The 65,267-nt window shown below is 50.0% G+C and overlaps 2 protein-coding genes across 3 annotated transcripts; both read left to right on the top strand.

Moving 5' to 3' along the window:
- Positions 1-8,486: 8,486 nt before the first annotated feature.
- BPIFB3 (BPI fold containing family B member 3) lies at positions 8,487-23,740 on the top strand. Of its 2 annotated transcripts, none has more exons than XM_086330898.1 (15): positions 8,487-8,598; positions 9,332-9,488; positions 9,922-10,026; positions 10,468-10,608; positions 12,036-12,099; positions 14,132-14,192; positions 14,965-15,056; positions 15,192-15,371; positions 16,707-16,760; positions 18,336-18,506; positions 19,357-19,424; positions 21,059-21,101; positions 21,888-21,951; positions 22,556-22,632; positions 23,440-23,740. In XM_086330898.1, exons 1-15 carry the CDS (start codon positions 8,487-8,489, stop codon positions 23,467-23,469), a joined length of 1,419 nt encoding a protein of 472 aa, XP_086187024.1. In that variant the 3' UTR covers positions 23,470-23,740. The 2 variants fall into 2 exon arrangements, with proteins under 2 accessions (XP_086187024.1, XP_086187025.1); XM_086330899.1 differs by having other exon boundaries at positions 15,192-15,377.
- Positions 23,741-32,849: 9,109 nt separating this feature from the next.
- Positions 32,850-64,036, top strand: BPIFB4 (BPI fold containing family B member 4). The gene is made up of 16 exons (XM_086330900.1): positions 32,850-32,970; positions 33,944-34,006; positions 34,436-34,955; positions 35,920-36,024; positions 36,769-36,912; positions 38,115-38,178; positions 38,642-38,702; positions 39,716-39,807; positions 41,592-41,795; positions 43,087-43,140; positions 48,240-48,410; positions 50,698-50,765; positions 52,785-52,827; positions 55,515-55,578; positions 58,298-58,374; positions 62,238-64,036. The coding sequence occupies exons 1-16, from the start codon at positions 32,865-32,867 to the stop codon at positions 62,259-62,261; spliced, it is 1,860 nt and encodes a 619-aa protein (XP_086187026.1). The 5' UTR covers positions 32,850-32,864; the 3' UTR covers positions 62,262-64,036.
- The last annotated feature ends 1,231 nt before the right edge of the window (positions 64,037-65,267 follow it).

The raw sequence follows: 65,267 nt of genomic DNA, 5'->3' as shown, positions 1-65,267 counted from the left end.
TCTGTTCATGGGATTTCCCAGACAAAAATACTGGAGTGGGCTGCCATTCCCTTCTCCAGGGGATCTTCCCGACCAGGGATTGAACCTGGGTCTCCTGCATTGCAGGCAAATTCTTTACCATCTGGGCCACCTACTGACGCTGTTCTTCAAACTGACCCTTCTTTAAAGTGAATGTATTTTTATATATAACAAAGTTAAAAACACAATCTAAAATAAGTGCATTCTAAGTGGATTCTCAAAATCAGTATCATTTACTAGAATGTTGAAAAAAAAAAAAACCCCAAAACCTGTAACTTTGAAAAAAAATAAGGTACTTCAGAGCCCCTCTGATTGGCTGTTGCTCCAGCCCTGGGAATTATTGAGATGGTGGTCCCACGTACGTGTCCATGGTCCATGTGTTGCTGTTTGCGTCTGTCAGAAGGTCTCTGTCTCCATGGGTGGGTCTGTGTACCAGCCTGGCCCAGAGCCATGTCACCGAGGAAGGAGGGCCCCTCCCTTGCCTTGGCCTGGGTGCCTGGGCTGTCCCCTTTTCCCTCAGAGTCGACCTTAATCTCAACACCCATCATCTCCTGGCTCTGGGACAATGGTGGCCTTGAGACTGGCTGGCACAAACAGATGCCTGGGTAATCTGTGGGTGGCTGATGCCTGATCCTAGGCGTGCCTGGGCTCCTCCACTCCCCTAATCCTGTCCTTAGATGTTCACACAGTACACTCACTGCTCCCCTCCCCAGCCCAGTGCACAGATGGAGAAACCAAGGCAGAAAGGCTGAGTCAGGAGGACCAGGTTCTTGCCTTGGCACAACCAGGGGCACACTACGTGGCCTTGGACAAACCATAGCTCCTCCCCGGACCTCAGTTTTCCCATCTGGGAAATAGGAAAGGGGTTGAGTACTTTGACCTCTAATCTCATTGCGACCTTCTTTGAATGATCAGTTACCCTGGATTTACTCTGGGCAGAAAATGAGGGCTGGGCTGGCAAGGGGAGCCCTGTGCTGTGACCCCAGCTTCTAGAGAGGCAATAATGGGGGTTTTCTGCCCATGGGCACTGCTCAACTTCCAAGACTCCCAACCCTGGATGAGGAAGTGGAGGCTCAGAGAGATGAAGCCAGCGCCCAAGGGCACACTTGCATGTGGGGATGGGCTTGAACCCTGTCTGCCTGAGTCCAAGTCTCATTGCTTCTTCACACCACGTTCAGCAACAAGATGCATCACCATTATTTAAAGAACTGGGGCCCAGAGAGGGTATGTGGTCAGCTCAAGGTCACAGAGCAAGGAGGGAGGAGAGCCAGGTCTTTGATCCTGGACTCATGACTATCGACCCCCAAAGCCTGCCATGCAGCCCCCTGGGGGAACTGAAGACCACCCACCAATGCCCCAGATTTGTGTCCACACCAGTCACCACCCAGCCTGCCTTCTCCCTTCCCAGCCCACTCTCAGCTGCAGTAACTTCAAGAAGGCCTCCCAGGGATCTTGCCATCATCTGAATTTCTCAGGCACCTTTGGCAGCCTTTCCTTAATGCTCTAAGGCCTATTTCCTGGACACCTGTACCCACAGCCAGACCAGTCAGGTGAGAGTGGACAATTTTAATTAACATCAGCCCTTTTGCAGGTTGGGGAAACTATGGCTCTGAGATGGTAATGATCAGAGTCAGGAATTGGATTCAGTAATTCTGGCTACAGGGGCTTCCCTCTAGGTCCTAATGCCCAGGGGTACTCTTTGCCATTCAGCCCCTCCCCTGCTCTAGTGCCTTCCGCGGCTCCACATCACCCAGGGTTCTCCAAAGGGCTACACGTCAGATTGAAGTTAAACATGCCAGTTCCTGAGCCCTCCACCCCAGACCTATTGAGTCAGGGCTGCAGTGTAAGGCCTGGAGATATGCATTTTCATTCATCTTTACCATCGACAGGCGCAATCCCTGACTGGGTCTTGGTGCTTGAGGTGGCTTGCAGGTGCCTAGGGAGCTGGGTGGGGGTGGGGGGAGGTTGTAGGGGTCTCCACTGGGGTGGGATCTGGAAGGAATTGGGGAAGATAAGGCAGACCAGAAAGTAGGTAGCCTTTTCTTCCCTTGAGAAGGGCTGGCCTGGGCCGTGGTTAATAGGATGAGTGTCCCTAACAAAACATTGTAAATCTACTGTGTTAAAATTAAAGGGGGAGGGGGATGGTGAGTATCAGAGTCAGACAGGTCGGCTGGACTCTTGTGTGACCTTGGGCCGGTGGCTTCTCCTTGGAGAGAGAGCCCTGGCTCCTTGAGGGTAAGACAGGAGCTATGATATGCTGACCTTCCTGGTCATCATGATGACTGGACCGATTTGTACACATCAGTGCCTTGCAGACAATAACTGCTCAATGAAAGCTAGGTGCTAGCTTTCCCTCCTCCTCCCTCTAATGGAGTCTTAAGAATACTGGCAGTACCCAGTGTGCAAGAATATGAGCAGTAGCACTGGGAGAGCCCTGTAAAAAAACTTAAGAAAATTCACTGTGGACATGTGCTACTTCATTTTGTTGCTGCATAGTCACTGAGTCAGGTACGACTCTTTCTCGACCCCGTGGACTGTAGCCCCACAGGCTCCACTGTCCATGGGATTTCCCAGGCAAGAATACCGAAGTGGGTTGCCACTTCCTTCCCCAGGGAATCTTCCCAATCCAGGGATCAAATCTGCATCTCCTGCATTGGTAGATGGATTCTTTACCACCGAGCCACCAGGGAAGCCCCACAGGCACTACTAGGACCCAGCAATCCCTCTCCTAGTTGGCCACACAAGAGAAATGAACAATAAATGCACGTCCACAAAAAGACTTAACAAGAATGCTCAGAGCAGCTTTTGACCCGAAGGCCTGGGTGCCTCTAGACAGGAGTATGGATAAGCAATCTGGGTGTGGTCACATAATGAAATAGCATAAGGCAAAGAGGAAAAAATCATTGCCTCTCACAACATGACTGGACTGCATAGACACAGGTGTGAAGGATCTATACACAAAAGAGTGCACTTGCGCAATCCCATTTATAGTACCCTCAAGAGCAGACTGAGCTCATCATTGTGTTAGAGGTCAAGACTGAGGGACAAAACAGGGCTTCTGAAATAAAAGAATTTTGTAAAAGTTCATCAAGCTGTACACTTAGGGTTTGGACTTTATATTTCAAGAAAAGATTTATTTATTTATTTAAAAGTGGTGTGGTTGGGTAACTTGGCTCAGTGTCTAAAGTCATAGGATGAATATTGTACGGCTAGGGGTTCAGGGGTTATGAGGTGAATCAGGCCAGATTGAGTCTCAGAGCCCCATGCAAGAGACAGACCCACGAGTACCCAGAAACATGGTTACAACCCTGCATGTCACGGATTCTGACAGAGGAGATTCCAGGAGGCTGTGGGGTCACAGCCAGCTTGGGAGTCAAGAGGGCTTGCTAGAGGAGGGAATGCCTGAGCCCGGACCTGCTGAAGAACTGCAAACAAAAGCCAAAGTCTGTAAGTCTGTACAGTAACCTGCAGGGCCGCGTCACCTGATTGACCCCGTGGCCCCCACACCCCTCCAACTGCACAGCCCTCTTTGTGTTCCTAGAACATACCACCTCAGGCCTTTGAACTTGCCCTTCCCTCCATCCATGGGGTTCTTCCCTCTGTCTAAGAGGAGAGTTGAAAAACTGGCTTAAAACTCAACATTCAGAAAACTAAGATCATGGCGTCCAGTCCCATCACCTCATGGCAAACAGATGGGGAAACAATGGAAACAGTGTGAGACTTTATTTTTTGGGATTCCAAAATCATTATAGATGGTGACTGCAGCCATGAAATTAAAAGACACTTGCTCCTTGGAAGAAAAGCTATGACCAACCTAGAAAGCATGTTAAAAAGCAGAGACATTACTTTGCCAACAAAGGTCCATCTGGTCAAAGCTATGGTTTTTCCAGCAGTCATGTATGGATGTGAGAGTTGGACTATAAAGAAAGCTGAGTGCTGAAGAATTGATGCTTTTCAACTGTGGTGTTGGAGAAGACTCTTGACAGTCCCTTGGACTGCAAGGAGATCCAACCAGTCAATCCTAAAGGAAATCAGTCCTGAATATTCATTGGAAGAACTGAGGCTGAAGCTGAAACTCCAATACTTTGACCACCTGATGTGAAGAACTGACTCATTGGAAAAGACCCTGATGCTGGGAAAGATTGAAGGCAGGAGGAGAAGGGATGAGTTGGTTGGATGGCATCACCGACTCTATGGACATGAGTTTGAGCAAGCTCCAGGAGTTGGGTGATGTACAGGGAAACCTGGCGTTCTGCAGTCCATGGGGGTCACAAAGAGTTGGACACAATTGAATGACTGAACTGAACTTCCCTCCGTCTGGTGGGCTCTTCCGCAGGTAACCATCTGGCTCACTCCTTCTCCTCCTGCAGGTCAAAAGTCACACTTGTTCAAATATGAAAAGTGAAAGTGAAGTCACTCAGTCATGTCTGACTCTGCGACCCTGTGGACAGTACCTGCCAGGCACCTCCATCCATGGGATTTTCCAGGAGTGGGTTGCTATTTCCTTCTCCAGGGGGTCTTCCCAACCCAGGGATCAAACCCGGGTCTCCTGCATTGCAGGCAGACTCTACCATCTGAGCCACAAGGGAAGCTCTTGGGGATCTTCCCAATCCAGGGATCAAACCCAGGTCTCCTGCACTGTAGGTGGATTCTTTACCAGCTGAGTCACACATGAGGCCTCCCCGACCACCATACTGGAACTGGACCCCCTTCCCTTATTTATTTTTATCATCAGCCTCTGACTTACTTCATCATGTGCTTATCTGTTCTCCCCAGAGGTATGCTGATCAGTACAATGGCCAACAGCCAACAGCCATACAAGGAGATTGATTGAACACTTGAAAGGTGGCGAATCCAAATTTGGTGTGCAGACTTAGTATGAGAAAACAAGTGTAGGGTGTCTATTGAGAATTTTATATTGATTGAATGTTAAATGATAATATTTTGGACATACTGGGTTAAATAAGCTACACAAATTTTTAAGTTATTTTTTCCATTTTGGGTTTTGAAAGTTCTCAAATCTACAGAGGAGGGACTTCCCTGTTGGCTTAGATGGTAAATTGTCTGCCTACAAGGAGGGAGACCCGGGTTCAATCCCTGGGTCGGAAAGATCTCCTGGAGAAGGAAATGGCGACCCACTCCAGTATTCTTGCCTGGAGAATCCCATGGATGGAGGAGCCTGGTAGGCTACAGTCCATGGGGTCACAAAGAGTTGGACATGACTGAGTGACTTCACTCATTCACTCACAGAGGAGCTGAAAGTATAGCAATAGTAAATAGCCATATATGCTTCATGGACAATTTAAACTATACCATTAAAATTCACTTAAAAAAATGTGGCTATTGGAAGCTAGAACATGGAAGCAACCTGGATGGCCATTGACAGATGAATGGATAAAGAAGTTGTGGTACGTATACACAATGGAATATTACTCGGCCATAAAAAGGAATGCATTTGAGTTAGTTCTAAGGAGGTGGGTGAACCTAGAACCTATTATACAGAGTGAAGCAAGTCAGAAAGAGAAAGAAAAATTTCATATTCTAATGCATACATACTGATTCTAGAAAAATGGTACTGAAGAATTTATTTACAGGGCAGCAAAAGGAGAAACAGACACAGAGAATAGACGTAGGGACATGGGGAGAGGGGAGGAGAGGGTGAGATATATAGAAAGAATAACATGGAAACTTACATTACCATATGTAAAATAGATAGCCAATGGGAATTTGTTGTATGGCTCAGGAAACTCAAACAGGGGCTCTGTATCAATCTAGAGGGGTGGGATGGGGAGGGAGATGAGAGGGAGGTTCAAAAAGGAGGGGATATATGTATACCTATGGCTGATTCATGTTGAGGTTTGACAGAAAACAACAGAATTCTATAAAGCAATTATCCTTCAATAAAAAATAAAAAATGTGGCTACTGGAAAAAATGTTCATTGCACTGTATTTCTATTGGTCATCAGGGGAGGTGGTTTGTTTCTTTTGTTTACAGGTCTTATCCCCAGCACCTAGCAGACAGTAGGTGCTGCACAAGTGCCTGCACAAGAAATAATGAATGGATGGATGAATTTCTCTCTATCGTCACCTGCACCAGACTTAGGAGGGGAATACTGCTGTGGAACCCCAGCAGACACTGGGTCTTGGCAGATAGGGGTGAAGTTAGTGGCCCTCCCCAGGACTACACAGAGTTCCTCTCTCCAGGGCCCATGGCTGTCTCCATGCCAGACCTGGGGTCGGGGTGGGCAGAGGGACAGAAGACCCTGCAGCTTTAATCTCCTTCCTTCTCTCCCTGGGTCTCAGGTGGGGTAGGTGGGGAGGCAGGGTGGATTCTGTGCCATCAGGGCACATGTGGCCATTAGGGAACCCTGAAGGGAGATCCCATAGGTGGGCTGAATGCCCTACTCCACCCCCAGGTCTAGGAGGAGGTGGCTGCCTTTGCAGCCCCCAGGCTTTCATTCCCGCCCCTGGGCACTGACCCCAGTCCTCCCCTTTCACTCTACCCCCAGAAGGAAGGCTTAGCCCAGGCCCGCAGGGAAAACCACAATTTGCTTCTGACATGACACATTGACAGGTTTCTGGCGGCTGCGCCCCCTTTGTGTCCCCAGAGGCACTGTGGGCATATAAAGGCAGCCCCCGGGCCTGAGTGGGTGGAGGAGCTAACAGGAGGCCAGGAGCCCCCGTCTATTCCTTGTGGAGCTGCAGGAGAGGGTAAGACAGCCTGCGGAGCCCCAACTTTATCCAGATCCCCAGTTGTTGGCCCTGTAACCATCCTGCTGTCCCATCTGAATAATGGGCCCAGAAAGAATTCTCCCTAGGAGAACACTGTGGGTACCTGGAAGATGTTGGGAGAAAAAGTCCATTTTGCAGATGGGAAAACAGGGACTCCGTGAGGGGGCAAAGGCAGGGATTCATGGGCTGAGGGCAAAATTTTCCTAGGCTCAAGAGATGCCCATTTTTCTCTGAACCACTAATTCTGACTGATTTCCCGTTGTGGGAATATTTCCTTCTATGAGAGAGTCAAGGTTACAGGGAGCCACTCTGGGACCAGTCCTGCTGATACCAGCTGGTCCCTACAGAGCCCTTATGCACCTCTGTGCGAGAGGAAAAGGTGTCCTCTTGGGGAGACAGAGCCTACGCCAGAGCAAAGAGTTGGCGAATACAGTGGGGCTGGATTTCCATCTACTCTTGGCCCCTCAGCCAGCACCTGCTCCAACACACAATTATGCACTGAGACTCTAGAAACAGTCCCTGCCCCCAGGGAACTCACAGAAATGGCACATGAGAACATAAACACGATGCATGGTCGCAAACTGCCTTCAAGTATATATTCTGGGTGGTGTTTGGTGACAGACAGGCTTCTTTAGACAAAGTGAAGGAGGGCGGCCTCTCCAAGTAGGTGACATTTATTCAGAACCTGAAAAGTGAGGAGTCAGTCCAAAGGAAGAACATCCCTAACAGAAAGAATAGCATGTGCAAAGGCCCTGAGGTGGAAGGAGCTTGTCAAGGTTAAGACAGAGAAGGTAAAGAGGCAGGTAGAGTCCTTGTGAGTAACAGTAAGGAGCCTGGGTTTTATACCCAGGGCAGTGGGGAACCACTGAAGAGTTTAAACAGGGGTGATGATGGGTATGTAACTGGGCTGGCAGGTGTTGAACTTCATACAGAAAAATCCCAACCTATGAAACTAACGTTAGCTATGCTGTCACTTCCTATCTTGTTCCTTTCAACATCAGTCCAGGATAGACGCAGGGTTTACTATTACCATTCAGTCGCTAAATCGTGTCCGACTCTGTGACCCCAAGGACTGCAGCGTGTCAGGCTCCTCTGTCCTTCGCTATCTCCTGGAGTTTACTCAAACTCATGTTCATTGAGTCAGTGATGCCATCAACCATTTATCTCCCCCTTCTCCTCCTGCCCTCATTCTTTCCCTTCATCAGAGTCTTTTACAGTGAGTCAGCTTTTCGCATCAGGTGGCCAACATATTGGAGCTTCAGTAACAGTCCTTCCAATGAATATTCAGGGTTGATTTCCTTTAGGATTGATTGGTTTGATTTCCTTGCAGTCCAAGAGGTAAGGGAGGCAGGAGAGAAACAGGACTTGTCAAATCTATCTGCTGAACGTCTCCAATCAGCCACACCTTCTGAAACGGCCCCCTGAGCCAATGGGAAAGTGGTCCAGGAAACGGAGATCCTGTCCTGCTGTTCTGGAAAGGAAGGCCCTCTACGGCTTTCTCTGAGAGCCAGGTCCAGGCTCCCTGGGACCACAGACGCCTAAGACTTTAAATTCAGATGTGTTAGCTGCTGCTCAAATTGGAGGGAGAGGGCTTTCCTGGGAGTGAAACTGGACTTGAGCGTTGCCAGGCGGGTAGGAGGGCCCCAGGCTGGTGAAGGGGCACAGGGAAGAGAAGCCCTGGGCACAAGGATGGCCCCAGGTTTCTGCTTCCATTCTTGGTAGGTGTGACACTGACAATGTTGGGCATGTGGTCCCCGCTTCTCCTCTGGGGTCTGGTGACTCCGTGCCAGGGGCTGCTTGAGACGGTGGGCACCCTCGCTAGGATCGACAAGGACGAACTCGGCAAAGGTGAGCCCAAGGTGGGCAGGGTGTGAGGATCCAGCCGCAGTGTAAACTGTCTCATAGATAGACTTACATGCTTATGCTTCGGGGGGTAGACGAGAACAGGGTTTGATTCCCAACTGTGTAGAGTTCAGGGGCTTAATGTTTGGTGTGCAGGCTCCAATGAGTGGTTCACTCTCTTCTGAGAGGGGAACTGGACTGGATGAGCAAGTAGGGTTTGAGTGTCCCTCAGGGATGGGGGTGGGCAGGGTTGAGGAGGTCCGGGGGTGGGTGCTGGCTGAGCCAGCATCTCTGCCCCCCCATTTCTGGGGTAGCGGAATTCTACTAAGCATTTGGGGCCTCAGGGGCTCAACGGCCCAGAGTGACCATGGCTGTGAAGAGGAAATGCTTCCTGGAAGCTCCCCTCATTGTCCCAACCTCCACGAGGCGGTGCTTTCCATCTTGCCCTTCTCACAATCCACATAGAGTCAGGCCAGTCGTGCCCAGGAGGGGTTGCCTCCTCCCTTTTGCTCAAGCTCTGGTGACTGGGTGCTCCCTCCTTTACTTTTGTTCCCCCCTTTCAATCTACCGGGTGGTCCAGTGTCCAGGAGTCCTAGTCATACTGTTGGCCCCAAATCCGATTTGCTGTGTGACTTTGCTCCTCTCTGGGCCCTAGTTTCCTCATCTGTAATATGAAACTTCCTTCCCCCTCCCCTCCCCTTGGCCTCCCCTCCCCACCTCCCTCCTGCCCTCTTTGCAGCCATCCAGAACTCGCTGGTCGGTGGGCCCATTCTACAGAACGTGCTGGGAACAGTCACGTCTGTGAACCAGGGCCTCCTGGGCTCCGGGGGCCTGCTTGGAGGAGGTGGCTTGCTGAGCTACGGAGGGGTTTTTGGCGTTGTTGAGGAGCTTTCTGGGTGAGTCTTACAATGTGGCCGCATGACTGCCTACCTCCTGCATGCTGTTCAGGTAGCCTGGTCTTTTCTTTGCTTCAGGGAATAGAGAAGAGGTTGACTTTTTTAATTTGTTGGAAGGCAGTGGGAATATCATGGGGAGCCTTAGAGAGGGAGTCCTAGAAACTGAGTCAGAAAATAATGTCTGAATGTCAGGCAGCACGTCCCTGTGGTTGAGGGTTCCAGCTGTGGGATCAGTTTCAATAACTGTGTGAGTGTGTGATCTGGGGCAAGTTTCTCAGTCTCTCTAGGCTAATCCAAGTATCTTCAGGGCTCCCTCCTTCCTCTTCTTTAAGTGTCTGCTCCAAAGACCTCTGTCCTGACCAGCGTGGTCTGGGTGGGTCCAGGCACTAAGGGACTGGTGGGGGGGATGTCAGTGGCCCTGTCCTCCCCGCAGGCTGAAGGTGGAGGAAGTCACACTGCCAAAGGTGTCTGTGAAGCTGCTGCCAGGGTTTGGGGTGCAGCTGAACCTGCACACCAAGGTGGGCCTGCACGGCTCTGGGTGAGTATGCCCCTGGGCCTCTACCCTAGGGTTCCCCACCCCACCCCACTGGGGACTCCCTACCCTATTGCAGGCTCACCCCCTCAACCCCTATTTCCTCCCACCCTACTTCCTTCCCAGGGACTCCTGCTTTCCTATTCCCTCCCTGGATCCTACCTCACTACCCCTCTCCAGGGATCTCCATCCCACGGACGTCCAGGGACTTCCGTCTCTCTCCCTGAGGGAGGTCACTGGTAGGGGTGAGGAAGGGGGCGCATGGGCGTGAGAAAGGACAGGAAGGCTGGGGAGAGAGGAGGGGTGGGGACTAGACCCCTCGCAAGGCTACCCCATCCGCTGCCCATCAGAGCCCTGGTCTGCTGCCCCGGGATGGGCGCGGCCGAGGCGGCCCTGGCGGGTGGGGCCTCGGCTGCCTGGTCACGCCCCCAGTTTCTGGTCTCGCAGCCCCCTCGGGAGAGTCCTGCAGCTGGCCGCCGAGGTGAACGTGTCGTCGCGGGTGGCGCTGGGCGTGAGCGCGCGGGGTACGCCCATCCTTATCCTCAAGCGCTGCAGCACGCTCCTGGGACACATCAGCCTGCTCACTGGGTGAGTCCGCGGGCTGGAGCCCTAGTTGGGCGGCTCCCCGCGTCCAGACCTGATGGGACTCCTCGCGGTCTCCTTGACCAGCTGGGCGGGGCTTGAGTTCACCCTGCCTCTGCCCCTCTCACCGCATCAGCCCATTGCACGGACTTGTGGACTGAGGCCCACCACGGACAAGGACTCTGGTCCAGCCCCCAGCTTGCAACTCCCGCTCCTGAGCGTCCCACTTCTCCAGCCCCTGAGATCCTGCCTCCCTTCTTCCAGATAGAACAAGGGCCAATGGGGGTCCCTCCATCTGTGGGGAATTGAGTTTCTGCTTGTAGCATGTCAGAGACCCAGCTCAGCCTCTGACTTGCTGTGTGACCCCAGGGGATCCCCGTCCCTTGTCTGGGCTTCCGTGTCCCTATCTGTATAATGAGCACCTAAATTTATTGATCCCAAAGTCTCTGGCACCGTTATAACCATCTCTTACTCCAGGTGTTTAGGACACAGTGACCCTTCCACCCACGGGGCAACTGAAGCCCAAAGAGAGCTTGGGATTTGCCCAAGGTCACACACCCACATTGCAGCAAGTGTAGAGATAAACTGGTCTCTGGACTCAGATCCGAGGCTTTCTTGCAGCACTCTGCACCTGCCCCTACTGTCGTCTGCTGTCCGCCCCCACCCTTTCCAACTTTGAGTCAGCCTCTGTTAGTCTCTCCATTCCAGACCAAATCTCACAGCCACACCCCACCTTTGCTGGGTGGCCCCTGCGCAGTGATGGGTGATCAGACAGCTCTGTTAGTTTCCAAGAATAGGGTGAACCAGGGTTGGTTCTGTCTGCAGAAGAGCCTTAAAAAGGGGCTTCCAGGCAGGCTCTTGGGCTCCTTAAATCCCAGTGGCTCCATCCTGCTCCTCTGGGCTAGAGGTGGCATGGAGGGGCTGGAGCTCAGGAGGGTGCTGGTGTCCTGTGCTTGCGGTTCTGTGGTTGTCACCCTCCCTCTGTACCCCCATAGTCTCCAAACAGACCTAAGTCTGTCTGCATGCACATCCTCAGGCCACCCCCTCAGACATTCATTCAACAAATACTTACTGAACCCTCAGCCTAAGCCAGGTGCTGTTGTTGACCCAAATGTCACTTGTCTATACTTATTGGGGGAAATGAAGGGAACAGACTTTTATTGAGCACTAGACACGTGTACGCTCCCATTTGATCTCAGTGGCAGCAGCTCTCTCTAAAGCAGGCACTGTATGGATGGGGAAACTGAAATCCTTCTCTGGGCCCGTGGTGAGGCAGAGCCAAGATTTAAACCCAGATCCCTAAGTCCCAGTCAAGCCCACCAGGAGAGGAGATGGGTGATGTCCTGAGTCCCAAGTGCCCACGCTGCCCCGTCATCCGAGTTGGCGCTGTCCCTGTGTGGTGGCCACACCTTCACGCATCTCATTCTGCCCAGGTTGCTACCTGCACCACTCTTTGGGGTCGTGGAACAGACACTCTTCAAGGTGCTGCCAGAATTGGTGAGTGTGGGGCCAGAGACCAGGCACACCCCTTCCCCTGGGCTGTGCCCCTCCTCCCCAGCTTTGAGTTAATCTGGGCGCCAGGCAGGATTAGGCTGGTCTTTCCTTCCACGCCCATCAGGTAATCCCATCCTGGCCTGCCCATGGGCGTCCCAGGTGCCGCCTGCCAGTCTGTAGGTGGGCTGGCACAGTCTGTCCTCAGACCTCTGAACCCTATATTTACAGCTTCCGGTGACCTGCTCTCCAATCCAAGTCTTTTTCTTACCCCCTGCTTTGTCTTTGCCACCTGTATTGTTATTGACTTTATATTTTCCTGTAAACTAGATTTGAATTAAAATTGGGTCACTCAATGATTTTAAAAAAAGCCCTGTGCTTAGCAAACACGTCTAAGAAGATCACATATATGTATATTAAGACATGAGTGTGTGTGTGTGTGTGTGTGTGTGTGTTCAGTCATTCAGTCAGGTCCGACTCTTTGTGATTCCATGGACTATAGCCTGCCAGGCTCCTATGTCCATGGAATTTTCCAGGCAAGAATGCTGGAGTGGGTTGCCATTTCCTCCTCCAGGGGATCTTCCCACCCCAGGGATTGAACCCACATCTCCTGCATTGCAGGCAGATTCTTTACTGCTGAGCCACCAGGAAAGCCCATATATTGACATCATGTGACATTAAACACAATATGATGAAACTGCTCCAGGATGCTCCTGCCTGCCCCTGCCATCCCTTGAACCACACTTAAGCTGGTCTGGCCAAAGCTCCATTTTGTTAAGGATGGAGAGGGGAGCGGCTTGCTGACAGCCAGCAAAGAGTAGTCAGGCTTTCTGGTCGCCAATCCTGGCTGGACCTCTCTTATGAGTCCTTGTTAAGAACAGCTGTGGAGGTGGCAAGGGTATCGGAGACTGACGTTGACAAAACTGCCCTGGGCTTCAAGAATCCAATCAGAAAAGCAGCTCAGGGGAAGAAGAGACGCTCCCAGCAGCCCAGGCCCATCTCAAGTCGATTTCAACAAGGGAAGTAGCTACATTTAAGTCACAGCCAGTAACTGGGGTCTCTGGACAGTTGGCTGCAAGATAGGATTTATGTGACTCAAAGAGGTTTTAAAAATAAGAGTTAATTACTGACACTTAGAGACTGGAGGCTTCTCTCAGCAATCTGATTTCTGGCTTCTCTTGTGCCGTCAGCCATCCTGGCTGCCCGTACCTCCTTCCTGCAGTCGGCACACAGCTGGTCTCCAAGGGGCTGCTCACCCTCTCCCATCACAGCCCCTCTGGTCTCCTCTCCTTTCTGTGATGTGCCTGACCCCAGAAGCCCTGGAGTTAGGGATTCCATGTTTAAATGAAAAGACAGCCTCCTCTTGTCTTTCTGAGAACAGCTGTGATCTTGGGTAGGTCGCCTGTCTCCTCTGGCCCCAGCTGTAGAATGAAGGGGCTGAGTGAGAGAAGGGGCTGGGCTGGGCCACCTTTGGGGTTCTGCTGCGGTGGACTCGGATTCCGTGATAAGATTCTGGAATCCAAACCGCTTGCTCCCTGTTGTCACAGCCCAGGGGTTTTCCGGGAAACTCAGGATGGTGTTATAGTAGATGCCCCGGGCCAGGCCTGACTCTGCGTGGAGGGTAGGAGATGCCGTTCTGTGGGATCCGGATTGTAGGTCTCCGGGCGTCCACCTGGATGGCAGGAGGGTCCTGAGACCTTGGAGAAAATAGCCATTTGTTTCCTCTGGGGAAGGCCTTGTCCCCACGCCCCAGCGAGCCTCTGGAATGTGTCCCCATGTCCCCCCAGCATCCTCCAAGGTGTTCTGAGGGGGCCCATGTAGCTGGCCCTCTGCACCACCCACTCTGCCCTCTGACACTTCAAGTTCCAGCCCATCCATGCCTCCCACCTGTGTGACCCCCTATCCATCTCCATTGTCTGCCCTGTTTGGGGCCCTCGGGACCCCAAAGCAAATAATTTAAAGAAAATGCAGTCATTCCTTGCACCAGGCTGGGGCCCACTCTTATGCTCCTGTTAACCCCCATCTCCTCTGGACACAGCTGTGCCCCGTGGTGGACAGTGTGCTGAGCGTGGTGAATGAGCTCCTGGGGGCCGTGCTGGGTAAGCTGGGGTCTGCCCTGCTCCTCCTCTGCACCTGCTCTTACCTCTCCACCCCATTACCCCAATGGGTGGGGTACTAGCGAAGAGGACGGGGCAGAATTCTGGGCCCTTTCACGTCTTCCTCAGACTGACGAGGCCGCCATGATGAGGAGGCCTAATGGTGGAGTTCTGGGCTGAGGCCAGTTCAACGGGGTGAGGACACGTGGAGCCATCCAGGTCTCCATCTATCGGGGCTTCAGGCCACTCGCTGATCACCAGTGGGGTGTCTGGCACTGTCAGAAGTGTGAGGCAGATATTATTATTATCTGGACAGACAAGATGACTGAGGTCCAGAGCTTACATAAGGAACCCAGGGCCCCTCAGCCACAGTGGCCCCCGGCCTCTCTGAGCCTTATGGAGACATGGATGCCTTTTGTATTCACAAATGGGCCTTGAAAAAAGTATAAAAATGCTTAACTAGGATTAGGATAGAAAACCTGGGGGCAGATGTATCTCTGTATGTGGTGTTAAATGAGAGAGGCAGGGCAATGACGTGGTTAGTGGAACCAGTGCTGGAAAACAGGAGCCTTGGCTTTGCTATTCTGTGGCTTGTGTGGCTTGGGGCTAGTGACTTCCTCTGTTAAAGCCTCAGTTTCCATATCTGTAAAATGGGGATGACAGTAGCACCCAGGTGAATACTCAGTAGAGTGCTAGGCATTCAGCAGGCGCTCAGTAAATAGAAGTAGGGCCTGGGCTCATGGGGGCCTTTCTTCTTCCTCCCCTCCTCATCCAGGCCTGGTGCCCCTCGGGGCTCTTGGGTCTGTGGAATTCACTCTGGCCACACTGCCTCTCATCTCCAACCAGTACATAGAGCTGGATGTCAATGTAAGTGCCCACCAAGGCCCTGCCCACCACTGGGGGTGGGTGAGGTCCCAGTGGAGGCCAGGAAGGGGATGCTGACTCAGAGTCAGGTGAGTGAGCTGCCCTGAGATCCTGCCGCACTGTCTCTCACCTCTGCAGCCCATCGTGAAGAGCGTAGCTGGTGACGTCATTGACTTCCCCAAGCCCCGCAACCCCGTCAAGGTGCCGCCCAAGGAGGACCACACATCCCAGGTGACCGTGCCTCTGTTCCTCTTTAACACCGTGTTTGGGCTCCTTCAGACCAGTGGTGCCCTTGACCTGGACATCACCTCCGAGCTGGTAAGTGTGGCAACCTGCCCTGCTGGGTCTTAGCGATGCTAGTTGTAACCTAGCTGAACCTCATCACTGTTCAGCCCTGATGAGCCTTCTTCTTATAATCAGAGAGACTTGGACAGTTTTATAGCAGGTACATGTCCATGCTTGTCCTTGTAGACAAGTATGACATTACTTACTAATTGATAATGGCCTCTACTTGGCTAAACCTGAGTGGGACTTCTGAGTCTTTCTCAACATGACACTCAGGAAGTTACTTTGAATTGGTCAAAATTGCTGTGTGAAATGTAGCCAGTTTTCTCTCCCCGCATCAGATGAGCTCTTGTAGTCAATGCTCAATTTTTACTAAAGTGTGAATGGCTAACATTCCTACTACTTTCTCGAGAGCATATTTGAGTTGAAGAGAAGAAAACTCAGTTTGGACTATACCAAAGGTATACAGAGCCCAAACACCGTTAAAGAGGTACAGAGGTGCGGTCACCTGGGATGTGTGGTCCTCCTTGGGCGGCACCCTGATGGAGTTTTGGGGCTTAGGGAAGTCAATGATGTCACCGACTATGCTCTTCACGACATTTGGACATTGGACATTTATTCTGAAGTTTCAGAGATGTCTGTTTCCCTTCTGGCCCCTCTCACACCCTCACAGATGTCTGGAAGCCCCAGCCCAGAAGTCTTACCCAGTGGCATTCTTGGTCTCAGCCCTGTCCAAAGGCAGTAAACTCTGAGCCACCTGGGCCCCTCATCTGCGGCTCAGCCTAAGGGAGCAGGGGTTGATCATTCACTTCCTATATGTGGGGTCCAAAGAGCATGCTGAAGGCCTGTGGGGTGGTTGGAATAGGGCCTTGAGCTGGGAGCCAGATGTGACCAGATTTTCCAATTTTTTAAGTTAGAAACTGCAAATTTATATGAAATGTCCTAATTTGTAAATGATAGAAACAAATTTATAGTATTTGAGAATATTTTGGGGTAAAAAGCAAAAATATGTGGGGTCAGATTCCTGGGCTTTCAAATTGGGAGGGAAGTTTAAAAGGTCAAAGCCTGGTGCCACCATTAACCAGCTTATGAGCCTGGACAGGAACCTCAGGTTTTTCATCTGTAAAATGGGAGTAATTATAGCACCTACTTCCTGGAGCAGTTATAAAGGTGGAATGAGTGAAGGCTCAGAAAGCCCTTAGCATGAGTCTGGCATGTAGTAAGCACTCATCATTGGTTACTAGAAGGAACATGAGTGTCTGTGGAGACGCATGTATGTAGCTGGGTGGGAGGAAGCTACTGTTGGTGCTGAGGGATCCCTATCTCGGCTCTGTGTTTACCCCCCTTCCCATTTGGTCTCCGGTCCAGGTTCCCAGCAATGTCCCACTGACAACTACAGATCTGGCAGCTTTGGTCCCTGAGGTGAGTGACCCTCTCATGGACTTTATTCATGGTAGGTCTTTCCTGATGACCCTGAATGGACTCCAGAATCTTTCTCAATACAGCTCTACAGATAGTCACAATTGAATGTTGAGTTCAAATTCACACTGAAGTGTGATTGACTAACACCATATCCTTTCCTGATAGTAGATTTTGCTTAGAGAGAAAAGGATCAGGGTTTAACTGCACCAGAAGTCAACTGGGCATTTGTCCTCGGCCTGTTGCTCCTCTGTCAAGCAGAGGACAGGAGTTTCTTTCCAAATGACTTTAGCCCCCTCCCTCCAACTGCCTTCAGTTCAGTTCAGTTGCTCAGTTGTGTCCAGCTCTTTGTGACCTCATGAACCGCAGCACGCCAGGCCTCCCTGTCCATCACCAACTCCCGGAGTCCGCCCAAACCTATGGCCATTGTGTCAGTGATGCCATCCAACCATCTCATCCTCTGTCGCCTTCAATCTTTCCCAGCATCAGGGTCTTTTCAAATGAGTCAGTTCTCTTCATCAGGTGGCCAAAGTATTGGAGTTTCAGCTTCAGCATCAGTTCCTCCAATGAACACCCAGGACTGATCTCCTTTAGGATGGACTGGTTGGATCTCCTTGTAGTCCAAGGGACTCTCAACAGTCTTCTCCAACACTGCAGTTCAAAAGCATCAATTCTTCGGCCAACTGCCTTACTTCATCTTAGTCTCAGTGTTCTTGTCCCCAGAGAGAAGACTCAGGGCAGTGACCTTGGAAAAGTAAGAGAAAGGAGAAGATTCAGGGAGATTTGACTAGTGGGCATCAGTCAGTACGTGGCTACAGGGCCTGGCCCTCAGCTTTACCATTCCTCCAACTGGGGCTGAACAGCTTCTTTCCAGCTGTGGGAATCTGAATTATTTAGCAGCCCTGTGCCAGGTGCTGGGCATGTGCAAGGGGCAGACAGTGAAAAGTAGATAAAAGTCTCTGTGTTCCAGGAGCTGCCATTGTGATGGGAGGGACAGACATTGAACAAATGAATAAGCAGAATATATACAATGTCAGAAGGTGGAGGAGGGTACCTCGCAAAGGCCTCACTGGGGAGGTGATATGTGAGCTGAAGGCTGAAAGAGGGGAGGGAGGGAACGGTGAAGGTGTCTGGAGAAGACATTTCTGGCAGAGGGAACAGCGAGTGCAAAGGCCCTGAGGTAGGAGTGTGCCTGGCAGCTTGGAGGAACAGCAGAGTGGTCAGTGAGTCTAAGAGAGAAGAGAATAGGGGCCAGTGGTGGGAGGCTAGACACAAGGGCAGAAGATGGATCATGTGGGACTGTGGGCATAGGAAGGTTTTTTGTTTTCTTTTCTTTTTTTACGTTGTCTAATGAAGTGTGTCCTAGGGGCGATTTTGACTCTGATTGGGCTGTTCCATAATGTCAGCCTCCAGGGGGCCGAGACCAGACCTATTCAGGCTGTTACCACAGTTCCCAGCTCAGTACCGGTACCCACTAGGTGCTCAGTGAGTGTTTGTTGACTGACTGACCGGCTGATTCTATTAGTGGGGCATCTAAGATGCCCCCATGCCCCCTGCTCTGCCCTTGCTTCTCTCCAGGCCCTGCGGAAGCTGCCTCCAGGCCAGCAGCTCCTGCTCTCCTTGCGGGTGAAGGAAGCGCCCACAGTCACGCTTCAGAACCACAAGGCCACGGTCTCCATCCCAACTACCATCCATGTGCTGTCCTACTTCCCTCAGGGGGCCCATGAAGCCTTGTTCCAGCTGAATGGGGTGAGCGGCTGAGGGGTGGGAGCAGGCACTGGGGTTCTGAGTAGGCCTGACCCGCTCCAGGCTGTGGATCTCAGGGTGGGGGATCCCATAGGGCACCGTGCAGGAAGCCCTCACCCACTGTCAACCTGACTGTTCGGACTCCTGCCTGCTCCCTCATCACACGTGTCCTGGGTGCTTCCGCAGGATCTCAGGAATTGGCCCCGCCCCCTAGCCACCCTGTGCTCAGATACCTCTTGGATGACCCTCCAGCTCTCCCCGGCCCCCCACCTCCATTCTGCTCTCCTCCACCCCACCTCTGCTAGTTTCCCCAACCATACATCTGGGCAGAGGCAGTCCCTACCCTGCTCACTCTGCCCTGGCCCCACACGGCCACATACCACTCCTTGCTGCGTCCCCCACCCCCGGCCTCACTCTCCTGCTTTCCCAGCCTTGTGCCCTAAGCCAGTTACTCAGGGCTGCCAGGTTCCCCCACCTTGCCCTTGTTTGTGCAGAGACCACCACGTTTCTCCCCTTCCTTTGGCTAACTCCTTGTCTTCCAGGATTCAGCACAGGGGTCACCTCGTGGGTGATGCCTTCCCTCACCCACTGCAGGCAGGATTGAGGGTCTGTCCAAGCTCCTGCCACCCCAGGACTCCCTCACATCCAACACTGACAGCCCTTAGTACTCTGGTTTCTGAGCACCAGAACCTTCACGTGACTTCCTCGTAGCCCAGCATGGACACTAACACATCAGCAAGGGGTAGTGGAGGAAATGAATGGTGGAGAGTCACCTGTTGGCCAAGGCAGACCTACCTGTCTTCAGGCTCCTTTTGCCGAATTGGTATAATTTCTGCCTGCTCTTCTCACGTAGGTGATGACTTTAAATGCCCAGCTGGCTCCCTCGGCTACCAAGCTGCACATCTCGCTATCCCTGGAACGGTAACGTGGGATCCTGGGTGTTGTCTTTATGAACAAGAATTAGGGGGACTTCACTAGTGGTCCAGTGGTTAAGACTTCACCTTTCAATGCAGGGGATGTGGGTTTGATCCCTGTTTGAGTCACTAAGATCCCACATGCCTCACTGCCCAAAAGCCAGAACGTAAAACAGAAGCAGTGTTGTAACAAATTCAATAAAGACTTAAAAAAAGAATTAGGGACTAGCAGAAACCCCATCATTTATTGAGAGGCAACTGAGTTGCAGGTGTTTGTTTTGCCAGAGTCTTCCTTGCCTCTGGAACCTACTGGGAAGGGGTGGTCTTGGCCCATTTTACAGATGAGGCAACTAGGGCTCAGAGAATCGCCTCCAGAGAGGGCATCTTCCACTGCACCTGCTCAAAACCTGGCCCTGGAGATAAACCTGCTGCAGAGGAGTCCAGACTTCTGAGTTTCAGCCCTAGAGGCAGGCCATGGAGATACCTGCCCTTGAATGTGGTCAGATGCTTTGTTATTCACGTGGACTAGCTATATGGACGAAGGAGCCTGCTGGGCTGCAGTCCATGGGGTCGCTAAGAGTCGGACATGACTGAGCGACTTCACTTTCACTTTTCACTTTCATGCATTGGAGAAGGAAATGGCAACCCACTCCAGTGTTCTTGCCTGGAGGATCCCAGAGAAGGCGGAGCCTGGTGGGCTGCCGTCTATGGGGTTACACAGAGTCGGACACGACTGAAGCGAATTAGCAGCAGCAGCAGCAGCAGCTATTTCTCTAGTTTCTACCCACCTCTGGTAACTAGGCCTCATGATAATCATACTAACCGAGATAGTGAGGTTGATGACAATCCTTCCTTATGCATGCACAGCACTTGACAGTTTGCAAAGCCCAGCCTCCAAAAGTGCATTGTCCCTGGAAGCCAGGCTCTGTCTAGGCCTCCGTCCTCCAGGCCCAGCACTCTCACCTTGGCCTGGGGCCTGGGGCCTCTCTGTCCCACCCCTGGATGCAGGATGCAGGAGTATTCCCAGGGGACTCTGAGATCTGCCTGCCCTGGGCCATAGGCACCCGGTGCTCACCTGATCCCTGCCGGCCCCTCAGGCTGCAGCTGCCCCCGCTCCCACTCCCCCTCCCCACAAGGCTCCACCGCCACTCCATTTCTATACTTGACAAAGACCTCACCCACTGCCAGGGTTCACCTCCCCTTCCTGGTGGCTGTTGAAGCCTCAGCTCTGCAGGAGAAGAGATGTGTGTCCGGGCTCCGGCCCTGGACCTTTATGTGGGCCAGCTGTGATCCACTGGTGGTTTATTGCTGTTAGTGAGCAGCTGTCGGGTGCAGAGCACCCTGTATCCAGGGCTCAGTCTATGGGAGGGCTACTCCTCAGAGAGCGTCAGTCAAACAAGTGGGAGTCAGATCAAGGTTCCAGGGCCGTGGAGTTGGAGGTGGCAGTCATGACATTTCAGAAGGAGGTTAGCTCCCTCCAAGCCCATTTTACAGGTGGGTAAACTGAGACCCTGAGTCAAGGCTGAATGGAGGCAGAGTTGGGCCTGTAACCCTGTTTCCTGATCCTGGAGAGCTAGGGATGGGGTAGGCTGGGGTTTGGTGGGTGCTGGGGCCTCTCAACATCTCTCTTCTCTCTGCCAGGCTCAGCGTCCAGCTGGTGTCCTCCTCTGCCCATACCTTCGATGTAAGTTCTGGGAGGCTAGGCAGTTTGGCGGTGGTGAGGGTCTACAGGTGGGGTGGAAAGGAAGCAGGATGAGTCAGGCTGTATGACTGAGCTGGCCCCAGTCTGGGCTCTGCCCCCAAAAGACGGAGTGGACAAACATCCTGGCTGGTGTGTGTCTCTGTGTGTGCATGCACACATGTGCACTCACTTGTCAAACAGTCATTGTCTTAGGAAAGGGAATCTCATGATCTTTCAGTCTTGGAACCTTACAAAGTTGTAAATGTGTAGAACCTCACAAGGGCTCAAAATTCTGGAACTTCACACAAGTAATAAGGTCCTTGAACTCAGAAGGTTCTAACATTTCAGAGACTCACAGAGCCCTTAGTTTCCTGCTTCTTATAAAGTCCCAAGGTTCTAGAATTTCATGATGGTTTCAGATTCTAGATCATTCTAAGTGTTTCTCAACTCCTAGGAATCTAAGGTCAGACCACACAGAATTACTGGAGCTGTGCTCATTTCCTCCCTCTTTCTCAGACACAGGCCCCCACCAGGCCCCCCAGATCCTTCCTCCAGGAGAGCAGCCCTTTCAAGCTCACGGGGCCCAGAGTGAAGCCTGCCTAAATCAGAGTCCCCTTGGAGTCACTCTTGAACTGCCCACCTCAGCAGTTCCTGTGCCCACTAGGAGCTATGTCGTCAGGCTTGTGGGGAGGCTGGGGCAGCTGGACCTCTGGAGTTTTCTTCCCGGGAAGGGTGGTACTGCTCCCTGCAAAGCCACCCCTTCCAGCCTCTCTGCATGCTCTGTTGCAGGCATCCCGTTTAGAAGAATGGCTCAGCAGTGTGGTCCGGCTAGCTTACGTGCCAAAGCTCAATGGTAAGCGAAGCCTTAAGTGTCTTCTTGGACACGGAGTGTCTGAACTCAGGATTGCCAAATCCATTGCCTCTCTCCATTGCTCTTTTGTTAAAAAATTTAAGTATAGTTAATTTATAATGTTGTGTTAGTTTCAAGTGTACAGCAAAGTGATTTGATCATTCTCTACTGTTCTTAATAGACACTGAGATTGGAGAGGGCTTGATCCCCCTTTCTAAGATACAGAAACTAGGATTGTTTCCAATCAAACAATATGGATTGCTCCTGCATCATGCCCAACTCTGAGTGTCAAGAGCTATCTGATGTGGATCGTGTCTTCAGGCTCACAATCCAGATGGAAATAGTTGTATAAACAAATGAATAGAATATAAATGACCCAGATTGTGCAAGAGACTGAGAGAACCTCAAGGAGGCTCTGCTGAGGGAACCCCTGAAGACAATAGAGAAAAGGGGCATTTTTGTTTGGGTTTAGTAGGATGAGTAGGAGTTTCACGGGAACCTGAGTCTCGAAGAAGAGAATTGGCTAGCTCAAAGTGGTGGAATAGGGTCAGCAGGTCCCGCCTTGGCCCCTCACATATCTTTGCTTTCAACCACATCCTTTTCACAGTGAACCTAGATGTTGGGATCCCCCTGCCTAAGGTTCTCAATGTCAATTTTACCAATGCGGCCCTGGCAATCATAGAGGTGAGTTTCCCATGGTGGGGAGGGTAAGCCTTGATGGGCCTAAAGCTTGTCTCTGGAGAGGGTACTGCTCTGCCTTTGACAAGGTCTGTCGCTGCCCATTTTCTAGGTTGCTCAGGGATTATAAACTACCTAACTTGGGAATGGCAAATACATGACATACATTCTAGCGCTCCTTCCTTACTTGCCCAAGGCGGATGTTGGCAAGAAGTCACAGAGCTCTTTCTTGTTGAATTCAGACACAGGACTGGCCTGTGGGATGGGACCTCAGGTTTCCTCACAGAATCACAGTTCCCCTCGTCCAGGGGTAGCAAGTACACTTTCTGTCTCTCCCCTGCGCTGTGCCTGTGGCAGCCTTCTCTGACAGATCAGGGCGTTTTTTCCTGCTGAGTATGGACATGGTCTCACAATCCTCTTCAGTCCAGTACGCCTTTGAGTCTTGGAACAGCTCTGGGAGGTGGGCAGATCAGGGAATCCTGGACCTACTTCTCAGATAAGGACCAAGGCTGTAGGAGGCCCAGTTTCTGGTCCAAGGTCACACAATAAATTCACAGGAAAAATGACACTTGAACTAAAGTCTCTAAAATCAGTGCCCTCTCCCACACTGAAGGTCATTTATTCATCGTTCATTCATTTGTTCACTCGTTCACTTAGTAAGTGCAAGTTGTGTTCCCAGTACAGTGCTCACCCCAGGGCACGGGGTTGGTGTTGGGGGTGGGGGACGCAGAGTGGCTGCAGGGGTGGGAGGTGTAGCGGGATGTTGGGCACAAGGGCTCAGAGGACCTAACCTAGAGCCATTGCTCTTTGCAGAATGCCGTGGTGCTGACCGTGCCATCCTGAGGCTGACAGAGGGCTGCCATCCCTCTGTGTTGACCGCCAGAATCCTGCCCACCTGCCCATCTGCCTCAGTTTCCCTCCCAGGCTCTAGCCTGTGTCTGTGACAGTATAAGTGTCCCTTATCCACCCAGGGCCCCCCAGGTGCTCTGGCCCTGCAGCTCTGTCCCCAGTCTGGAGTGGGGACTGCAGGGCTAGCCACAAGACTCTGCTTTGGAGAAAGATCTAGGGCCTCCTTGGCATGTCCTGAGCTTTCAATAAATGGCTCGTCTCAGCACCTCCTGGCTGGTTTGTTCTCCAGTCACACTGGGGCTGCCTTGGCCTCTGCCTCTGGTGCTCTCCCCAGCTTCAAGCAGGGCTCCTGGGAGGTGAAGGGACCTGGGGCCTAGTCATTGTAGCTTCATGTCCCAAACATAACTGGTTGACCTTGGCAACCTCTGTGTCTTGTCCTGCCTTCCTCCGCCTCTGTGTGGCGTTCTCTGTGTCCCCCTCCCCACTTCCTTCCCGTCTATTTCTTTTCTTTTCTTCTTATTTTTTATTGGCCATGCCACGCGTGCCATGTGGAATCTTAGTTCCCTGATCAGGGATCGAACTCGTGCCCCCTCCCTGTATTGGGAGCATGGAGTCTTATCCATTGGACCACCAGGAAGTCCCGTCCTCTCTGTATTTTTCTAAACGCCTCCATCTTTCACCCTGTCTCTCTGAGCCTGTCTGAGTTTGTGTCTGTCTGTTTCGGTCTCTCTGATTTTGGGACACTTCTCAGAAACGATGTCCGAGTTGAATTTTGAAGGCTGAGTAAGAGTTTTCCAGGGAGTACTCCAGGAAACAGAGATGGGTGAGACTCCTGGAAGGTGTTGCCCTGGAGGGGTCACTTAACAGCTGCACACCTGCCATTGACACACCTCCGGACAGACTTCAGGACAAAGTATGCTGAATGCTCATAGTGTGGGTGGAGAAACTGACTCCAGAGAGGAGCCTGGCTGGCCGAGGCTGCACAGGAGCAGAGCTGGGATGGGAAACTGGGGATCCTGATTCTCTTGCCGGGACTCCTCTCCGCTGCTCAAGATGGGCCTCCTTGGTTCTGGAGAATGGCCCCAAGTTGGTACAAATGGGTGGACCTGAGTGAAAAGGTGCCAGTTAAGTTTTGGGAACTGGATTAGTGGATCTAGGGGGTGCAGTGGGGAACCAAGGAGAGTTGGAACCCGTCTAGAGGTTTATGCACCAATGGGAATGACCATCCTCTCATCCATCTACCCATCCATCCATCCATTCATCCACCGACCCATTCACCCTTCCATCTATATTTATCCACCACTCACCCATCCATCCACCCACCACCCACCCATCTACCCACCCATCCATTCACACATCTATTCATCCTCCAATCTGTCCATCCATCCACTGTTCTACCCTTTCTTCCTCCCGGTTCCCTTCTTTTCTCTTTACCTCCCCTCCACCCACCTGCAGTTATTGGTTTGGACTACGTGCCGGACCCAGTGCTGAGTGGCATGTGGGATTTATGCTTGTCTCCTTTCTCACCTCCAGTGTCTCCTGACTCCCATCCAGGACAATACAGTGATTATATGAGTAGCTTGAATTTTTGCTGCCTGTGTTCAAATCCCAGGGCTTCCTAGGTGGTGCTAGTGGTAAAGAACCCATCTGCCAATGCAGAGACATAAGAGACATGGGTTCCATCTCTGGGTTGAGCAGATACCCTGGAAGAGGGCGTGTCAACCCACTCCAGTATTCTTGCCTGGAGAATCCCATGGAATGAGGCGCCTGGTGGTCTATAGTCCACAGAGTCACAAAGAGTCGGACACGACTGAGGTGACTTAGCACACACGCACACAGGTTCACATCCCATCCCAGCTGCCATGTGGCCTCAGGCAAGTCATTGACTCTCTCTGACTCTCAACTTCTTCATCAGTAACTTGGGGATGACGGTTAATTTGGTTTTGAGGGTTAACCAGCACTCAGGATGTTGACTCACCCATCAGTTCCTGTTAGCTCATGTTACTGCCACATTATTCTACCTTCTCATCCTGCCTTCATCTGCTCCTGCCTCTCCACCCAGACCCCAGCACACCTTCCTCCTCTCTCATGGGGACTGCACCTCCTGTCCTGTTCTTCACACTCTCCTCTCTTCCATCCTGTCCTCCTTCAGCCCTTCCTTGACCTCGTCTGACCATCTCTCACCTCCACTGACAGACTTTCCATGGCTGGGTTCTCTGGGCCAGCAGAAAACCATCCAGGCTCCCAGGTTTGGCGTCAAGGCTGCCTGTGGCCTCAGCCGATCCTCCTGGAGCATGAAGAGGAAGCAGAGCTGGTTCTGTGCCTCGGGCTCCTCGTCTGTGAAATGGGAATCATGTCTGTAGGACTCACTCATGGGTCGTTTGAGGATGAAATGAGATAGTCCTCCCAGAATACAGAGAAGAGTGCCCCCAGCCTCACAGACCCTAGGCAGGCTCTGTTATTGTATTCGCCGTCCTGGATTGTCCCTGCCTCACCTTGTTCTCCCGCTTGACCAAGAGCTCCCCAAGGTCAAGGTGAGGGAGGGTCTTTGTTCACCCTGGTGAGTCCTGTGGTTGCACAGAGTAGCAATGAAAACAGCCAACCTCTACCGAGCGCTTACTGTATACCAGCCTCTGTGTTAGACGCTGATGACCCTTTGCTCAGTTAGGTTTCATAGTGACCCTAATCAATGGGTGTTATCGCCCTATTTTAAAAATGAGCAAACAGGCTCAGAGAAATGGAATTGGACAGCTCCTAAGTGGCAGAGCCAGGGTTTGAACCAGATCCTTCTTCCCCTTAATCCAAAGCCTGGGCTTTTCATGACTGTGCTATAAAAATAATACTTGCTGTGTTTATTGTATGCTTCCTAACTGCAGACACTGTCTTAAGGACTTTTGATACTTTTGTCATCATCTCCTTGAATCAACCCTTCTTTCTCAGAACTGTTTTTACGTTCACTCTAGAGCTGTCACCCTGTTTATTTAACTTATATGCAGAGTACATCATAAGAAACGCTGGACTGGAAGAAACACAAACTGGAATCAAGATTGTGGGGAGAAATATCAATAACCTCAGATATGCAGATGACACCACCCTTATGGCAGAAAGTGAAGAGGAACTAAAAAGCCTCTTGATGAAAGTGAAAGAGGAGAGTGAAAAAGTTGGCTTAAAGCTCAACATTCAGAAAACAAAGATCATGGCATCCGGTCCCATCACTTCATGGGAAATAGATGGGGAGACAGTGGAGACAGTGTCAGACTTTATTTTTCTGGGCTCCAAAATCACTGCAGACAGTGACTGCAGCCATGAAATTAAAAGACGCTTACTCCTTGGAAGGAAAGTTATGACCAACCTAGATAGCATATTCAAAAGCAGAGACATTACTTTGCCAACAAAGGTTCGTCTAGTCAAGGCTATGGTTTTTCCTGTGGTCATGTATGGATGTGAGAGTTGGACTGTGAAGAAGGCTGAGCACCGAAGAATTGCTGCTTTTGAACTGTGGTGTTGGAGAAGACTCTTGAGAGTCCCTTGGACTGCAAGGAGATCCAACCAGTCCATTCTGAAGGAGATCGGCCCTGGGATTTCTTTGGAAGGAATGATGCTAAAGCTGAAACTCCAGTACTTTGGCCACCTCATGCGAAGAGTTGACTCATTGGAAAAGACTCTGATGCTGGGAGGGATTGGGGGCAGGAGGAGAAGGGGACGACAGAGGATGAGATGGCTGGATGGCATCACTGACTCGATGGACGTGAGTCTGAGTGAACTCCGGGAGTTGGTGATGGACAGGGAGGCCTGGCGTGCTGCGATTCATGGGGTCGCAAAGAGTCGGACACGACTGAGCGACTGATCTGATCTGATCTGATCTAGAGTTGAGGAAACTGAGGCCCAGAGAAGTTAAGAGACTTGCCCAAGGCCACACAGCCAGGAAGTGATGAGGGTCAGCACTTGAGCCCAGGCCCCTGACTCCAGAGCCCAGGTTCTGAACTGCCACATTTAGGCTGGGCAATGAAACTAGCCAGATGTGCAGGAAGTCCCTCGGTCAGCAGCGAACCGACAGTTCATAAGGGGAACAAGGGTTGAGTTGGAGGGATTGGTAGTGAGGCTGGGTCTGTTTCCTGGTCCCAACTCCCCACTTCATGAAGCCCCCACAAGGCCCCCTGCAGGCTGAGTCACCTTCAGGATGAATCGCCTCCCAGGGCCTGGTCCCACCGGCTCCAGACAAAGGTGCCCTTTGGCTGCTAAGCCCAGGTGATCTCCTCGGCGCCAGAGCTACACTAATCCTCTCGGGGCCCTGGGGGGAAGGCTGGCCTCATGACCACCAGGACCTGGCTGGTCTCCGGGCTGAAGACAGCATTGACCTCCATGTGTGCACTGCCCTCTACAGTTCACAGTAGGCGTTGATCCTTGCTCTCTGGCGGGAGGGACGGGCAGGTGGAGAAAGGCGCGGTTGCCCTCTTTGCCCCACAAAGCTCCAGGCATGTTCCAGACATTTCCTCCGCAATCCTGGAAACCCTGCTGAAGAAGTGTGGTATTCTGCCCATTTCTCAGATGCCCAAACTGAGGGCCCAGAGAAGAAGGGATTGTCCGGAGCTGAGAGGCCAAATGGGATCTGGGAACACAGGCGTGTGTGGTTCTTGGGGTCTCTGCCCTGGAACCCTCCTAGCCCTTACAGGTGATCAGTTGGTCCAGGGCCTGGGTTCAGGCACCCGCTCACACTCCTGTGGGTTTTACCAACTTTCTGCCTTGTGGCGCCAACAGGGACCCAGGATGATGAGAGTAAAAATACCACCTACTGAGCACCTACTGGGTGCTGGGCCTTGTTCTCACCACTTTGCAAGATTAAACTCGACCTTTACGACATTCTTTTGAGGCCGAGTCACTCTGGTCACCATCTTGACACCAAAGAAACAGGCTTGGAGAAAACAGACAGCAGAATTCAAACCGAGCCTCTGGCTCTGAAGTCTGTTTTCCATTAAAGCACCCGCTGCAGATGGGAAAGTGAGTCCCAGAGAGGCGCTGGCTCAGGCTCCAGTGGTGCCACTGGCGAGGTTGGCAGGATGCCTGCCTTCAGAGGCCCCACAGCCCTCAGACAGCAGGGAGGACGCATCTCCCTGCAGAGTTCAGGGGAACGCCTGTTTATGCTCAGCCTGGCTTGAGAGCAGACCTCGGTGGGGGAGAGAAATGCCCCCTCACCCAGGAGAGCTCCTCAGGTGGGCTTCATGGGGAAGGAGGAGATGTCATCAATTAAGCACTGAGGTAGGGGGTCTTCCCTGGTGGTCCAGTGGTTAAGACTCCGCACTTTGAATGCAGGGGCATGGGTTCGCCCCTGGTCAGACAACTAAGACCCCATGTGCCATGGGGTGTGGCTAGTACGTAAAAAAAGAAACACGAAGGTAGGACCTAGGCCTGGCCTGGGGGCGGGAAGCAAGGAGGACTCAGATTGCTCCCCAGGTTGTGTGCAGTGATTGAAAGCATTCGTTCATTCATTCATTCATTTGCTACACTGGCATCTGTGCCTGTGCTGGGCTGGCAGTGGGGCACAGGCCTGGTTTGCCCAGAGCAAGGCCATCTCAGTGGGGTGGCAGAGGGCCTTGGGCGTCCAGAGGGAGCATCCGAGTTGGGGGTTGTCACAGCATTCTAGAGCAGCTGGCATTTCTGCACTGGTGTGACTAGCAGAATCTGGGGAAGGGTGTTCTTTGGCAGAGAGGGCACGTGCAGAGGCCGGGAGACAGGGAGGCTGGGGGCGGTGGTGGTGAGAGGAATGGGTGCCACTCGGTGTGCAAGGCAGATCCACCTTCAGTGCCAAGGGAGAGGTCTGGTCTGTGTCCTAGCAGGTCTTGGAGCGGGCAGTGGCTGCCTCTGAGGGGTGGGAGCAGGCACTGACTGAGAAGGAACAGGAGGGAAAATTCTGGGGTGATGAAAATATGTTAAGATAGGGGTGCAAGCGACATACTGTATAACATTGTCACTATTTAAATAAACACTTAATATTTATGAATTTCACTGTATGTAAATTCTACATCTAAAGAAGAGGATCGTTATGGCATGCATGTTAAAGTGTTTAGAGGAAAATATATTGTTAACTGCAACTTTCTTTGAAATACATTTAAAAAATATTTATTTATTTTTACTTATTTGGCTGCACCGGGTCTTAGTCGTGGCATGCGGGATCTTTAGACGTGGCATGCGAACTCTTAGCTGTGGCATGTGGGATCCAGTTCCCTGACCAGGGATCGAACCCAGGGCCCCTGCATTGGGAGTGCAGAGTCTTGGCCACTGGACCACCAGAGAAATCCTTGAAATATGTGTTGTTTTTTTTTTAAGATGGATTAATGGATGAATAGATACATAGTAAAGTAAGTATGCTATGCTAAGTCGCTTCAGTCATGTCTCACTCTGTGCGACCCCATAGACAGCAGCCCACCAGGCTCCCCCGTCCCTGGGATTCTCCAGGCAAGAACACTGGAGTGGGTTGCCATTTCCTTCTCCAATGCAAGAAAGTGAAAAGTGAAAGTGAAGTCGCTCAGTCGTGTCCGACTCTTAGAGACTCCATGGACTGCAGCCTACCAGGCTCCTCCGTCCATGGGACTTTCCAGGCAAGAGTACAAGAAAATACTAATGGTCGATGTAGCCGGTGGGTAGAATCTGACAAGTATATGGGTGCTCACTGCACAATTTTTTCAACTTCACTGGATGTGTGGACATTTCATAATGAAATGTTGGGAGAAAAACTTCTGCAGATCAACAGAAGCCAGTCTGCTTGTTCTCTTCACACTTGCCCCAAGTTTGAAGAGTCAGGTCCAAGTTTATCTCCTCGAATCCTCAAATCAGTCCTGTGAGGCAGGTATTCTACCTACTTAACAGATGGAAATATGTGATGAGAGGCAGAGAACAGAGGAGTGGCTGACCTAAGGTCACACAGCGAGTTCTGGGTCGAGTGAAGCTGAACCAGGGTCAGCTTGATGCTGAGTCTGGGTATGGTTCTCTGCCCTGGCCAGCTGGAGTGGGCAGTGCCTGCTTTCGAGCTGAAAACTAGATGCCTCTGGGGGTGCTTCCACTTCCCCCATCTGGGGTCCTTGCTAGGGTCTCTAGGAATGTGCCCAGAGCAGGGGCCGATAAACCCCAGCTCATGTGACACCAGCCGGAGTTGCAAGTTCTCAGAATTAGCTACAAACGACCAGGGGCTGATAAACCCCAGCTCCTGTGACACCATGTGGAGTTGAACAAGTTCTCAGAATTAGCCACAAACCGCAAACCCTTGTGGTTTTGAGTCTCAGTGCCCAATGTGAGGAGCAAATCTAGATTCCGGTCTCTCATAATTACATGGTGTTTCCCTCCCTGGGTCAGGGAGCAGACTCTGGCTGCTATATAAGGCCAGCCTGCGACCAGATTCAGCTGAAGCAGAGGGCCCAGTGAACAGGACCTCTCAAGACCGAGCTGCAGGGACCTCCCGGGGGGTAAGGAGGTGCCCCCTTCCCTCTTCAGAGTCTGGGCAGGGGGAGCCCGAGGTCTGGGGAGGCAATGAAGTGTGTCCCAGACTGGATACCTGCCTGGGTGACCCTTTTCTGAACCTCAGTGATCTTGTCTGCAGCATGGGCATAGTCAGGAGACCTCTCAGGGATCAACAGAAGGGCCTGAGTCCCTTGAATGACATGGGTGAGCAGAGCTGCACTCATCTTCCCCAGGAATGTTGGGGTTGGGTACCCGGGACCTTTGCTACCTCCCTGACACTCATTAGCTGTTTGCTGATGCCAGAAATCCCTCCTTTGATGCCCATCTTTTTAACTGAAGGTGGTGATCCCTCTTTGAACAGAGAATTCTCTGGGCAGGGGGTTAGAATGAGGTGAGGAAGCCAGGGGGAAAAAATTCTTAAATATATGATACCATAATATTCTACTATGAATGAGTTCCCATGAAATTCTTCCTAGGGGAGCAGGGAAAGAATGGAGGGGCTGTGTGAACTTCAGGGGATGTAGGAGACAGGAGAAAGGGAAGAGGGTGCATATGTGGAGGGGGTTGAGGCCAACAATTTCATAGTTTGGCCTGGAAGGAACCATGTCCTGCTCTGATTCTCTGAGGCTGGTGAATGGGTAGACTGGTTTGGCGGAGTAATAGAAGTTTATTAGACATGAAGGCAGCAAAATAAAATTTCCTAGCGGTTGACCTGCTCATCCCCAAATGCATGCTTCACCCCTCCAATCTCATAATACTTCACATCCACTTCTTAGGGGTGTGAAATAATAGTCCCCCCAAAATAGCTACTGTTTATTGAGTGTCTGCTATGTACCAGATATGATGAGCTGGTGACTGCATGTATGTGCGTGCTAAGTCACTTCAGTTGTCTCTTTGCGACCCTATGGACTGCAGCCCATCAGGCTCCTCTGTCCATGGGATTCTCCAGGCAAGAATACTGGAGTGGGTTGCCATGCCCTCCTCCAGGGGATCTTTCCAACCCATGGGTCGAACCCACACCTCTTATATATACTGCATTGGCAGGTGGGTTCTTTACCCCTGGTACCACCTGGGAAGCCATGATGGTGACTAGGAAGCTGTAATTCAAAAGGTCAAATCTCTTTTCTAAGGATTAGAATCCAGAGAGGTTTGATCTAGAGCCCTTCATCTTAATGACATGATGATGGAACAGTCTCCTCCAAAGAGATAGGAAGGGGTATTTGCTAGCTGGCTGGATGCATGCAAGTGTGGCTAGGTGAATGTGTTGACAGGTGGATGGACTGATGGAAGGATGTATGGGTGATGGATGTATGAAAGGAAGGAAGGAAGAAAGGATAGGTGGATGGATATAAGATCAGCTTGCTGGTTGGTTGGGTCATGTATAGATGATGGATAGATGGGAAGAAGGATGGATAGATGGATGGATGGATGAATAAGAGGGGGAATGGATGGTTGATGAGTGGGTGAATGGATGGGTGGATGGGGGAATGGAAGGATGGATGGATGGGTGGTTGGGTAAACAGATGAGTAGATTTCTCTAGAAATCTCTGGAGAAATTTCCCCAGAGTCTGCCTTCTACTAATTTGCTATTTTGATTGGAATCCCCAATAGAGTATTTTTTCTCTATTCCTGAAGCTCCATTTGTAAATTTTCATCTGGGGAGATATTAATGAAACATCTATGTTATGGAACAGTTCAGTTAATGATATGTCCAGATTGACTGCAATTTGAAAAGCTCAGAAGGTGGCATCAGGAACTCTGGGCCTGCCTTATTCTATGCCCTTGGGTGATTTCCCCTGTTTCTGGGCCTCAGGGTCTTGATGTGACTCTTGATGGGTTGGGAAGGGGTGGTGCTAACTCCAGCTGCTGGGCAGGGTGGTAACACCCAGCCATGGCCCTATGACCCGCTGTCTCCTTAGCAGAGAAGCAGTGCCAGCATGTGGACGGCGTGGTGTGTGGCTGCTCTGTCAGTGGCGGCTGTGTGTGGCGTCCGCCAAGATACAAACACCGTCCTCAGGGTTACCAAAGACGTGCTGAGCAACGGTGAGTCCAGTCCTGCAGAGAGTGAATGGTGGCAGGCGGTGGGTAGGGAAGTCCAGCCAACTCTGAAATTCCCAAGCACTCTCTTGCTCACTGGCAGGTTCTACATCAGAAGGATGGGTGGCTTCTCTCTGGGCCTTAGTTTCATCTTTTCCGTGAGCTCCCACTTCCTGAGCACTTGCTAGGGGCCAGGCACCATGCTGGGGAGTGTATGCTTGAGGCAGTAGAAAGCAGCGATTAAGAGCTTGCGTCTTGGAGTCAGCCTTCCTAGAGTTCAGATATTGGCTATATGACCTTAAGTCCATGACTTGAGTTCTCTGAGCCTCAGTTTTCTCATCTGTGAAGAGGGTGTCATTATGGTCCCCATCCTGGAGGACTGATACAAGAATCTAATGAGATGAATGACCTTTTGAAAACTTAGCACAGTTCCTGGTTCATAGAAAACACTCAAAAGTGGGAGCTGTCGTTGATCCTGCCTTCAGTTCTTGGGGGTCTCTCTTTTGTCATCTGGCAAATGAGGACATGTCCCCTGCCCTCATTCCTGTCCAAGGTTGTCATAGAATGAAAAAAATGGGGTCATTTCCTCAGTGTCACAGGCCTCAGTTTCTTTATCCATCAAATGGGGACAATAATTCTGGCCTTGACTGTTTTCCAGGAATAAATTTGAATAATGCACGAAGAAGTAGGGTTTTTTTGTTGTTGTTGTTGTTTTTTACACTGTAAAGTGTGGAGTGCTTGGAAGGAAGGATCATGAAGAAAATCTACCCAGGTTTGGCTGAACAATGTTGAAATCCGGTTAATGTGTGAGAGGTCAAAGCCAGCAGCTAATGAGCTCACGGGGATGTCAGGGCTGGTCAAGAGGAGCCTTACCATTCGACCTCAGGAGTTTACCAGTGGGAAAGGGGACTAGGGAACGAGCAGTGCTGGGGACCGGAGGGGGAACGAGCCTCTGAATGAGACCTTTGCTTCTCCGCAGCCATCTCGGGCACCTTGCAGCAAAGTGATGCTCTTCGCTCAGCCCTGAGAGAGGTGCCCATGGGTAAAGCTGGTGGTGATGGTGGTGGGCCTCTCCTGGGGGGTCTGCTTGGTGGAAGTGGAGGTGGTGGGGGAGGTGGTCTTCTGGGGGGCCTGCTCGGTGGCGGGGGTGGAGGGGGTGGTGACCTGTTGGGCGGAGTTGGAGGAGGCTTATTGGGTGGCGGTAGCAGCAGTGGTGGAGGGCTCCTGGGTGGCAGTGATGGGGGGCTTTTTGGTGGTGGGAGTAGCAGTGGTGATGGTGGGCTGCTGGGTGGTGGAGGCCACGGTGGTGGGGGGCTGCTGGGTGGCAGTGGTGGGGGGCTGCTGGGTGGTGGAGGCCACAGTGGTGGAGGGCTCTTGGGTGGCAGTGGTGGGCTCTTGGGTGGCAGTGGTGGTCTTTTGGGTGGTGGCCGACATCGTTACGATGACTACAGACGCGCTGAATTCCCCCGAGGTGTCGGTGGTGTTCCCTACAATGACTTTCACGTCCGAGAACCGCCCCCAAAGTATACCAATGGCCACCAGCTGGGCGGTAATTACAAGTATGGTCACGTCGAGGCCAGTGACAACACCGCTCAGTTGGGGGGCAAATACCGATATGGTGAGATCCTTGAGTCCGATGGAAGCGTCAGGGACCTCCGAACCAGCAACTACCGCAATGCTGAGAATGCACACGGCAGCCACAGGGACCACGGGCGGTACAGGTCTGCTGAAGGCGCGGCGCCCGTGGGCAGACTTCACCGGCGAGAGTTGAGGCCTGGAGAGATCCCGCCTGGTGTAGCCACTGGGGCACTGGGCCCAGGCGGTTTGCTGGGCACGGGGGGCATGCTGGCAGCTGACGGCATCCTAGCAGGCCAAGGTGGGCTGCTCGGCGGAGGTGGTCTCCTTGGAGACGGAGGACTTCTTGGAGGAGGGGGCGTCCTGGGCGTACTTGGCGAGGGCAGCATCATCAGCACCGTGCAGGGCATCACCGGGTAAGGAGAGGCTGGGGTCTCCCTGTCAAGCTCCCTAATGAACTCTGAACAAGAATAATCACCCCCAGGGGCCTGGAGTTGGAATTAGGATGGTCTTCAGTGTCTCATACACTTTAGGACCTGGCCTCGGGACTGGACGTCTTGAGTCTTGTATGATTTGGGATCTTGCTGTTAAAAGTCCTGAGTTTGAGTCCCAGCTCAGCCTTTTAGATTAGCCTGTGACTTTGGGCCATTCTTTTCCTCTCTCTGAGTCTCATTTTCCTCCTCTGTAGAATGGTCATAGTAATATAGTCGAGGTGGAAAACACCCAAGATTGCGCATACATATTATAATTTCAACTATGCTCAGCCTCCTCCTCATATTCACTATTTAATTTGACCAATATTTAGAGTACCAACTACATGCAGGGTGCTCTATTGTCCCCAGGGGCACGACCTCATGGTGAGCCAAGACAAGACACATCTCTTGTCCTGATGGAGCTTGCAGGCTGGTGGGTTATATGGCATCAATGAAGAAGCCTGGAAACAATTATACACTTACAGTGCTAAGAAGTTCATGAAGAAGTGAGGAGGTGTATAGTGGAGAGATCAGGGGAGGCTTCCCGGAGGAAGAAAACCTAGAGCTGAAATCTAAAGAATGTGTGGGAAGAAATCAGGCAAAGCCGGGCAGGGACAGGCAGAAGGAGTAGCATTTTTACTGGGAGAAAAAAAAAAAAAAAAGATCCAAGCAAATACATGGAAATATAAACAATAGACCTCCAGGCAGTGGGAGACTGGGTCATGGCATATTTTTTGCCTTTAATTTTTCTGTGTTTTCCAAACTCTATCCATGAATCGTAGGTCTTTCTAGAGCTGAGAAGAATGAATGGGGCGCAGAGGAGGGGGGTACGGGGAGGACGGTCCCTGGGAGTGGGGTGCCGGGCACTGGAGATGGCAGCCCTCTCACTGCTCTTGGTCCCCCGCAGGTTACGCATTGTGGAGTTGACTCTCCCTCGGGTGTCTGTGCGGCTCCTGCCTGGCGTGGGCGTCTACCTGAGCTTGTACACCCGCGTGGCCATCAACGGGAAGAGGTGTGTGTCCTTGGTTCCAGAGGGGTCCCTGCCACCCTACATCCTGGCTGGGAGATCTGGGGCAGGTTATTTCTCCTTTTTGTCCATAATGTGGGGACTAAAAGACCTGAGGTGTCATCAGCACGCACGTGGCTTATACCTTTGGGCTCAGGTCATCTCCTGAGCAGCAAGCAGTGAAGGCAGCCTATGCAGAGGTTAAGATCCTGGGAGGTTGGAGTCTGGGGGCCCCTTGGGTTCAAATCCTGACTCTCTTTTAACCCGTGTGAAGTCAGGCCAGTTCTAATATCACTGAGCCATAATGTCTTCACCTGCAATGGGCACAATAAGACTTATCCTTTCCCAGGTGGCTGCAGCCACTGTGACAGATGGTCTCCCTGAATAGTGTCTGCCAAGTAGTTGGTGCTCATTAGAGGACCTCAGGTGGTGGACCTTTGCACTGATTTATCCCCATGGGAGGAAGTCATACCTACAAAGCAATATGATGGGGTGGTCACCTTGGAAACCAAAATTTGGACATAGGTTCATTTATTGGCCTCTGTTCCCAGCCTTTGAAGCTCTCATAAGTGGGGATAGATTTGTTCACAGATGACTTGAGGGTCCATGGAAGCCTTCTGGTTTGGGACCCCAGACGTGAACCAGCAGCATAGTAGATGGCAGGAACCGCCAGGGCAAAGGCCAAGGTGCAATGTGGTGGTTGGGCGTTGACTCACTGTCTCCCTGGTACCATGGTCTCCTCTCCTCTAGTCTTATTGGGTTCCTGGACATCGCAGTGGAGGTGAACATCACGGCCAAAGTCCGGCTGACCATGGACCGCACGGGTTACCCGAGGCTGGTCGTTGAGCGATGTGATACCCTCCTGGGAGGTATCAAAGTCAGGCTGCTGCGAGGGTGAGTACCAGTGGGCTGTGGAGTGCCTTGGCAGATGGTAGAGTGATCTGTCTTTGGCCAATCATAGTTTAGAGCAGAGGCTCTGGAAGCAGGCTGGGGTTCAAACCTCTTCAGCTTCACTATTGCTTGCTGTGTGACCTTAGATAGCTCTGTTGCTCTCTCTGAGCTCCACTTTTTTTATCTGTGAAATGGGGGTCATTTTTTCCCCTTTGGAATTAAGATGGTGAGTGTAAAACACCTAGTGAAAATCTGGCACATTTTAAGAGTTTATGTTACTTGAATAACATGGGTATTGTGTTCAATGGTGCTCCAACTCACAGTGAAATTTCCCAGTTGATGCTGTTCCTGTGATCTTAATCAGATGTTGAGTTTTTTCTATTACACTCTACTCACAAACTGGCAGAGTGCACACCTTGTGTCCAGAGGGGTTTTCAAGTGTCTGGATATTGGCTGGTACGCTGCCCCCTGATGATGGTCTCTGATGAGGGCACATCAGGGCTACTCAGAACTGAGTTCCTTTCTTTTCATTCCCTGGCCCTCATCTTGAGAGATCCTTGTTCTTGGTCTCTCTGAAGCCCCCTAATCCTTCCTCTCCTGTCTCATCAGTTTCTTTCTTATCCAGCCCTCATGTTATCTAGACTGTGGGATCAGAGAAATTCACTGATGAAGGGACAGGCAAATTTGCATTTGAGCCCCAAATTTCCTATTCATGTGGGCTTCTCTGAGCCTTTCTGCTCCAGGGTGGGTGGAGGCAGAAAAAAATCAGCCCCTGGTGTTCTGGTGAGTTGAGGAGGGGGAAGGATATCCAGAAACTTCACAGATTTTTAATTCACATTTTCACAAGGAAAAATATCTGGTGGTACATTGTTCAAAATATAAAATGATCAAAAGGCATGGCCCCCTGCCTCTCCATCTCCCATCTTCCCCCTTCCCAGAGAGCTCTCCTTGGTTATTTGTTTCTTGATTCTCCATCCAATTTTTTTAAACAAATGAAGCAAGCATGAATGTCAATTTCATCCCCTCTGTCCTTTTAACACAAGTGAGCACATACTGGAAACACTGCTTTGTGCTTTTCTCTCATCATTGGTCTCTTGGGAGAATCTTCTGTGCCAAACACGAAGAGTTTCCTTTTGCTTACCTTTACATGGTTGTGTAATATTCCACCGTTTGGTTGAACTGTCATTGATTTGCTCTCTCTTCAGGCTACTCCCCAACCTTGTGGACAACTTAGTAAACCGAGTCCTGGCCAATGTCCTCCCTGACTTGGTAAGAACCCATCCCGGGACCAGGAGCAGGAAGTACAAACTTTCCCCAGAGTGAGGGCCCCGTGCAGCCTCCATTCCTGGAGGCACACAGGTGACCCAGAAGGAGAGAGGGACCCAGGGGGCTGGGACGCGTCCCTGGGGGTCTGAAAAGGGCCCTAAGGAATGCGGAGGGACAGATTGGTGAGGGGATAAAGAGGTGAGGCTTGAGATATATACAGTCCTTGGTTGGAAACCCAGCTCCAGCACTTCCAAGCTGGGTGGCAGTCACATCACCTCTCTGAGCCTCAGTTTTCCCATCTGTAAAATGGGGATCATGAGAAAGCCTTCCCCACAGGGCTGCAGGGAGGACAGGGCCACGCACAGAAAAGCAGTCAGTACAGTCGCTATTATCATTGTTCTCACTTGTGCACCATCCCCCACGCCCTGAGCGGTCACCAGGATTCCATGCCCTTTCTCCCCTGCAGCTCTGCCCCATCGTGGACGTGGTGCTGGGCCTTGTCAACGACCAGCTGGGTCTCGTGGACTGTAAGTCCTTCCTTTGTTGCTTCATTCAACCAGCATCTTCTAGCACCTGATCTGGGCCCAGCCCTCGGAAGGGACCGGGGACACAGCAACGTCTGGGAGGAGGGCCCTGTGTGGTGCACGCTGTGCTGTGCGTCTGATGCCAGGGGAGAGGGGCTGCCTGGCCCTTCCTCTTGTCCCTGGACACCCCACCCCCCCCGCAAGCCCCAGAGGGAGGAGCTTCCTGCTTGGACCCCCAGGCGCTGCGGCTCTGGATGGTGTTGGGACGCTGGGTTTCCAGCCCCCAGGCAGCGTGTGGACTTGGAGAAGCTCTTCCCAGTTCCCTCATCTCTAAAATCAGGGAGTTGGTCTCAAGCCCTAGAGAGACTGGAGTGACTATCACTAGGTTAGGGAGTGACAGATGCCGTGGAGACTGTCCAGGTCTTCAGATTCAGGCTGTGACACTCACCCTTGATCCAGGATTTCAGAGTAAACATTCCTGAAGGCAAGTCTGCCCCATGCGGTTGTCCAGGTCGTGCACTCCATGATTCCAGGGTCCTCCATCCAGATAGATCACAGCATAATGGTAGCACCTGTTGGGCAGTGCACAGTCTCTACCACCGTACAGGGTTGGAAGAGCCTAGAAGTTAGGGCCGTTTATCACAAGCAGTCAGAGAAATGCCAAACTCAATTAAGCGCCACGTTGTGGAGCCCCATAATTTCTTCCCAGTACAGCACTTCACAGCTTACAAAGCTTATCAGTATGTAGAATCTCATTGCCCACCCCCAACCACCAATATTGTCTGAGGAGTTCTATTAAGCTTATTTTACAGGGGAGGAAATGGAGATTCAGAGAGGTGCAGTGTCTTGACCAAGATCACACAGCAAGGAAGAGGCAGAGCTGGGGTTTGAACCCAGAATGCTTGCTCTTTCCATGGTGTCTGGAGCCAGAACCTTGCTGCCCACTCCCCTCAGGTCACAAAGAAGGTGTCTGGGTGGGTGGGGGGAGCTTCCTGTGACCCCACCTTTGCCTGCAGCTCTGATTCCTCTGGGGATACTGGGAAGTGTCCAGTACACCTTCTCCAGCCTCCCGCTCGTGACTGGGGAATTCCTGGAGCTGGACCTCAACGTAAGTGCCTGGGCTCGGGTGGGGGAGGTGGCCTTCTCCATACAGGCCGAAGTGTGAGCGAGGACCCCACCTCCCCTGATCCCTCACCCCCCGGAGCCCCCCCACCCCACCCCCCACCATCAGGGCTGCTACTGAATGCCTGGGAGGCAGCATTTGAGCAAGACCTTTTCCTGCTTGGATGAGGACCTTCAAGAAGCTGTGTTGGGAAATTCAGTCACAGCCAACACTCACCTAGTGCTTGCTGTGTGCCAGGCACATTCCTGGAACTTTATGTAGATTAACCCCGAAGCAGGCACTCTTACTGAGGAAAGTAAGACACAGAGAGGTTAAGCCACCTGCCAAAGGTCACACAGCTAATAAATGTGAACCTGGGCTTTGAAGCAGGCAGTCTGGCTTCTAGCTGTGGGAGCTGCTGCTATGGGCTTGGGTTTGTTGGAGGAGTGAATCTGGCTATTTGTGTGCTGGTAAATATTAACACCTGATTCTTCATAGTTGTTTAAAAAAGTCCTAATTTGTAATGTTTGCTGATTTCCATGGTGTAAGTACCCCTACCCTGACCAATTTCAGGCTACTAACATGACTCACTAAACACAGGGTTGGAAAGACATGCCTGGAATTGGCTCTTGTGAGCTGATGTGAACTAGCTCAAGCACACCGCTCAATCAGGCCCGTAACTGTGCACGCGCATGCACACACACACACACTTACCCTGGGCTGCACACAGACAAGTGCCTTCCACTTCCTGCATCAGACACAGAGCATGCACACCCATGCCCTCAAAGACACAGCACACCTGTGCACACGTATATGTGCACACGGAGTATATCCACAGGCACAGAGGATTCAGGAGATGTTTATCAGCTGCTGCGTGCCAGACTCTGGACTGGGACTGGTGGTGAACATAACAAGATCCCTGACTTGAGGGAGGTGACCATCTACCGGAGTGGATGGGCCATCTAAGAATCACTCAAACGATTAGAGACTTTGAGCTCTGCGAAAGGGATTCCTGGTCTATCAGAGCCTAAAGCAGGGGATATGATTTACCCAGGGAGGTCACAGAGGACTCCCTGGAGGAGGTGATACTTGAGCTGAAGACCAGCCGAAGGAGTGGGACAGAACAAAAGAAGAGAGTGTGGGAGGAAACAGCAGGCAGGAAGCACCTACAGATGGTAGGGGGGCTGAGGTGGAGGTACAGATAGACAAGACCCTGGTGGCTGCATCGAGGAAGCGGGTGAGAGAGGCAGAGTGACTCCAGATGAGGCAGACCACACAACAGCTTTTATGCTATGGAGAGTAGTCTGGCCTTTAAAGAGTAGATACTCTGGTGTATATGGTACAGGTGCATCAACTTGCTGCATTGCTAGTGGAGGGCTCTCATTCTTCTGTTTCAAATATATGGCACTGAACCATGGCTTAGTTATAACTGGTCATAGAGCAGGAACTGCAAGAGATGCTTGTTGTTCAGTCACTAAGTCGTGTCCGACTCTGTGACCCCATGGACCGCAGCACATGAGATTCCTCTGTCTTCCACTGTCTCCTGAAGTTTGCTCAAATTCATGTCCATCCAGTTGGTGATGCTCATTAACCATCTCATCAAGAGATGCTATTCCATCACAAATTGAATTTTTGGGACCATACATGAAAGTCACTCAGACCCAGTGGGTTTAACCAAGGAAGGCTGCCTGTAGGCAGATGCAGGGATTCATTCCAGCCTTCAGCCCCTGTCCTCCACTCTTCTCTCTGCACCCCGCCCCCCATGACCTCTTTCTTCTCTACTTCCCCAGACTTTGGTTGGAGAAGCTGGAGGAGATCTTATCGACTACCCACTGGGGCGGCCAGCCTTGTCTCCCAGGCAGAAGATGCCAGAATTGCCCCCCATGGGCGACAACACCAACTCCCAACTGGCCATTTCTGCCAACTTTCTGGGCTCGGTTCTGACTCTCCTGCAGAAGCAAGGGGCCCTAGATATTGACATCACCGATGGCATGGTGAGTGAGTCATGGCCCCCAGGAAGGGGCGGCTGGGCAGCGCACAGCCCACTGTTGATTCTCTCTAGTCCCCAGTGTCCTGGGAAATGGCTTGAAAGCAAGGACTATGGACAGTTCACCCCTTAACTCATGACACTAAACAACGTCGAAACGTTGCTCCCTATCCAACTCTACATAATTTTATTCCAAACCTTAAAAAAAAGCATAATATAAATCCATATGTCTGTATCTCAGTACAAGTGTTTTGAATCCTTTTGCTTGGTAAACATTGATAGTGCATAACTAAGAGACATAAGAATAAAATATCACCTTTAGGTATGTTCCAGAGTCATTTTCTCTCCAAATCTTTTCTTTTAAAACATTTCAAGCCTTCATCAAAGCTGCAAAATAATACAATTAATGTCATAATATCCTTCACCTAGATTCACCAGTTAATATTTTGCCACATTTGCTTCATATCCATCCATCCACCTATCTTTATCTGTCTGTCAATCTATCTATCTGTCTATCTACGTATCCTCTATCTGCTGTTGAACAGCTTGAGTGTTTGGAGTTATCACATTTTGTTCCATAAAATTCAGTGTGTATCTCTTAAGAACAAGAGTTTCTCAAAATAACCCCATCATGTGCCTTATGTCAACCTTGACTCTACCAAGAGGAAAGTCTCCGTTTGGTGCCAGTATGATGTGACCCTCTCTTAAACTTTTGGGTGTCCTCTTTTAACTCAGGGAGAACAGAACTCCCCCCTCTACAGACAATGGTATCCACGCACAGTGAGGTCATTGTTTTGTTTTTATTGCATTTAGTTTTACAGATGCCATCACCTTCTGTCAAGTGGTACTGGCTTTCCATTTCTTAGTATTTGATAATTTTTAAAAGTTAGTCATTTAAGGAAGATATTAGCTAAATAATAGCACAGGTAGTTCGGGGATATGGCGGCATCATGCACTTGATGGACACTGGGTTTCACACCTGGACCCGCTGATGTCCATCTTGTTTTCATAAAGACTCACATTTTTAGAGGAGAAAGGTTCAGATCTTGCCTCCTGCCCTGAGAAGTCCTGTCTGTGGAAGCTTCAGCGGCTGCCCCATCCACTTAACCCCCAAACGGCTACCTCACTCTGCATGGTAGCCCTTATTGGACCTGTGGGGCCTCCCCAGAGGCCTTGAAGGGAGAGGACATGCCCCCACTGGTTGTCTGAGAGGGGCAGAGGTTTAATCACTGTGGTGGCAACTCCTGTCTGTCTCCATAGCCTCGGGGACCCACACAACCCTTCTTCTTTCCCTGCAGTTTGAAGAGCTTCCTCCACTCACCACGTCCACACTGGGAGCCCTGATTCCCAAGGTACGTATGGGTGGTGCCTCCCCTCGCCTTCAGCCCCACGTTCCCTTTCACTGTCCCAGGAGCTGGGCAGGAAGGGAAGACACTCAGCACTAGGGTGGGTGTTCCAACCTTCTCCCTGCGCCTTGAAAGTACAGTGAGAAAGGCTTGGAGACCAGACCCCCGGGGGTGTGTGGGCGCAGAGGCTGAAGTGGAAAACATCTGAGCTCTAGCTGTGGACAGGCCTGCCCAGATCTAATCCCAGCCTGGTCACTTCCTTGCTGTGTGTCTTTGGGCAAGAGTCTTAATATCTCTGAGCCTTAGTTTCCTCTTCAGTCAAAGGAGGATGCTAATAGCTATTACACAGGTTCATCCAGGAGGGTAAAGGAGATGATGCACATAAAGATACTGATACCGAGCTTGGGGTGGGGGTTGGAGAGCATGGAGGCCTAGAGGGAAAGAGCCACATCTTTGGAGCAGACAGACATGAATTTTATTACAGCTCAGCACATCCCAGCCATGCTTCCTTAGGCAAATGACTTCTCTCTGAGCCTCGGTTTTTTCACCTGGAAAAACGGGCAAAAATGCCGACCCGACAAGGTGACCGCAGCTCTGGGATTTGAATCTAGGCCCAGAGTAGGCATTTGATAAATGTTAACTATGATCGTTCTTGTTAACTTATTATTATTATTTTTTAAAAAGAGCAGATGCAAATGCAGTCTTGGATCAGCTGCCATACCCAGTTGGAACAAAGGCTTTTCTGATTCCAGTTCTCTTCCTAGCTCTGGTTCCAGGCCTGCTACCCTGCACCTGGCAGCAAAGAGCTTCTTACATGGTGTTATACAGTTGCCAGGGATTTCTGTAATTGACAGCCATTTTAGACATTTTTCATCTCCTGTCTACCTGTCCCATCCTGTTCTGGGTGGAATTCAAAGGAAAGGAAACTGCGCTCAACAAATGGTCACTATCGCCCTCGTGTGGTTGAAAGCTGAATGGCAGGGCACCATTAATGGCACAAACCGTGGCATTGCCAGGAGGCAGGCGGGCCCCTCAATCAACTGGACCTTCATTTATTGGACCACTTCTTACGTGCACTGCACTTTATGGTTCGTGAAAGTTGTTAAGAATCCACAGTTTCATGTGGTTTTAATCCTCCCCCCATCCATGGGACCAGAAGGGAAGAGAAACCCAGTTTACAGGTGGGGAAACCAGCTCAGAGAGGCCACACCATGTGGCGGCAGCCCAGCTGAGCTCAGTGAAGCAAAGACTCAGGCCATCCTATGGCGCTGGGCCTGTAGCAGGGAGGGAATGAGGCTAGACACAGAGGAATGTCTCCTGGAGTTACCAGGAGACGCTTGACCAGAGCCAGGATAGGTATCCTGAGCTTTCTGCTGCTGTGGAGAGAATTCAGGGTAACCTCTCAGGGTTCCTGAGAATGGAGAGTTGTGAATTCTTGGAGATTCTGCATGTTGGGGTGGAGGTGGTTGGGACACCAGGCCCCTCTGTGGAAATATCCTGAAAACCCTTTTGTGAAAAGCCAATGCGCCTAATTATCAATTTGTTGAGAGGCAATTTGCCCAAAGGTGAGTCCACTGAGTGGTCAATTGGTTATATTTATTAGATTAGCTGTTAGATCAAGAGTTTTCCAGGAGAGTTTCACCTGAATGTGGTCAGGAAAATGAACGCCTTCTTAGGATCAGGACATACCCTGCTGCACTGGATATAGAAAAGCTGATGTTTAGATTGGTTTATTTTTAAAGTAACTTTGGGACTTTTTCCATATATTTATGTTCACTTAACATATTTAAGAAAAATCTTCCTTAAACTTTTTTGGTAAAGCAGTTATTTAGTAAATATGAGGGCTGGTCTTTTTTTTTTTTTTTTTTTCTGAAGCTTTGCTCTGGAAGATTTTTGTTCTCACAGTGTAGAGGATAAAAATTTGCAATCCCTCGTTTTACTGTGCTTTGCTTTAGTGAACTTTATAGATACATGTTTTTTTTTTTTCCTTGTTAATTTTCTGTTTAGTTGATCTATCCATAAGTGTGAGTGGGGTATTAAAGTCTCCCACTATTATTGTGTTATTGTTAATTTCTCCTTTCATACTTGTTAGGATTTGTCTTACATACTGCGGTGCTCCCATGTTGGGTGGATATATATTTATAATTGTTATATCTTCTTCTTGGATTGATCCTTTGATCATTATGTAGTGACCTTCTTTGTCGCTTTTCACAGCCTTTGTTTTAAAGTCTAATTTATCTGATACAAGTATTGTGACTCCTGCTTTCTTTTGGTCCCAATTTGCATGGAAAATCTTTTTCCAGCCCTTCACTTTCAGTCTGTATGTGTCCCCTGTTTTGAGGTGGGTCTCTTGTAGACAACATATGTAGGGGTCTTGTTTTTGTATCCATTCAGCCAGTCTTTGTCTTTTGGTTGGGGCATTCAACCCATTTACGTTTAAGGTAATTACTAATAAGTATGATCCCATTGCCATTTACTTTATTGTTTTGGGTTCGAGTTTATACACCATTTTTGTGTTACCTGTCTAGAGAATATCGTTTAGTATTTGTTGGAGAGCTGGTTTGGTGGTGCTGAATTCTCTCAGCTTTTGCTTGTCTGAGAAGCTTTTGATTTCTCCTTCATATTTGAATGAGACCCTTGCTGGGTACAATAATCTGGGCTGTAGGTTGTTTTCTTTCATCACTTTAAGTATGTCTTGCCATTCCCTCCTGGCTTGAAGAGTTTCTATTGAAAGATCAGCTGTTATCCTTATGGGAATTCCCTTGTGTGTTATTTGTTGTTTTTCCCTTGCTGCTTTTAATATTTGTTCTTTGTGTTTGATCTTTGTTAATTTGATTAATATGTGTCTTGGGGTGTTTCTCCTTGGGTTTATCCTGTTTGGGACTCTCTGGGTTTCTTGGACTTGGGTGATTATTTCCTTCCCCATTTTAGGGAAGTTTTCAACTATTATCTCCTCAAGTATTTTCTCATGGTCTTTCTTTTTGTCTTCTTCTTCTGGAACCCCTATGATTCGAATGTTGTAGCGTTTAATATTGTCCTGGAGGTCTCTGAGATTGTCCTCATTTCTTTTAATTCGTTTTTCTTTTATCCTCTCTGATTCATTTATTTCTACCATTCTATCTTCTAATTCACTAATCCTATCTTCTGCCTCTGTTATTCTACTGTTTGTTGGCTCCAGACTGTTTTTAATTTCATTTATTGCATTATTCATTATATATTGACTCTTTTTTATTTCTTCTAGGTCCTTGTTAAACCTTTCTTGCATCTTCTCAATCCTTGTCTCCAGGCTATTTATCTGTGATTCCATTTTAATTTCAAGATTTTGGATCAATTTCACTATCATTATTTGGAATTCTTTGTCAGGTAGATTCCCTATCTCTTCCTCTTTTGTTTGGTTTGGTGGGCATTTATCCTGTTCCTTTATCTGCTGGGTATTCCTCTGTCTCTTCATCTTGTTTAAATTGCTGAGTTTGGGAGTCCTTTCTGTATTCTGGCAGTTTGTGGAGTTCTCTTTATTGTGGCATTTCCTCGCTGTGTATGGGTATGTAGAGGTGGCTTGTCAAGGTTTCCTGGTTAGGGAAGCTTGTGTCGGTGTTCTGGTGGGTGGAGCTGTATTTCTTCTCTTTGTTCAGTCGCGCTATGGGGAGGGAGGGAGGGATGCTGCAAACAAATGACACTGGCGTGCGCTCGCAGTGCCTCAGCCACACTGGGTCTGCCCCCGCTCACGGCGCGTGTAGCCTCCCTGCCCACACTGCTCAGGCTCTAGGTTGTTCCGCCGGGAACAATCCGAGGCTGGCCCTGGGTTGCATGCACCTCCTAGGTCCAAGCCGCTCAGGTTCAGGCACTCAGGTAGTCCTCAGAGGCGCAGACTCAGTTGGGGCTGCGTTTTGTGCTCTTCCCAGGTCCGAGCAGCTCAGGTGATGAGGTGTTTGGCGAGCGCCAATGCTGCGACTTATCGCCTCCCCGCCACTTGGTTATCTGAGTGTAAAACCGGCGCACCTTCTCAGGCAGATGTTGACAGTCCAGACCCCCAATAAGTTTTAGTTAGCAAAGAAGCCAGTTTTATAGATAATGTCTCTCTGGGGCTGCGATTGCCCCCTTCCGGCTCTGGCTGCCTGTCACCGGAGGGGGAAGGTTTGCAGCCGGCTACCTCTGTTTAGTCCTTTGTTCCGTGCGCGGGCTGGCGGTGTCTTAGGTTAGGGCTGGCTTTTCGCATGGTAGATATCCCACAGTCTGGTTTGCTAGCCCAAATTATTTCGCTCAGATAGTGCTCAGGGTATTCAGGCCAGATTCTTACTCTCAGCGATGCAGCCCGCGCCGCGCCTCCCTGCCCAGCCCCCGCTTGCTAATCGGGCTGGTCTTTTGATGACTGGTTCCTTTAGCCAATTTGGAGGAATCAGTGAGCAGCGAACAGGCTCTGATCCCTCCCACCGTGTGTCTCCAGAGGCCCCAGCAAATCCAGGTGGGTGGGGCAGGCTGTGCCTTGCTCTGGGAATTTCACTGCGAGGCACGTGGAATTGTAGACTTTCTCATTCTAGGTGGGGCATCCGGAGTCAGTAGGAAGGGAGAGAGGCCCTGGGCTCCCGAGTCACACATACCTGGCCTAGAATTTCAGCTCTCCTGTTGGCCTTCGACAATTTGCTTGATGTTCCCCCTCTGAGCCTCAGTTTTCTCATCTGTAACACGGAGAAGAAAAGCAACGTATGGAGTTGTGATGAGTCAATGAAATCATGAATGTCCAGCACCAAGCTCAGTGTCCCTCTCCCAATCCCACCTCCCCAGCCCCCCAGGACCCCACCTCCCTAAGGACCAGGTTTTGAGCATTTCCACAGTATCTGTGTCAGGTATTGGGTTTGAAGCTTTGCTGGCATTACATTGAATTCTCACGATATCTCTTTGTGAGAGGCTTGGAGAAGACAGCCCCTGGCCAAACCCCACAGTGGATGGAGGCTTTGCATGTGGTTTGTAGGACTCAAGCAATATTGCAGATTCTGAAGGGATCCAGTGTGGGACCCTCTGCTGTGTGCTTAGAGGTTGGCTGATGACCCCCGAGTCCCCCTCCACCGTGGATGGCCCTGCTCACCCCACCTGGTGTCTGTCCACAGGTGTTCCAGCAGTACCCCGAGTCCCGCCCCCTCACCATCAGGATCCAGGTGCCAAACCCACCTTTGGTGACGCTGCAGAAGGACCAGGCGCTGGTGAAGGTGTTTGCCACCTCTGAGGTCATGGTCTCCCAGCCCAATGATGTCGAGACCACCATCTGCCTCATCGATGTGGTAAGTGGGGGTGGGCGGTCTCCGGGAGTCTGCAGACACCTTCCCATGGTTCCCACCACAGTGACTATGAGTTGGATTTGGGGGCCAGATGACCTGATTCAAATCCAAGCTTTAAGGGCACTTATAGCTGTGTGACCTTTGGCTTGATTTTTTTCCCCCATGGCAGTAGCAGCAGGGTGTTAATGAGATGCTCAGAGAAGTACCAGAAACACCAGAAGGAAGCCAAAGTGCTGGCTGGTATTATTCCCAAAGGTTGTGTACCACACCCTATGGCAAAGCAGTCCTCAGTCAGTCATTCAGCAATATTTATTGAGCACCTATGGAGAAGGAAATGTCAATCCACTCCAGTACTATTGCCTGGAAAATCCCATGGACAGAGGAGCCTGGTAGGCTACAGTCCATGGGGTCGCAAAGAGTCGGACACGACTGAGTGACTTCACTTACTATGTGTTATGTTTTCTACTAGAAGCTGAAGAAAGGGGAACACGACGGATGGTTCTGGCTTTCTTGTCCCTGGTACCCAGAAGGGAAAAGATACAAATACAACAACTTCCAAAATTATTTCATAGAGGAGAATCCTCTTAAAATGATGTTACTCCTTTGATCGAAATTTAAACACAGCCCATCCTCTATCGTTCATAAAGTCCTTCCTGAGCATCCTCTGGTCACCTTTTAACTCCTCGGTGTTCCTCCAACATGCCAGGCACAGTCCCACCTGGAGCCTTTGCACATGCTGTTGCCTCTGTCTTGAATGCTCTTCTCCCAGACATCTGTGTGGTTCACAGCCTGGCTTCCATCTGATCTAATGTCACCTCCTCCGAGAGGTCTTCCCAGACCACCTGTCTCAAATGCTCCCACCACTCCCATCTCTCTCTCTGTCTCCCTTGCTTTACGTTGCTCATAGCCTTAATGTGATATTATTAAATGAATTCATTGGTTAGTTTATTACTGGGCAGAGACACAGACCATTTTATTCACTGTAGGATCCCCAGGGCCAGGCGCAGAATCTGGTACACAGCAGGTGTTTGGTAGATATTTGTGGAAGGAATGTGCTCAGTTGTGTTGAGTGCTATTTCCCCCTCCTTGGTGAAAGTTTCAGGCTCAGGCACTTAGGGTTCTGTCCTGTCTGCTGTATCTTCCCAGTCTCTCCTCCCAGGGCTGGAGACGTGGTGAGCCACCTCTAGTCTGGGAGGTGGGTGTTCTCAGCTGGAGCACACATGGAATCCACACTGGGCATTGTCAGATGAGAAATTGAAAGGGCTGATTCTCACCCAGGAGTGGAGATGGCTGCCCCTCATCCAGTCCCCTGTTGATTTGTCCCTACCTTGTGGGAATTTTTTTTCATCAATAGCCCACACATTTGATCCAGCTCAGAACCCTGCCGTGACCCCACTGCCCGCTGGATCAGCCCTGATTCCTCTCCAGCCTATGTTGCCCTGCCTGGTCTGGCCCCACCCCAACTCCAGCCTCCGGGAGTCCCCTCCCTCCTCACACTCTGGTTTTCTCTCTGTCCCTCTGCCAACCCCTTTCCTGCCCTAGCTCTAATGCACACGCCCTTCTCACTGCCTGGATCATTCTCACACCCTCTTTTCCATCTGGCCAATTCGTACGTACCCTTCAGGCCTCAGCTCAAGTGCCATTTCCCCAGGAGGATTTCCCATACCTGGATAGGTCTCTGCCATATAATCCAGTGCTCCTGCTTCTTCTCCATCATCCTAATTATTGTTTTTACTAATAGCATCACCTGAAATTGCTGGGAGCTTCCCTTTCCTCACAAGACAAAATTGTTTTATTTTATTTTGGGGGGAGGGGAGGGCCAAGAAGAAAAGAGGGATCTTCTGACAACAAGGCTTCTGCTTAGAGAAGGGGATGAGTCTGGACCTTTTATGCTCTCTCTTGGCGGGGGCGGGGGGGGCAGTTATGACTGACAGTGATGATATCCAATTGCATTTACAACAACTGTTCTGAAGCAGGTCTCTTAGGCTGCAGGCCATGCCCGCCTCCTCTGAGACAGCTCAGAGAAACTCAGTAAACATCCCCGACTCCCGTGCCAATCATTGGCTTCCTATGACTGTTGTCTTTTTGAAGAATGTTCCTCCAGCCTTTGCTGTGACTTACTTGTGAACAACAGTTAATGCAGGCAATTTATGATTCCCAACTCCTTCCCTCCAGAGGTGGGGAAAATCCATTACATTGGGTGTTATTGGGGGTCTCACAGGGAGCCCCCAGCGAGCAATGACTGCTGTATGATGGCAGTGACATTCCATTCACCTTCCCTTTCCTCCAGGACACAGAACTCTTGGCCATGTTTTCCGTGGAGAATGATAAGCTTATGATTGACGCCAAGCTGGACAAGTAAGAGGGTTTGCTGCTGAGGGTTCTCGCTTCTCATAAAGACTTCTTTGGCATTCTTATGTCTGGTGCCAATTCACAGGGAGGGCTTAGAGGTCTCTGGACTTGGCTGCTGGGTAAATCCAAGGGATGGCACAGGGGAAAATGGGCGGTAACTGCCAAAACCACTGGCGTGAGCAGGGCAAGGAGGGTGGAGCCGAGAGCCTCAAGGAAGGACCTGCTGCCAACAACAGCATGGGCGGTAACGATACTGCAGCTGCTACTGCACCAGCTGCTGGTGGTTAGCCGGGCTCTGTGCTGGCTGCTTCTGTGTCTAATGCCATTCAGCCTTGCAGAAGCAGGGCTATTATCTTCCCATTTTAAAGAGGAGAAAACTAAGACTCAGAGAGGTGGATTTATTTACTCAAGGAAGGCACAATATGAGAACAGAGCGTTTGCGGGGGGCGGCTGTGAGCCAACCCACGTCTGTCTGATTTGGAGCTGTGTCGAATGGTTACAAGCACCAGCTGTGGAGCCAGCAGTATGGGTTCAGATCCTTCCATGACCCCCGACTGGCTGTGTGATGTAAGCCAAGTGACCTTGCCTCTCTGAAACTCAGTTTTCTCATCTTAAAATGGGCATCGTTGTCTCCACCTTATAGGACTCATGATAATAGCTGTTATTTATTGGATGCTTTCTATGTGCCAGGCATTGAGCTAAGCCTTCAAGGTGTCTTCATTCATTTAATTCTTGACATCAGCCTATGGCTGCAAGGGTTATTATCATTGTTATTATTGTCTTCAAGGGTCCCACTTCAAGACAGATGAGAGTGTATGTAACACTTGCAGCGTGTGCCTAGTTCATTGTAAGGTTTTTGTCTTTTACAACAAATATTTATCAACCTCAACAGTGAGAGCTACTCCTACTGTGATGCTAATTGGAGCCATTCAGGAGTATCTAACGAGGTCTGAGACTGAGGCCTGGAAGGGGAGCAGGGGGCAGCCGTGGGGAGAGCTGGGGGTTCCAGTCATCGAGAGCAGAGCCGGCAAACTTCCAGGGGCAGGAAAGAGCTTGGGTGTCCTGGATGGAGCAGTCATGAAAGAAGGAGGGATAGGAGGAGAAGTTGAGAAGGACTCCTACGTTCTGAAGCAGAGTCTTCTCTCCTGAGAAGCCTCTATTGTTTCACATTGGTTTGTCTCCCACCTAGAGGCTAGTGGCTCCAATGTCTCTCTGCCCATGAGCAGATCTGGTCCAGCCTCTCTCAGGTGGGACTGCTGCTTTGCATGTGAGATTCAGGTGCAGCGAGACTGAAGCCCTCACAATGCAGAGAAAGACCTTGAACCCAGGCTCGGGCCTCCCTGCTCAGAACAGCACAGCAACCATGAATGCTGCTCAGGGCGTGAGTCCAGGGCTCCCTCTCCCAGCTCTGTGGCCTTGGCTGGTTTCGTGGGAGCCTTTGGTTCCTCCTTCGTGGAATTCCTAAAGGATCTTGCCAGGTAGTGATGATGCTCATGCAGGCATAGCACTCACCGGGTACCAGGGGTGATTCTATGGGATTTACTTGAATTACCCTATTTAGTGCTTATAGACACCCACTCTGCAGAGGAGGAAACTGAAGCATGGGCAACTTAAGTACTTTGCCAAGGACACATAGCTGTGATACGAGCCTTATGCGCATGTCACCGTGTCTGGCACATAGTTAATACTCTGTAATGGAGACCAGCCCTACTCATATTAACTCCCCCAGATCCAGAGGGGCTCCCTGAGGATGTTGGTGGACGGTCTCCTTACACTGAAATGTGAGCCTCTTATGATTCTCGGCAATTGCTACTTCTTTCTTTCTTTATTTGGCTGCACTGGGTCTTTGTTGCCGTCCACTGCGAACTCTTGGTTGCAGCATACAGACTCCTAGCTGAGGCATGTGGGATCTAGTTCCCTGACCAGGGACTGAAACCGGGCCCCCTGCATCAGGAGCTCAGAGTCTCTGAGTCACCAGGGAAGTCCCAATAGCTCCTTCTAACGAGCTGTTTTCTTCATCTGCAGGACCAGCCTCAACCTCAGAACCTCAAACGTGGGCAATTTTGATGTAAGTACCAAGCTCAGGCCCCAGAGTCAAGTCTGGGAATGGCACCCTGTGAGGCTGGCTGGGGACTGGGATGTCGGTGAATTCCAAAGCATTGATAGGCTGTCAGGCCTCGTTTTACAGATGGGAAAACTTGAGGCCCACAAGGCAAGTGAGGGGCATGGTCCTGATTCACAGCTCCTTCTACCATGCCTGTGGCGTCCCATTCTAACTGCCCCCATGGGGATCACTTGGCCCAAATCCTCCACCCCAGGGTGGGTGGCAGTTGGGGCAGCCATGACCTTTGGGACCTCTTCCTTCATGGATTGGGGGATTCAGCTTTGCCACTGACTCTTGTGTGACCTTAGCTATACCTACCCACTCAGCCTATTTCCTTGTCTGTAAGGCAAACAGGTTTGAACTTCTTTTGAAACCTCCACGTTCTAGAATTCTGCCTTTCTAAAGATCCATGAATCTGAGACACTTATATTCTAGAATTTGTTTTTTTTTCTTGTTTTTTTTTTTAATTAAATTTATTTTATTTTATTTTTCAACTTTACAATATTGTATTGGTTTTGCCATATATCAACATGAATCCGCCACAGGTATACATGTGTTCCCCATCCTGAACCCCCCTCCCTCCCCATACCATCCCTCTGGGTCATCCCAGTGCACCAGCTCCAAGCATCCAGTATCATACATCGAACCTGGACTGGCGACTCGTTTCATACATGATATTATACATGTTTCAATGCCATTCTCCCAAATCATCCCACCCTCTCCCTCTTCCACAGAGTCCAAAGGACTGTTCTATACATCAGTGTCTCTTTTGCTGTCTCGTATACAGAGTTATTGTTACCATCTTTCTAAATTCCATATATATGCGTTAGTATACTGTATTGGTGTTTTTCTTTCTGGCTTACTTCACTCTGTATAATAGGCTCCAGTTTCATCCACCTCATTAGAACTGATTCAAATGTATTCTTTTTAATGGCTGAGAATTTGGTCCTGTTTCATCAGTTTTTTCATTCTTGTGTCCCCCACTCCACCTAAGACTTTGAAAATGCCCATTTGGCGTTGCAAAGAGTTGGACACGACTGAGTGACTGAACTGAACCGACTGATTTTATAAATTGATAATGAAATTGATGCTTGCTTTCTGGGGCAAGTTTGGGTGAGATTTCCACTTATGCAGAGACAGTCATGGAGCTTTTCTTGTCCAAACAACTCATAGGATTGGTATCATCAGCTTCATTTTATAGATGGAGAGATTGGTACCCAGATAGGGGCAGTGACGTGCTTTACAGCTGGTTGGGGCAGAGCTCAGACTAGAATGGAAATCTCTGGACGCCAAATGGAAAAAGACACCAATACTTAATTGGATATTTAATAAATATTTCTGGAGCAATAGAAATTGACATCAGGCACTACCTTAACCTTTTATTTACTTATTTATTTTGAAATCAAGCCTTTCTCCATTGATTCTCAAATCAAACTTATGATGTGGGTGCAATTATTGGCCCACTTTCCAAATAAGAGAGTCAAACACAGAGAAGTTAAGCGACTCTCCCAAGGTCACAGAGCTGGTAAGAGGCAGTGTGTTAGTCATTCAGTCGTGTCCAACTCTTTATGACCCCATGGACTGTAGCCCTCCAGGCTCATCTGTCCATGGGGATTCTCCAGGCAAGAATACTGGAGTGGGTAGCCATTCCCTTCTCCAGGGGATCTTCCTGACCCAGGGATTGAACCCGGGTCTCCTGAACTACAGGCAGACTCTTTAGCAACAGAGCCACCAGGTAAGAGGCAGTGCTGGGACTTGAGTCCCATGCTCTGTCACCATGGTATCACGTGGCACCATGCCGTGGCAGGTATTCTACACAGAAGAGCTTATGTTTGGTTTGGACAAGTACTCCCTGAGGTAAAGATTGCCCACTCACATTTTCAGATGTAGAAAGCAAGGTTTAGAGAAGTGAAGAGCAGTTCTATATGAAAAAGGGCTTCCCTGGTGACTCAGAGGTGAAGTATCTGCCTGCAGAGCAGGAACCATGGGTTCGATCCCTGGGTCAGGAAGATTCCCTGGAGCAGGGCATGGCAACTCACTCCAGTATTCATGCCTGGAGAATGGACGGAGGAGCCTGGCGAGCTGCAGTCCATGGGCTTGCAAAGAGCTGGGCACAACTATAGCATGTACACACGCTATATGAAAAGGCTCAAGGCCAAGCGTTTTACATGATCTGCTCCTAATCCTCACTGCTTCCTTGCAAGCCGGACTTGCTGGCCCATTTTACAGCTGAGGAAACTGGGGGTCAGAGAGGTGAGGGAAGCTGCCTGGAAGTCCATGGAAGCTGAGCTGGGGTGGGGACCTGCAGTGCTGGTCACAAAGCGCAAGGGCCTTCCAAGCTACCAAAGGCCCCGTGCTCTTTGCCCCTTGGGAGGACCTGATCTCCCTCGGTCTCTGCCTCACCATGAGCCTTGGGCCAGAACTTGCCGGCAATTGGACCTCAGCCTTCGCATCTGTACAAGGAGCAGGTGGACCAGATGTGCCTTGGGGTTGGTGGTGCTGGAATCACAGGGGCTCTGGCTGCAGCTCCCAGATTCTTCTGGAGATGCTCTTCGGCTTCCTCTCCAGCCACAGGGCTGGGTGTGGGGGTGGGGGCTCAAAGATCCCTTTAGACCTGAGCGAATCTCTGCCTTTTCATTCTTCCTCTGCAGGTTGGCCTCTTGGAGGTGCTGGTCGGGAAGATTTTTGACCTGGCGTTCATGCCTGCAATGAATGGTGAGAGAGGGTGCCCCAGGGGTGCGCGGCCTGTGGATCAGGGGGTTACTGGTTTGTTGGGCATATTTGATGCACAGCTGTTCCACCTCAATAGCATTCCCGAGACCTTCACTCTAAGCTTATTTATCTCAGCCTCTAAATGCAAATATTGCCCCAAGATTCCATCAACTTCTTTATTTGCTGCTTTTGTTGTATTCTTTCCCTGCCCCGCCTTATTTGACTGATTTCTCTGATTATCTATGTGAACTTCTGATTATATGTGAAAATTATGTGTGTGTACATTTTAGAAAGTCCAGAGAGGTTAGAAAACAAAATCTCACCTCCCAAAGGCAATTAATCCCAATATCTGGGTACACTTCCTTCTAAACTCCTCTTTTTTGGTTTTTAACATTTTTATATTTATTTTCATTGGGTTTCTTTTCAGCTGTGGTAAGATATATATACATATATCTATATATATAGATAGATACATATACATATATAAACATAAAATTTGCCTTCCTAGCCATTTTTAACTTAATTCACATGGCTGTGTTCCTGACTTATTTTTTCTGACTTATCTTTAATTGTGTATTTATTTTTACTTGCGCAGGGACCACATGTGTATTTTACTAATGTAAAAAGTTCGATCAGTTCAGACAGAACTAAAGTTGCTGTTACCAATATTCCCAGCCTCCTAACCCCCTAGACAGTTACATAGTCAGTTAGAGGGTTTTCTTGCCCGAATTTATAAATAGATCAAACAGCCTGGTGCGTCATCTCTGTGGCTCCTTGTTGAGCCCTGGGGCCACTGGAGGCTGGCTCAGCTGCTCCATCAAGAACCACAGCCCTCAAGCTGTTATCAACCAGGGTTCTTGGCCCCCTTAATCAATAGAAATTGATCAGAGGCCAGACAAGAAATGCAAGCAAGGCTTTACTGGGGTCCCTGCTGCAGCAAGGGGGGGAGCAAGAACAAACAACAGGTTCCCTTGCTTACTGTCTCCCTGAGTGGGGCAAGCTTGCTTCTTATATGTGGTGAGGGTAAGGGTGGTCCAGTGGTCAGGCTGGAGGGGTGACCTAAGTGGTTTTTCCACCCCTTAGGTGGTATTGTGTGTACAGGGCATGTGCAGTATCCTGCTTCTGTTCCTGACCTCCTCTTCTTTGGTCCAGGCTCTTTAAAGCTGGCAGTTCTTTAAAGATGGCAGTTAGGTTTTCGGTTTGGGGAGAAGGCAATGGCACCCCACTCCAGTACTCTTGCCTGGAAAATCCCATGGACAGAGGAGCCTGGTGAGCTGCAGTCCATGGGGTCGCTAGAGGTCGGACACGACTGAGGGACTTCACTTTCCCTTTTCACTTTCATGCGTTGGAGAAGGAAATGGCAACCCACTCCAGTGTTCTTGCCTGGAGAATCCCAGGGATGGGGGAGCCTGTGGGCTGCCGTCTATGGGGTCACACAGAGTCGGACACGACTGACGTGACTTAGCAGTAGCAGCAGCAGGTTTTCGGTTTATTTGTATCTTTTGTCCAGAATTTGCCCCAACTCTTATTTTTAGTCCCATACAGTTTCTTTGTATTTTCTTGCTTGAGGAGAGGTGTGTCCAGGTGCAAGAACTGCAGCAAAGGACCCCAGGTCCCATCTTGTCTCATTGCTGCTGGACCCCAACCTCTGTCTCCCCACTTCTGCATCCTGGAAGATGGAATGAAGAGGGGTGGCATCAACTGTACCAGCTCAGTTCATTTGGAGAACTCTTGATGTCAATCAGACCTTTTTTCAGGGGACTGTCACCAGAGGAGACTGAATCAGAACCACAGAAAAGCGCTGGTCACCAGGCCCATGCTCATTCCCTGGTAGGAGAGGATGATGTCAGGAGATGGATGGGGCTGGGCTGACCTGGGAGCCAATAGATGGAGAGGCTCTCCTGGGCTTCACCACTAGGAGGTGCTGTGAACTTGACAGCAATTCCCTCAATCTCACTATACTGCGATTTACCATTCTCAAAAGTGAGAGGTTGGGTTAGATCTATGATTCCCAAAAAGGGTTCTGTAGAAAATCAGTCCCACAAGATACTCTGAGAAAAGGGTTCCATGACCAAGCAAGTTTGGGAAATACTGCATAGGTCCCTCGGGGGTAGATTCACAATGTCCTTAGTCCTCTGAAAAATCCTGCTGGAGTCAGAGGACTAAGTCCCGTGTTTCCCACCTGCTTCACCCCCTTTCCTGGCTCCCTTCCTTCTTTCTTTCTAGAATGTTAATCAGCAGGTCTGCTTAGGCTCTGACGATCTAGACCTCCACGGAGGTCACTTGTTGGGGTCCCATGTATTTCCTTCCATGCCTTCATTCAGCAAACCTCTGTCTCCTCCTCTGTGCTCCACCCAGGTCTGGGTGATGCTGGGGACACAGTCCTTGCCGGAAGAAACTCACAATCTAGTGGTGGTGACAGATGCGAAGACAGGGCATTAGTATGCTGTGGTTTCCGAAATGCAGTTGTTCGGGAAGAGTGGCAGGAGCACAGGGTTGCTCAGGCTGGTGGGTAGGAGACCTCACAGAGGTGGCATCGAAACAGAATTTCGGGGAAGGCTCAGAACTCAGCAGGCAGGCAAGGCTGAGGCTGTGTGCTCCCAGCACAAGGACGGGCAAGGACAAAGTCCTGGAGGCATGAAAGACGTAATACTGGAGGCTTCGGGAAGGTTGCTGCCTCTTGGCCACGCTGATTGTACCTGATCATTTTTTTCCCCCACAGCTGTGCTGGGCTCCGGTGTCCCTCTTCCCAAAATCCTCAACATCGACTTCAGCAACGCAGACATTGACATCTTGGAGGTAAGGGGAGATAGAGCTCTGTTCTGCCTTCCTCTGCAAACCCAGGAATTGGGAGGAAGAAGAGAAGGGAAGGGAAGGGCAGGACAATAGCAGCCTCTACCTTCAAAGGATGGGGCTGAGGGAATAAGAAACAAAGCTGCTAGGAGCCTTAAATGAAGCTCTCATCACTGCCCCCATCTCACAGATGGGAATACTGAGGCTCAGAGCAGTAAAGGGCTTGCCCAAAGTGAAAGTGTGACATAGTTCATCAGAAATTTTTTTATTGAGCACCTAATATGTGCCAGACAATGCCCAAGGGGCTGAGGAAACAGTAGTGAACAAAAACCCTGGCCCTTGCAAAGCTTCAACCAGTGGGTAGATGGGCCTTTGGGAAAATATTCCTGAATAATTGTTAATTGGAATCATGGCAGGTGCTATGGAGGGGATCTTGTTACCACTTCCAAAATACACATAAGTTCAATATCTGAAATTCAAAAAATACAAAAAAGATGAAACAAACACATGTTTATCTTCCTAGATATATTTGCAACCCAGAAATTATCCCTTAGAACATTTTGTTATTTTTCATTCCAATCTCTCTGGAATTTTATTTTTAAACATGGCTTGACCAGGGGGTCGGTCAGTAGAGCACTGGAGTTGAAGAATAAGGGTCCTGGCGTCCACTGGCCTGGGTTTAAATCCTGACTTTGACAGTTTCCAGCTGGGTGGCCCTGGGCCTCAGTTATCTCCTCTATACAAAGGAGCTAATCATAGTGTGTATCTACCGGGCTGCATTTAGGATAAAAGAGGTTCTGCACATAAGGGGCCTTGTACAGCCCCTGGCGCAGAGTCAGCATTCTAGAAGTGTCTGTCATTATCAGCATCACTGTAATAAAGAAGGTGCAGTGTACATCCTGGTGCACAAACTGGTTCTGACTCCAGGATTCAGTTCTTTAGAACATGATCCCCGAACATGATCCCAGATTGACGAAGTCCTTTTCAAAAGGTAGCACCTATTTGCATAGCCACCAGCTGTGTGCTGAGAGCCCAGCTCCTCACACTCATGCCAGGCTTGGGCCTCAGACCAGGGGACAGCCCACCCCACCCCCACCTTTGGGGAAGAGTCAAGAGAGGTGGCAGTGACCTTGAATGGGCAATGTGGGTCAGACGCCGGCTCTGGGGTGTCCTTAGGGGTGCCAGTCGTCGTCCCTTCTCTTGAGCGCCTGAAGGACCTCAGCACTACTCTGAGCCTCAGTTTCCTCATCTGAAATGAGGAACACCACCACCCACTTCACGGAGTTGACAGTGAGAGATTAAATGAGACACAGCATTTCAGTGTTAACGGTCATCATTCACTTGTTAAAAATGGGTTAGGAAATGTGAACAGGACTGGCAGAAATTTACGTCCCCATCGTCACCACAGTCATCATTTCTACCATTTACTGAGCACATGTGGTGCGCCCTGCACTGTCTTAGGGCTCCGGTCAATGTTGGCCTCATGTCGTAGGTAAAGGACCTGCGTATCAGAGAGGGTAGGCCACTTGCCCAAGGTCACTCAGCTAGTGAGAGGCAGGATTTGCACTGAAGTAACAGAGATAGCTCAGACCAGGGGTTTTCACCCGAGATTGTATTGCAACCCACCTCCCCAACCTGAAGGGAATTTTAAAATGTGTAGGGATGAATTTTCTTTCCTGAATAATCACGCTTGAGCATTTTATATCAAAATAATTGGGTTGGCCAAAAAGTTCATTTGGGTTTTTCCGTAACATCTTATGGAATAACCCAAACTAATGTTTTGGCTGACTCAATACCTATTATTTTGTTATAAATTACTTATCTTTTATTTCTTCTGTATATTCCAGTAAAAGAATTATACTGGCTTTTAAAATATATGTATCAGTAAATTATGTAATCTATGAGATTCATTTCAGAGTAAAGGAAGTAATGAAGTCCTATAATCAAATGAAAAATGGGTGTTGGGTCTGAAAGGTGAAAAATCACTGGTTTAAAGAAAGATTCAGAAAAAAAGAGAAAGACTCAGAGGCTCTTGTAGGCTCTCTGTTGTTCAGTGGCTCAATTGTGTCCAACTCTTTTTGACCCCATGGACTGCAGCACACCAGGCTTCCCTGTCCTTCACCATCTCCCAGAGCTTGCTCAAACTCATGTCCATTGAGCTGATAATGCCATCCAACCATCTCATCCTCTGTCATTCCCTTCTCCTCCTGCCCTCAATCTTTCCCATCATCAGGGTCTTTTCTCATGAGTCAGCTCTTTGTATCAGGTGTCCAAAATATTGGAGCTTCAGCTTGAACATCAGTCCTTCCGATGAATATTCAGGATTGATTTCCTTTAGGATGGACTGGTTTGATCTCCTTGCAGTCCAAGGGACTCTCAAGAGTCTTATAGGCCCTCTGTAAATGGTAGCTATTCTTCTTCTTATTATTAGGAAAGGAAAGTGAAAGTGAAATCCCTCAGTCGTGTCTGACTCTTTGCGACCCCATAGACTGTAGCCTACCAGGCTCCTCTGTCCATGGGATTTTCCAGGCAATAGTACTGGAGTGGATTGCCATTTCCTTCTCCAGGGGATCTTCCCAACCCAGGGTTCGAACCTGGGTCTCCCGCATTGTAGATAGACGCTTTACTGTCTGAGCCACCAGGGAAGTCCTTCTTCTTATTACTACTACTAAATGGGTCTAGCCATTTATTTTAACTTTTTATTTTAAAATAATTTTAGACTTATAGAAAAGTTGCAAAAATAGTTCAGAGAGAGTTCCAGAACACTCTTCACCTATCTTCCTCCAGTGTCAGCATCTGCTGTAGTCCAAGTACAACGATCACAGCCAGGAAGTTAACATTAGTACAGATCCACAGGCCTCACCTGCCAGCTTTCCCACGAATGTCCTTCGTCTGGCTCAGGATCCGGGCTTCCACTTCACAGTTGGTGGTCACACCTCCTTAGCGCCCTTCAATCTGGGACGGTTCCTCAATTTTCCTTGTGTTTTGTGACCTTGACATTTCTGATGAGCTGGGCTGGATTTGTGGGATGTCTCTCAATTTGGATTTGACTGATAGTTTCTCATAATTAGATGAGGTTATGTATTTTTGGCAAGAATGCTGCCAAACAATGCTGTGCCCTTGTCAGGGTACCAAGTCAGGGCCCGTGACGTCAGCATCTCCTTCCCGGAAGTGTTCAGCTTTGCTCTTGTGGTTAAGGTGGATCCTGCCAGGTTTCTCCACCAAGTTGCTACATTCTCCCTTTATAACTAATCAATATCGCATGGGGCCTAAACTTCAACACTATGCAAATATCCTGTTTCTCACCACACTTTTCCCACTACTTTTGTCATTCATTAATGATTTTTGCCTTCAACAGTATTGCTGTGCTGTTTGCCTGAATGGTGATTTTTTTTATCTCTTCAATTCCTTTCACACTTACTAGTTGGTGTTCTGCTGTAAAGAAAAGTTACCCCTTCTCCCTCATTTATTTATTTACTCAATTACTTATACCAGTATGGACACATGGGTATTCATTTGTGCTATGAATTAAGTCTGTTGCTTTTATTATTGTTGTAGATCTTTTTAATTATGAAAACTGGAGTTTGGAAGAGTTTGGAGAGGGGCTCAGGCCTGCTTCTCTTTATTTGGAAAAGAAGGAAATGAGGGGTAGGGTGGGAAGTGTCTTGCCCAAGATCCCCTGCTCACAGCAAGCTAATGGACACAGCCAGGGTGATTCTCAGGCCCCTTTGACCCCAGCTGTCTCCACTGTTCAGAGTTACTGCTGCCGAGAAATGCGACTGGCCTGACCCTAAGGCAGGCGGCTGTCTGCTGAGCTGTAGCCAGAAGCCGCCCCATTCACTAACCAGCTCTGTGTTCTGCTCTCCAAGGACCTTCTGGTGCTGAGCACCTGAATGACAGAGGCAGAGATGCTGCTACAGCCTGGGGAGAAGCTGGAACCAGTCCTGGAAAGCCTTGGCCTGACACGGTCCCCAGCTCCAAGTCTCTTCAGCTCCTCAACAGGTCCCTCTCCATCCCTCCAACCACTGCCCCCATTGACGAACAATCCCATCCATGGTCAGCCCCCGGCAGGGGCATAGAGTTCTCCTAGAAGACCGAGGCCTCTCAGACTCCACGCCAGACCCCAAGCTGAGAACTTTATGCTTTCAATAAAAGATTCCTCTTTCCCTGCAGTTGGGGCGAGTCTCCCCAAAGGACCCTCCCTCAGGGTCTGGGTGTTTCTTTCCTTGTTCGAGACTTCACGGGGGGCATCTGGCAGATGTAGCTACAGCCTCATGAAAGATGGTTCAGTCCATTACTGAAAAATGCCAGACACCTCTGAGGACCCTGTGGATGGGCAAGGGGGGACCTTAATTCAGTTCTCACTGCCTTCTTCAGCTCTCAGCTTGGCTGATCTCTCATTCCTCAATTCCCCCACCCCAACTCCACAGCGCACGGGGAGGGTCAGCACTCAGAAGTAGCAAGTTCAAAGTCATTAGACTGACTGCACACTGCCGGAGGGCTGCCCTCTGGCCTAACTCCCATTCGCCAAGATGACAAAGGTCTCCACTCCTTTCTCAGCTTTCACCTGCCCTCTCCCCTCCCCATCTTCTCTGTGTTCCCAGCATGTGATTTACACCCATCCACCACCAGCCAGAAGGGTGGTGGATGGGTGTATCTCAGGTCCCAGGGGAGAGATGAAAGAGGCAAAAATAAGATATCCTCCTGCCTCATCCTCCTGAGAGATGTTTATGGAGTGCTTGCTACCTGCTGAGCCTGGCACTGAGACTTTGGGATTTGATCTCATTTAACCTCATGAGAGCACCATGAGGTAGATATCAGGATAGTTCCTATTTTGCAGGTGGGGAAACTGAGGCATCAAGAATTGCAATGACTTGCCCAAGGTTGCACAGCTGCAAAATGACAGAGCTGGGGTTTAAACCTGATGATTTAACTGCAAGGCTCAAGCCCTCTCCACTTACCACACTGTCTCTGTTCATAAGCTGCAGGGGGGAAGCCCTGGGCTGAATTTGTCCCCACATCTGCACAGTCCCCAGAGCAAAGAAAGCATAAGGAGGGAGTCAAGCACCAGCACTTCCAGGCTTCCACCAGGAAGCATCGCTTTCACTCACACTTCATTGGCCAAAGCAGGTCACATGATCTAGCTTGACTTCAAGGGGTAGGGAAGTATGATCAGGAGGAAGGGGAAACCAGGTATATGCCTGAGCATGGTAAGGTCTTCTATGTCTAACCACAGGTCTTATCTGTGGTTAGAGCTGAGGGGCAGTGAGGCTCCTGTTGCCATAGAGATTCTGCAGAAATACTAGGCATCTCATGTCTTCAGGTCCAAGCTGAGGAGGCACGGATGCAGCAGCAGCCCACAAAATGAGCAAGGAAGCTCCCAGATGGGTTCTTTACAAACAAGCTCTTTTTCTAGAAATAAAGCCCAATGACTGTATGTCCGTTGAAACTTAGACTCTGGCCATGTACGGTCTGCTCAGAGCAACTGCTCCCCAAGCCCCACCCCAAAGCTCCTTCTCTGCCAGACAGTGAGGAAAACAGCCAATCTCTTCATGTTGAAAACAATCAGACAGCATTCTACAGAGAGGTTTCCCTGCCACAGGACAGCTTTATACATCACCAGCCTCAACTCTGGCATCAGGAGGTCATTAAAGAGCAAGACTTTTGGAGTCAGGAGAATGGGGTTCACATTCCATCACTGTCACTGGTTGACTTAGTGAGGCCCTTTAGCCTTCTAATCTTGAGTTTTCTTATCAGTGGGCTTCGCTGGTGGCTCAGATGATAAATAATCTGCCTGTAATGAGGGAGACCCGGGTTCGATCCCTGGGTTGGGAAGATCCCCTGGAGAAGGGAATGGCAACCCACTCCAGTATTCTTGCCTCAAGAATTCCATGGATGGAGGAGCCTGGCAGGCTACTGTCCATGGGGTTGCAAAGAGTCAGCTGTGACTGAGTGACTAGCACTTTGTTATATGTAAAATGGATAATAATAATAATACCTTAAAATGAGTGTGAGGCTATTTAAATGAGATCATTTTTTGTTTTCTGAGGTGCTTATTAGCACCAAGGCTGGCACACAGTAAGTGTTTAATTTCTGCTTGCTGTGGTTAGAATTTCTAGAGTGTGAGCCTTTGGGACCCTCTTGCCTCTGTTGACCTAGAACTAAAAGACTGCCAGTTATTTCTTCAGCAAAGATGAGCTTATTCAGGACAAGCAGAAAAGTGTAACTTGGGGTCTGCAACCATGGTGACCTGTGTGCATGTCCCCCCATGGCAAGAGAAGGAGAACACTTTTATAGAGGGGGAAAAGAAGTTGCAAGGGCTGTAGTAAACAAAGGGTCCATGGTTTTTCATTGGCTGAGTCCTTGCCAGGAGAGAAGAGGAGTCTTTCTTCTTCCTATTGTCATGGGATGTGAGAATTCCCCATTCTGGCCTCCCAACTCTACTGAAGTTTCTGTTTAATTTGTGCACCTCTGATCAGCTAAACTGAGAACAAGGAAGTGTACTTGGCATTGCTAGCAAGAGATGCCTAAGGGATTCTTCCTAGAGGAAGGCAGGAGTTTTTCCTCCAAACAGCTCCATTAGAGCCACAGAGGACATTTAGAGCAGTTTTAGCAGTTATTTGATGCCAGCTTATCGCCTTGAGGGGCAAAGAAGTATTGAAGTCCTTTTTAAGTCCTTTTGTATCTTCCTCCCAGTGATTTTTAAAAAGAACTTTCCCTCCATGTCTTATTTTCTCTTTCACTTAAATGTCAGAGAGTTAAATTATTTAGTTTATATTTATTATTTAGTCTATTGTAACCCAATGTATTAGGTTTATTCCTGACTGCATCATTCATTCATTCACTAAGTGGCTACCAATTCTGCCTTCCTGGAGCTTCAGTCTTACTCCACAAGACAG

This window comes from Bos grunniens, chromosome 13, assembly GCF_055505025.1.
Source record: "Bos grunniens cultivar Pamir isolate PY7600 chromosome 13, Bosgru_T2T1.0, whole genome shotgun sequence".
NCBI lineage: Eukaryota > Metazoa > Chordata > Mammalia > Artiodactyla > Bovidae > Bos > Bos grunniens.
This window is presented reverse-complemented; position numbering and strand designations above follow the sequence as displayed.

Bases quoted from the DNA above. Each gene is read 5' to 3' on its own strand.
- BPIFB4 (XM_086330900.1), top strand. From the start codon at position 32,865: ATGTGGACGGCGTGGTGTGTGGCTGCTCTGTCAGTGGCGGCTGTGTGT. The intron at 36,913-38,114 runs GTGAGTACCAGT...CTCTCTCTTCAG, and splicing joins AAAGTCAGGCTGCTGCGAGG to GCTACTCCCCAACCTTGTGG. The intron at 41,796-43,086 runs GTGAGTGAGTCA...CTTTCCCTGCAG, and splicing joins TTGACATCACCGATGGCATG to TTTGAAGAGCTTCCTCCACT.
- BPIFB3 (XM_086330899.1), top strand. From the start codon at position 8,487: ATGTTGGGCATGTGGTCCCCGCTTCTCCTCTGGGGTCTGGTGACTCCG. The intron at 9,489-9,921 runs GTGAGTCTTACA...TCCTCCCCGCAG, and splicing joins GTTGTTGAGGAGCTTTCTGG to GCTGAAGGTGGAGGAAGTCA. The intron at 12,100-14,131 runs GTGAGTGTGGGG...CTCTGGACACAG, and splicing joins TCAAGGTGCTGCCAGAATTG to CTGTGCCCCGTGGTGGACAG.